This window comes from Aspergillus pseudotamarii (assembly GCF_009193445.1).
Source record: "Aspergillus pseudotamarii strain CBS 117625 unplaced genomic scaffold BDV38scaffold_52, whole genome shotgun sequence".
Classification (NCBI taxonomy): domain Eukaryota; kingdom Fungi; phylum Ascomycota; class Eurotiomycetes; order Eurotiales; family Aspergillaceae; genus Aspergillus; species Aspergillus pseudotamarii.
In genome coordinates this window covers 1-65,547 of record NW_022475066.1, presented here as the reverse complement: position 1 = coordinate 65,547, position 65,547 = coordinate 1, and the positions used below count along the sequence as shown (strand labels likewise).

The following is a 65,547-nucleotide window of genomic DNA, read 5'->3' as shown; positions in this document are numbered from 1 at the left end:
AAATTCGGAAGATATAAGCTCGAGGATTAATGAATCGGGGACGAGGTTTCCTGCTTGCATTGCGGTCTCTGCTTTGAGCCCTGAACCCAGAAATTGTTAGGCGCAGTGTCTAAAGCGCATATGAATTGGCCCTGCTTACCCAGTGGTGACTTCTTCCGGACATTTTCTCGTAAGAGGTCTCCGGAACTGATCGACGCCAGTTGCGGAAACTTGGCAAGAAGTCTTTCTGTTTGGGTGCCTTTTCCAACACCAGGGGCGCCGATGAGGATGATACGAGCAGCCTTACTGAGCTGCTTAATCGCGAGCGTCATTTCACACTACTCTTTTGCGACTTGGACTGGCAATGGGTTTTGGGATTCGGAGCACCGGACTAAATGTTGAGCGGAGAGTGGAGGAGTGGAGAGGGATTGAAGAGTGCACGCGCTAGTTTATAATCATTCCGACATTATTTCGGCAAATGTAGGAAGCAAGGAAGGTAGGTATATTATGTACGTATGTGAAATTGGAGGGGATGAATGCTTCGTTGACCTTCAGGTCTGTACTCGGGATTATCTACTCAACAATTCGGATTTTACATCTAGCCGGGGAAGGAAGTCAAAACCCCACGGAATCTCGATGTTTTCCTGTTTAGGAAGTCGGTGAGCTGAGGGCCGGAGAGGTTTCCGACTCGGTACCTGAAAAGTACTCCATAAGGCAGAGTACTACGTAGTAATTGAAAGTATATCGACAGTTGGGGAAGGAACACAGTGCTTGCACGACCTTGATCCATTGGCGATAACCCTATCGAGATGCGATTGATTCACATGCATAACTCAGTATTATGTCCGTGTGTCCCATGGGCCCTCCACCGAATCCACTCATCTACTGTAATTCTTTCCCTCGGCTAGTCAAGGCAATCCACTTTATATCACGTGATACAAAAGCGCGTGCGGATCGCGTGGCGCGTCGGGAACGTGTTTAGTTCGGGCAGAGCATAGAGATCTAGTTGTCAAGGAACGCTGTGTATATGTCCTTGACTGACTTAGGAATTGCCACAGTGTGGGCTCAAAATGATTCGGCAAGACTTCCACAAAGTTGATCCGAAGAGAAGAGCAACCCTCGACCACAAGAAAAAGCAATTTGCTGCTCCAGTCTACAAACAACAAGATTATCCGCACCGCTTGAACTTTTATGATGTCCCGCCGACGGCAGAGATCACGCTCGAGCAATTCGAACAATGGGCTATTGATCGGTTGAGGAGTACGTGGACCCTGCCTTCTGATTGTCTGTTTAAACTTATTGACTGGTGCAGTCCTGGCCGAAATCGAGGCCTGTTCTTATAGAAATAAATCGCCCGTCGAGACAGAAGCACATATTACACCACTCCTCCAGAAGTATCTTCCACTATCCTCAAACACTTCCTCGTCGCTGGGTGCGGCCGATCAACGCTTGAAAAATGAACGACAAAAAGATCACTACTCGCATTTCATTCTTCGGCTGGCCTTCTCCGCCACGGAGGACCTCCGTCGTCGATTCGCGCGAGCAGAAACCATGCTTTTTAGGTTCCGGTTCCAAAAAGATGATTCAAGAGAGAAACGTGCTTTTATAGAGAGCCTTAATCTCGACTGGGAGCCTATTAGTGATGAGGAGAGGCGTGAGCTTTCCGAGCATCTTGTGAATGCGACACCGGGTTTGCGCCGTGTAGATGACGAATCTTGGTATAAGGTCGATTGGGAGAGAGTCCCAGAGCTGGTGGAGAGACGGTCTGTCTTCTTATATAGAGGCAAAGCGTATGTACCAGGAAGGGAGCAATTGAGCATGATTATTGCTGAATTCACGGCTCGGTTAGAGCGTTCTTTGGAGGTATGTGCTATCCTGCGCCATGCTCAGAGCAAAACCATTAACTATAACTAGCTCACGAGTCGAGCACTACCACGTTTGGACGAGGATGATCGTCTCACACCCATTTTGAACCACCTGTCTAAGAACTTTGGAAGTGCCGAGTCCGTATACTCCGAGGGTGAAGGATTTGTCGATGGCGCTCCAATCACCGCCAACAACATCGATCAGCTTTCCCAACATTTCCCACTCTGCATGCGCAGTCTACATATGTCACTGCGCAAGAACAACCATCTAAAGCATTACGGCCGGCTTCAATACACCCTCTTTTTGAAAGGAATAGGCTTATCATTAGAGGAGTGTATTGTTTTCTGGCGTCAATCATTCAAAGGCTTTACCGACGACGAATTCAATTCCCGGTACAAGTACAATATTCGCCACGCCTATGGCGATGTGGGTGGTGATGTCAACCGCAGAGGCCGCGGTTATCCTCCTTACTCATGCCAAAAGATCCTTGGTGACTCAAACCCAGGAGTTGGACAGACACACGGCTGCCCTTACCGTCATTTCTCTGTTGACAACCTCATTGGGCTTCTTCAGTCAACTGGAATTAGTGACAGAGAATTACTGCGTGGAGTGCGGGAAGACGTGGAGAAGACTCGCTATCATATCGCTTGCAACAGGGTGTTCGAGTGGACGCACAAGGCAGAGATCAAGCGAGTGAAAGAGGATGGTACCTGGAATCAGACGGATCTGGACACCATCGTCCACCCTAACACATACTTCAAGCGCAGTTATCTCCTCAAGCAGGTGGGGAAAGCGCCAAAGAAAGCTTAAAAGCTTGTTAAATGCACTTTACGAAGCTATGTGGTTGCTTTTGACTTTTCACTTTCACACAGTTGTATATAAGGTGTTGATGGATTCGGTTTTTGTTTTTGTGTTTTTTTTTTTTTTTTTTTTTTTTTTTTTTTTTTTTTTTTTTTTTTTTTTTTTTTTTTTTTTTTTTTTTTTTTTTTTTTTTTTTTTTTTTTTTTTCGTTACACCCAGGCAGTCTTTTCTTAGGTAGAAATCTACGTGTAAAACTAATCTGCATATCGCAATGCTTTCCCTCCTTTTTCCGCCGCTTTCATGCCACACAATCAAATGGCTAAGGAGGGGTCATGATGTGACCACAGCTGATTCCCAAATTATCCGAAAGGATCGGAACGACCTTTCAAATCCAGGTGCCCAGCAACGGGTCAGGTTACTCTTCACTCGATGCGAAAGAACAACTTCGTCATTGATATGGACGGAAGCTGCCAAAAATTCAAACGTATCGGCGATGTATAGATGAGAAAAAGAAAAAGAAAAAAGTTGGTTGCGGACGGATTTGGCCGAAATTTAAAGCACACTAGCGCGAGCGTACGGTTGCGCGTAGCCGCCTAACATGCTGCAACCTGGCCTTATGGCAACAACACAGGTTCACACAACATACTCCTAGTCCCCGCATAAGTCTCCGGACAAACAGCTGTTGGCGTTGCCCTTGTAGAGATCGGGTTATGGTACAGGATACTCTTTCATACTTTTATTTTTCTTAATCAACCGGGTTTCTTCTTTCAACCTTTGTTCGTTAGATACCCCTCTCATACGACGAAGCTACCGAGCCCCGTTGTTTGCCCGACAACATGGACTACGAAGCGTTGAAGGACCAATGGAGTGATGTCGAGGATCGCGATGGCATCAGACTGAGCTGGAACACGTTTCCAAGCTCACGCATGGTTAGTTTGGATGTCAGATATCGTGAGATCCTTTTGACTGAGTAGTGCATAGGAAGCATCTCGACTGGTCGTCCCTATTGGTGCTGTGTACACTCCGCTCAAGGACAAGCCAGACTCTCCATTGCTGCAATATGAACCGGTGACCTGCAAAGCACCTTGCCGGGCCGTTCTGAATCCTTATGCGTAGGAGATGCATTCCAGCATACAATTTTGTTTAGGGACTAACGACCCATAGCAATGTTGATGTCCGTGCCCGGATCTGGATATGTCCATTCTGCCTGATGCGCAACCCCCTCCCCCCTCACTACAAGGATATCACCGAGAGCACGATACCACCGGAGCTCCATCCTCTAAGCACGACTATCGAGTACCAATTGGCGCGCCCCGCCCCTACCCCTCCTATCTTCGTATACGTTGTCGATACTTGCCAGGAAGAGGACAGCTTGAAGGCCTTGAAGGATACTCTGGTGATGAGCTTGTCTTTGCTGCCAGCAAATGCGCTAGTAGGATTGATCACGTATGGCACTATGGTATGAACTGCGAATTTGTACGGTGGGAGCAACGCGAGAATAGATTGTTGACCCTACCACAGGCCCAAGTCCACGAGCTAGGCTACACCGAATGCGCCAAATCGTACGTGTTCCGAGGCAGCAAAGAATACGCCGCTAAGCAAGTCCAAGAGATGCTTGGTCTCCTCTCTCCTGGAGTGCGTCCGAACATGCCTCAACAACCGGCTCGTCCGCCTCTTGGTCCCGCCGCACGATTCCTTCTTCCTGTCCAGCAGGCCGAGTTCCAGATTACCAACGTTCTTGAGCAGCTTCAGCGTGACCCTTGGCCCGTTGCGAACGACAAGCGACCTCTGAGATGCACGGGTGTTGCTCTTAGCGTTGCGGTTGGCTTGCTTGAGACCTCCTTCCAGAATGCCGGTGGACGCATCATGGTTTTCACCAGCGGCCCGGCCACCGAGGGTCCAGGCCATGTTGTTGGACCCGAGCTTAAGGAACCTATGCGTTCTCATCACGATATTGATCGAGATAATATCAAGTACTACAAGAAAGCCGTCAAGGTGAGCAATTTCCGATAGAATTGGAGATTTTGGTATGCTGATAGGTATAGTTCTACGACGTCATGGCTAAGCGTGCTGCCAACAACGGACATATTGTGGATGTCTTTGCGGGATGTCTCGACCAAGTTGGTCTTCTGGAGATGAAGAACCTTGTCAACTACACTGGCGGTCATATGCTCCTCACAGATAGCTTCACGTCCTCACAATTCAAGCAATCCTTTGTCAGAATCTTCGACAAAGATGCCAATGATAATTTGCTGATGGGCTTCAACGCATCCCTCGAAGTCCTCACTACTAAGGAGCTCAAGGTCACAGGGCTTATCGGCCACGCCGTATCTCTGAACAAGAAGTCGAGTTCCGTCGGTGAAACAGAGTGCGGTATTGGCAATACCTGTGCCTGGAAGATGTGCGGCATTGATCCTTCTTCAAGCTACGGTGTCTACTTTGAGATCGCAAACCAAGGCGGGCCTGCGGCGGTGCAGCCGGGTCCTCAGAGAGGAATGATGCAATTCCTTACATACTACCAGCATTCGTCTGGTCACTATCACCTGCGGGTCACAACTGTCGCACGCAACCTGAGTGGGCCAGCTGGAGATCCTACGCTGGCACAGTCTTTTGACCAGGAAGCCGCTGCAGTTCTGATGGCGCGTATTGCAGTCTTCAAGGCAGAGGTTGACGATGGCCCCGATGTCCTCAGATGGGTTGACCGGATGCTCATCAGACTTTGCTCTCGCTTTGCGGATTACAGAAAGGACGATCCCACTTCCTTCCGACTCGAGAAGAATTTCACGCTTTATCCTCAGTTTATGTTCCATCTCCGCAGAAGTCAGTTCTTGCAGTTCTTCAACAACTCCCCTGATGAGACAGCCTTCTACAGGCACGTTCTTAACCATGAGGATGTTGGTGACTCCCTTGTCATGATTCAGCCGACTTTGGATTCATACTCCCTGGAACATGAAGGCAGCCAGCCTGTCCTTCTTGACTCGGCTTCCATCCAGCCTTCCCACATTCTTTTGCTTGATACCTTCTTCCATATCCTTATTTTCCACGGTGAAACCATCGCAGAATGGAGAAAGGCCGGCTACCAAGACCAAGAAGGCTATGAGAACCTGAAGGCTCTTCTTGAGCAACCCAAAGAGGACGCTAGAGTTCGTCTCCCGCCCCTCCCCCTTCTCCGAGTGCAGTGACATATAAGCTAATTTGGTTAAAAACAGGAACTCATTTCGGATCGCTTCCCACTGCCTCGTTTCATCGTTTGTGATGCTGGGGGCTCTCAGGCACGTTTCCTTTTGTCGAAGCTGAATCCATCCACCACACACACGACAGGAGGATATGGTGGTGGTGTGACATCGCAAACCATTTTCACCGACGATGTTTCGTTGCAGACTTTCATGGACCATTTGATGAAGTGAGTATCATGAAGCCAATAAGTTTAAAGGTGGATACTGACTTTTCTACGTAGGCTTGCGGTTTCAGGAACCAGCTAGATATGACGATGTAGTAACCACTAAAGGGCGGTTCTACGTCGATATTTGGTTCTTCTGTATGTTTAGCGGCTATTTGTTTTTGTTTGTTACCCCGCGGTATAGCAACTACCTAGACACAATGAATTAAATCCAAATCAATTGTACTAAAATCTGACTTCTACTCCACTTGCCTACTCCGGAACTATGGTATGGAGCCTTCATGCTTCATGATATGCATCACGTGATATTAGCGGGTTGAGCCCTGTGCACCTTACCTGATTGGGCGTCTCGCTTAGGCCTAGCCCGGAAAGTGAGTCTCCAGTCAAATATTCTGCGCCTTTTCAAGAAAATTTCCTTTTCTTCTTTGTACCATCCACCCCGACCAACTCTCCAAGGACGATTGACGACCTTTCGCACTCGCCATGCGTAAGTATCATCTCCTTGGTTATACCACTGGCGACTAATATGTTTTTCAATGAACAGCTCCCAAGTTCGACCCCAATGAGGTGAAGATCATTCACCTGCGAGTGACTGGTGGTGAGGTCGGAGCTCAGTCTGCTCTGGCTCCCAAGATCGGTCCTCTCGGTCTGTCCCCCAAGAAGATTGGTGAAGATATCGCCAAGAACACTGGTGACTGGAAGGGTCTGCGTGTCACCGTCAGACTCACCATCCAGAACCGTCAGGCCGCCATCTCTGTTGTGCCTTCCGCCTCTTCCCTGGTCATCAAGGCCCTCAAGGAGCCCCCTCGTGACCGTAAGAAGGAGAAGAACATCAAGCACAACAAGTCCGTCCCTCTTGACGAGATCATTGAGATCGCTCGCAAGATGCGCCACAGGTCTTTGGCCAAGGAGCTTCAGGGTACCGTCCTTGAGATCCTTGGTACCGCTTTCTCTGTTGGTTGCCAGGTCGATGGCCGCAGCCCCAAGGATATCAGCGATGAAATCAAGGCTGGCGAGATTGACAGTAAGTCCTTGAAACTGGTATGGTTGGACATTCATATACTAACCATCGCCTAGTCCCCTCCGAGTAAATCATGGTCGGAAATCCGCGGCGGTCGTTTTAATGTATCGGCATGCTAGTTAGGAGAATACGATTAATGCCTTGAAAACAAAATGTTTATGAGTCATGACCTAAGATTCCCAATTGTGTTCAATCGAAAATTGATTCGTTTATCACTGGACACCTCTCCCTGTCTTCCCACCTTCCACCTGTTTGTGATTTACTCGCGGTCCATATGCGAGCGGAGTCATGATCAGGCTATACCCAGATGACCTTTGCAACACTCTGGCCCGTACTGTCCATTCCCGCCTTCGGGCCTGGTTTGTGACCTCTTTCAACGTGGTATAGGCTTATTTTACGCAAAGAAGATCAAATCCCGACCCTCTACTCATCGCGGTATCTTTGCGAGAGGCCTCGTGTCTCTCTCTGTGGATACAGTGATCCATCATCACGGTCGACAACTCAAGGCTTGATGCCTAGCCTATTATGGCTTGTCTAATGCGTAGGCATACTTCGTAAAATTAGCAATACAACTACTATCATTTTCATACACTTGGCTCTGTGTCGTTCCTGACTATACCTGTAATTGCTCTTACGCATAATCTCAACGCATATGTAATCGGTCTACTCGTAGTGTTGAGAACCTAAATGGAAACTCTTCTATCTCTCGATATCGAAGGTACTACCAGGTCTCGGCTTAAGCAACAAAGCATGAAGATATGTGATGCTATGTCGTTTGTATACCGAGAATATCATATACCTCTGGGGTAGTATGATATGAAGTACACCCCGGAGATGCTCGTTCTCCACCGACTAGTAAGGATGCAACGATTACTGTCATGGCAAGGTTCCTGATACGCGCCGAGCTGCAGGTGCGCTCCCCCCACCCCCCTGGTGCTGATAATGGTAGAATATGGGCTGAAAGGGGGGTGCACAGTGTCGCCATTATGTATGTCCTACAGCCCATATCCATACATCAGTCACATATGCTGTGTAAGTCACGTTGGGTAAGGATGAGTCAGACCAGGATGTGTAATTAACTGATTGCTGAATCTTGTTATATGTACACCTCGCAATATCAACAACACATCATCGGTTTGATATATATTTCTTCCCCGTCCTCTGGTTGGAACGTGGCCTAGGTTGATTTAACTTTCCCGCTGACCATCTGGCAACCTTCGCCCGTCCGCTCAGAGAGACTATGTCGGTAGATCGGTATATATGGCTCATCTTATACCTGAGTCGAAGATGGAGGAGCGAAAGGAAGCGAGAGGCAAAGTTTTGCCGATCGTCATCGTCAGACCGCTCGTGACATGGCCAAAGGGGAGCCGGCGGCCCCATTTCCGCCCTCATCGATCCTAATAGACCCTGGTCTGGGCGGATGGAGAGCGTCGGAACTAGCAGGAAGAATGATACCTAGCTGGTGATTCCTGCGCAGGAGGAACACTAGTGAGTTAGTGATAGGAGTAGCCATGGGGAGGATGGAGCCCATGGCTGAATCGGATTGGAATGACTGGGTACAGATGAGAAACGGGCTGCCTTGGAAAGTTTGGAAGTTGACTCCACACCCGGGAAAGTGGATTTTGAGTTGGACCATCTGGGTTGGGTGAGATTATTTTTATAATTTTCTTTTCTTTTCTTTTCCTTTTTTTATTTTATTTTATTTTATTTTTTTTTTCCTATGGGGATGGGGAATTATCGTGTGCTATAGATGTATGTCGTATGCACTATCTAATTAAGTATCTTTTATAGTCTGAAATTGGGGGGGACTAGCGAATCCTCTAGAACCATTCATATTTTTTATTATGATTTCTATGGTGGGGTATTTATTTTATTTTACAATTTCTTTAAAATTTGATTTTGGAGCGCCGCTTTCGTTTGAAGGTTTGAAGCATTAAATTGGAGCAATAAGAAAATCAGTGAGAAAAAGGGGAGTCTATGTGAAAAAAAAAATTATATGATAATAATGAAGGTGTATACGGAGTACTGGAAATGACAAATATAATTTTTTTATTTTTTTTTTTAAATAGAAAGTGAAATATACAAAAACCCACCCCCAATAATGTTATCGACTATTAATGATGACAATGGACATACTAACATCCATGCATACTCCGTACAGATACCGTTCAGGTTCTCCCTCACCTGATTTGCTTTGGCCTCGGGCATGTGCGGTGCTACTCCATGGGCGTTTTTTTCAGCCTCTGGCTGCATCAGAGTTGCAGAACCGCCAATTCAAATGATGGTCACCTGTGTGGCCAAGTGTCTGAGCCTCTACCACCACCTCAGTTGATCTACGTATGTTATTTACCTACAACTGTTCGGATTCTCCTTTCCCTCACCGGCATATACCTCTTGTTATACCGATTTAACCCGCTTCTGTTGCCGTCTTCTACTTTCTATTATATTTTTATTATCAATTTTGGGAGGAAACAAAAATCCTTAATTTTTAATTTTATTTCTCTCTCTCGCTCTCTCTCTCTTTCTTTCTTTCTCTTTTTCAAACAGGGAACTTTTTAGAATATTCTACCAGTGCATGCCAAAGGCTAGCTTGCATTGCAGGCCGACAACACGGACATCCTCACAGCAAGTCAGCGACTCCACCCAGCCCACCGAAAGTGCCAGATCGCCCTTCCGCCGTCTCTAAGCAAACCCTCTCAAAACCAGAGGCTTGATCAACTGCGGGCGCCACCGGAGACCGGGGGCCTTGGACGGTGGTCCACTGACGTTGAACAGACTTGGATTTGCTCCTGCGCCCAAGAGGCTAGCGCCTGGTCCATCCTAGCCGTTGGATCGCACGGGTGGGACTGGGATGTGATGGATTGTCGTGTTTGATTATGTGGGTATTTTCTAATGATTTTAATTCTTTGTTTCCCCTCCTTGGTACGTACAGTGATTTGAGCAAAAACAGAAAGTTTTTTTTTTTCTCTTTTCTTCTTCTCTTTTGATGCCATGACGTAGAGGTTATGATGCCTTGGCGATTCTCATTATTTATCTGAAACCCGTCATAAAATTACATATGGAGATATATATATCTATATATAAGGTGACACCATTAGGAAAAAAGCCCTAAAGATATATCGAAGGGGAAAAAGACAAAAGAAAGGAAAAAGAAAAAAAAGAAAAGAAAGGAATCGCAAACCAATGAAAATAATAATCTGGAGGGTACAAGCCACATAATCATGGTGGTAGTAGGGCGCCCAAGCCCACTTGCATCCCAACCCAGTAGTAATGGGGACTCCACTGGGTCGACTCCATTGGCTCCACTCCCGCTGCTCCATTCACTTGCACTGGCTCCTTCCCCCCACCCCAAAAAAGGAACCCCCCTAAGACGAAACGGGAGCTACAGAGTGTCGCTGTCCACTGCTTTCGTTCGTGAAGCTCCGCTCTGTCATGATGGGACATCCCGCTTCATCTTTGTGTCCATCATGATTCTAAAATTTTCCTCTCCTTCTGCGACCTGATTTCCCCCTCCCTCCGACCTTCTTTGATGGTCCTTCACCTTCTGGTCGGGTCGATACGACTTTTGACTGGTCCATTTTTCTTACCATCCTTTACTACCCCAGACCCGGACATCCTTCCAATCTCTTCTCTCCCTCTCATTTTTATGGTTCTGTGCCTCTCCGCCGGCCGTTGGATGTTCTCCGCCTCACAAACTCCCTGCGTCCGCTGTCGCCTTGGATCTTAGGCACCTTTTTTCTTTTCTTTTCTTTTCTTTTTTTTTATTTCCCTGCTTAGGCCAATAGTAATAATTAATCAATTCAGGACCACGGCAACCACCAGAGCCAACAAGGAGAAGAGAGCTAAAGCGTGAGAAAAACCAAAAGGACCACTCCCCTTGACTACTATCAACTACTAGTAGTGGTGCCATGTTCAACCTTTCCGCTACACTATTACTCTTGTGATTCAGACTCCGTCTTCTTTGATAGTCGATTTCCTTCTTATTTTACTTCTGCGTTCTGATTTTTAATTTGTCCCCCCCCTCCTCCCTTTCTCGTCAGCGCGCTGAGTACAGCATTGTTGCCAAGCGTGGTATTTCCAAGTGATTGATCGCGTACTTGCGGACGCCTGCGTCGGTGGGGGTACTCAGGAAATCGACTAGGGCTGTGACTCTTGAATCCCTTTCCTCCCTTGCATTACCGCTTCACCTCCCAAAGAATCACACAGCAAATAACGCCGTGGAAACCAAATCGCCTGCGTGGCTTTTCTATCTTCCGGAATCCGTGGATGGTATTCTTGACACGGCTTACATTCTCTTGCTTCATCCCTCGTCCTACTAGTTCTCGACGCTCGCTCGTGTCCTTTTTACGACCAACCCAACCAGCGTTCATGTCGAGCCCAGAGACAAGCCGTGGGGGGCTTCGCTGAATGTTTAGTGAGCCGGCTCATGTCCAGGATGAGGTGTAGAAAACGTTTCAAGGAGGATGCTTGTTGAAAATCCCAACAAGATTGAATGTACCTGACTCCACTATTGACCGCTCGTGATCTTTGGCAGTAACCTGCATCGACGATCTCGACCCTTTTCTATCAATTTCTTTTTTTGTTACCGTTATTTTTTTGATATCCGGGACCTCTTTCTGGATCTTTTTGTATAGTCTTTGTTATACCACGGTGGGACAAGGTGTCTCCGCCATCAAGGGCCAACATGTTGCCCTCAGTAGCACCTTTTCCGCCAGTTCAACCACATCATCATATGAATCATTATCATGGGGCTGACACAGTTGATGGCAATTACGACTTTGACACGACACCCTTCGCCGCCACGCTCCCTCACAATGATATGAATAAACCATCTTTTCACTCGGTTCCCCGTACTCGACTACAGTATCATCCAGTGCAGCGTCTCGATATTCATGACACGACTGGCATTGGACTCAACCCGAAGAACCCTGGAGAACACGCACTGAGGAGGAAGACACCGAATGGGACTCTTGCAGCTGGTTACGATGGGACGCCGGGGGATGCAACAATTCAGCCCCCGGCGTCCAAGCATATTCTCGTTTCACCTCTTGAGTCAGGGCAGATGGTAACTCCTCAAACGGGCTTTCCCATGGACACCTGGTCGCAGCTCTCCTTGGAACAGCCATCCCAAGCGAAACCGATGAACTTTCCGCCAGTGTACAAAAACGAGTCAAGCCGGACTAACACAGCTCCCGGAGAGATGATTCAGGGTGTGAATGGTGCAAGCTGGGTCCGTTCGTTGAATTACGTGCCGGGAATAGACTCGATGCTTAACCAATCGCTTCCGATGCCGGGATCCCAGCAAAGATTCTACTGGCATAACGGTGCCTATGTTCCAACGGTCTTACCAGCGACTCTTCAGCCGTGCCTCGGCCCTACAGCATCGGCGGGTACCGGTCCATATGGTCCGTATTGGCCCGATGGTGTATATATTCCATATCGTCCAGCGGCCTTTCGAGAGCCCCGCTACAACTCCCCTAATCCGTTCGCGAAACAAATCAACCCTTCCGCCCTTCAGTTCTTCGATGCAGGGCAGCAACCGTTCAACCATAATCCAGTACCGCCGGGCAGCCGCACTGATCTAGGTTCAACCTGGAGCGCAACCCCTCTGGGAATTATCAGTCACGACCCTTCCGTGAAGAACAATTTCCCCCCGCGTCACTCCGATCAGAAGGCCTTTGATACTCCTCAACGCACATTGCCGTACCATCCACGTCCAAGCAATGCAAGCTCTGCCTTCTCATCACGTCAGCCTGGAAACGAAGCTTACACACCATGGTCGGGTCCCGCTAGTGGGCATGGGTTTCAAGGTACAGGTTCTACAGCTAATTCTCGTGCAGCCAATGTGGAATTCAAGGAGAAAGTCTTGTCATGGGCCCATGGTGTTTATGTTGATCTCCTAGCTTCGATCCATCAGGCTCGGCGGAATAGCATTTCTAATGCAGGTGGTGATCCCCAAAGCCAGCGATTTTTGAAACCTAGCATATACCCCAAACCACCACGGCAACCAGGACTGGACTTCTCCCAAGTAAATCCACCGGAAGTTGGGCGCCACAACAGCTATCCGTCGTGCCAATATGATCACCGAACGAAAAATATCATTAATCATACCCCGCAGACTGATAGTCACTCGGGCTTTCAGACTCACCAGCATCGGCATCGACCTTCGCTTCACCACTTTCAACAACAGAGTGACATGCAGATGCTCGACAGGTTACGCCACACAGGCCGCTTCACAGTTCCAGCGGTGTCCCCCTTTCCTACTGCACGTTTTGGCAGCGAGAATTCGCCAATGACAAATGCTCGCACCGCTTTAGACATGCTTTCTCCACTATGTAGCGAGAGTGGTTGGGAGTGGATCGATGGTATGCTACTTGGTGGCTGTCTTGCCTATGGTTTGGGTGACTATCCAAAAGCTATGAGATGGTATTCAAGGATCATTGCTAGAGATCCGCAACATGTTGAGGCGATATCGAATCTAGCTGCCACTCTTTTGGCACTTGACCGTCGAGAGGAGGCACTGAACCACTGGCTACGTGTTGTGAAACTTCGCCCCAGCTTTTTCGAGGCCGTAGAGCATCTCATTGGTCTCTTGTGTAGCAGCCATCGTGGAAAGGAAGCCGTTAACATTATCGAATTCGTGCAGAAGTCACTTCGCTTTCCAAAAAATGGCGACTGCTTTACAGCCGATGAACATGCTAGCGAGACGGAGAGTGACGCAGAAAGCGGTGCCTCGAGCGCATCTGATCTCGGCTCATACGAGAAAGCATCTTTCGATTATGATGATGACTTGAACCGGTCAGTCTTCACTAATAAGCGGTCTGCAGAGACCGGCTCCACTGGCTTTGGAACGAGCGGTTATGCTATCCCGGGCTGCGACAACGGTAGGATGCTGGCTCTTGTCCATGCCAAAGGCAATATGTTATATGCATTGGGTGATAATGCTGGAGCTGCGGTGGCGTTCGAAGATGCGATCTTGATCGCTGCCGGGAGAAGACGTCACGGCATTCAAAACTTAATAAAGCAGATATTTGCAGCGTTTTCGTATGGATCGCGGCATGACTATGCTGCCCCATCAGAACAACATAGCTCGAACGAAACTATTCTCCTATATCCGGATAAGGCTCTGCAGACCTCTAAACTGGTCTTTCCTTCATGTGGAACGCCCCCCGGAATCAAATTTGTTGGGGAAGGTCTTGCAAGGAAAGCGGCGATATCCACCACGAGCAATTCCTTACTCTCCCTGGCAAAAATATACCAGGATGGGATGTCTAGTATCTCCACCGGGGGCGCGCCCAGAGCTGCCCCAGGAGTTCGAGATATACTAGCGCTCTACTACCTTTCACTTTCTCTCCAACCGAGCCCCTCGACCGCAAACAATGTGGGAATTCTGCTTGCCGGCATTCAAAATAATGCAACCAAAGGGCTACCCCGCTCTAGTGGTGAGATGCAACATCCCGAGATACCTGGTGTGGCCTTTGGCAGTGGAGTGTCTCTGGCCCTGGCATATTATAACTACGGGTTACACCTCGACTCTCGACATGCTCACCTGTATACGAATCTTGGCAGCCTACTCAAGGATATTGGCCAGCTTCAGGCTGCTATTCGGATGTATGAACAGGCTGTCCAGTGTGATAGCAATTTTGACATTGCTCTGGCGAACCTCGCGAATGCAGTCAAAGATGCCGGTCGTGTCAATGAGGCAATCAAATATTACAAGCGTGCTGTCAAAGTAAATCCCGAATTCGCAGAAGCAGTCTGCGGACTAGCCAATGCTCTCAACTCTGTCTGCAACTGGGTTGGCCGAGGTGGGATTGCCAATGGGCATGGCTTCCGGGATCGGTGGCATGTCAACGAGCAAGGGATGCTTCGGGACGCTTACAGTATTGACACGGGTGCTGGTTGGATTAAGCGTGTCGTTGATATTGTCGACCGGCAGCTCAAAGAAGGCGAATCATGGGGCCGTGGCCTGCTGACTCCCAACACAATTGAGCAACTGTGCGCGCAGCTGGTTCCTGCATTGGACAGCCGACGGTTTGCATCTGGATCGCTCAATACTATTCTCCAATCATGGGCGGGGCAGAAATGGGAAGGCTCGAGAATTGTAAAGCTTGTTGAGCGCGCAATACGAGCCATCACATGGCAGTGGTATCAGGACCTTTATGTCCATCGGAAAGAATATCCCCTGTCTAAGTATCGCAGACCACAACTTCCTCCTGGGTTGTCTGCTCCCAATGCTCCTACTGTGTTACCTTTCCATACCTTTACATGTCCACTTTCTGCGAAACAGATTCGACAAATCTCACAGCGTAATGGGCTTCGCATATCCTGTGCAACCCTTCGCTCCCCATGGCTGCCAGCTACGGTGTATCAGCCCCCGGCACCACCAAACCCATATCTCAAAGTTGGATATGTATCGTCGGATTTCAACAATCATCCCCTTGCGCATCTTATGCAGTCTGTATTCGGATTGCATAACCCATCAAGAGTGAAAGCCTATTGTTATGCCACTACCGCAAGTGATAAGTCTATCCATCGTCAGCAGATTGAAAGGGAAGCACCGGTGTTTCACGATGCTAGTGGATGGTCTGTCGACCGGTTAGTAAAGCAGATCGTCGCGGATGGCATCCATATACTCATCAACTTGAACGGTTACACACGTGGTGCACGTAATGAGGTTTTTGCTGCTCGGCCAGCCCCAATTCATATGTCATTCATGGGGTTTGCAGGGACCCTGGGTGCTGAGTGGTGCGACTACATCCTTTCTGACATCATCTCGATCCCCCAAGAGACCCTCGCCCCAGGAGGGCGTAATCTTAGCATCAAAGACCGAGTGCTGGAGGAGAACCATGGAGAGGACCTTGAAGATTGGGTTTATGGTGAAAAGATTGTGTTCACCAGGGCCACGTTCTTCTGTTGTGATCATCGACAAAGTGCACCAGACTCCCAGGACCTACGTCTCGCTTGGGAGCAGGAACGAGAGAAGCGATGGCGTATGCGGAAGGAGCTGTTTCCTAATCTGCGCGATGATGCCATTATCCTGGGCAATTTCAACCAGCTATATAAGGTAATATCTAATAAGCACTTGGACTGGTGATAACATAGAGACAACTAACATGCTACATAGATCGAGCCCACAACATTCCGTACATGGCTCCGGATACTTGCACGGATTCCTAACGCCGTACTATGGCTACTTCGCTTCCCAGACCTTGGTGAACAGAACCTCAAGGAAACAGCCGTTGCTTGGGCGGGAGAGGAAACTGCCTCTCGCATTATATTTACCGATGTTGCACCCAAGAACACCCACATCTCGCGGGCCAAAATATTGGATCTTTTCCTGGACACACCCGAGTGTAACGCGCACACGACCGCGACGGATGTCCTGTGGAGTGGGACACCTCTCCTGACCCTTCCTCGCTACAAATACAAGATGTGCTCTCGTATGGCGAGCAGCATCCTTAGTAGCGCTTTGCCCGATACTGATGATGGCCAAAAGGCTCGCGAAGAGTTGATTGCCACATCCGATGAAGATTATGAAGAAAAAGCCATCCGGTTATGTCTGAGTTTGAACTACGAGCCTGGCAGTGAGGGCCGAGCAAGAGGCAGGTTGCCTGACCTCCGGAGAATGTTGTTCCAGGAACGATGGAGAAGTAAACTGTTTGATACCAAGCGCTGGGTTCATGATCTGGAAGATGCCTACGAGCAAGTTTGGCAACGATGGGTGAATGGCGAAGAAGGAGATATATGGTTATGAAATGCGCTTCGGAATATACCCCTTCAGCGTTTGTTTTTTGTGTTTCTTTTTCTTTTTCTTTTCTTTTTTTTTTTTTCCTTTTCCCTTCTTTTTATTACCCCATTTGTTTTATTCTATTCCCCCATATTGGCGTATTGCCAATGTTATACCTATGTGAGCTATATTTCACAGTTTTGGTGTTTGTGCTTTCGATGTAATTGTTTATAGGGATACCATCCCCTGTGCATGCTGGCGTTGGATATCTTAGGGTACGGACCAATGATGAAGTTCACCATCTGCTGGATGATCTATACTAGCAGTTCCATTGGGTTTATTGTTTGGCATTATGACTACGATCTTTCATGGGTAGGCGTTGAGTGGCTGGTGTGTGGGTAGTGAGACAGCAGGAGTGGTTCAACTGATAGATGGCCTGAATTGAGATCACTCTCAACCTTCTCAAGTTGAGAACTATGTTCATATCTTCATATGCTTACTGTTATTACTGTAGTTGTAGTCCATACCCACACGCCGGCGGGTTAGTAGCTGGGTGACCGTCCACGATCTCCTTGAACATCTTGAATCGTGGTGAGAAGTCGTGTTGAAATGAAGGCTCCCCGACGCCCCTCATCTTTCCAAGAACACTCTGCCTGAAGTGCCAGCGCAGGAGGTGATCTGAAATGCGATTCGGCTCAGCGAGGTTCGACACACACGGTGAAAGGCCCTTCCATCCACTCCCATATCATCCTCTAGATAAATTTAAATTACCAAAGCATCCGTGAAATATCAATGTGATAAGTACACTCACTTTTATCTCAGTGCATTGAGATCGAATAATCGTCCCAAAGTTGATCGAGGTTTTTCCGAAGAGGAAGTCCATTCTGAATAACGTCGATAGAACGAACACCTGCGAATCCTGGCTCTTGTACGTATGCTTTTTGGAGTAGTACTTATTCCCTTTCCAGGAGTAACAACAATACTCTCCTATGTTCCCGATTGAGACGGTAGCCGGAAACAGGCATCCTTCATGGATACAGGAAGGAAGAAAGGAATTTAATGAAAGTAGATGAGCGAGAGCATTTGGTAGTACATATTGGGAATTGGAAAAGGAACGGTCAACTCTCGTCTGCTAAGCAGAAAGGGACATGGAGCGAAGACCACACACAGACTTAGCATACCAAGCAGGAGGACCATTTTCCTAACTTTTTAAGTTTGAAACAACAGCGTAGGACTACCAACCGCAAAAACATATGATAGGGAAGCTGTGAGGACGGCAGCAGCCTGTGCTTGCAACTTGAGATGTTGTTTCACTACCTTTAACCAGTCGTCCTTTCATGTTTCAGATTGGCCATTACACCGGGTGAGCTTAGTATCCCCAGAGTATGTACATGATGGTGATACACGTAGGTTGAAGGTAGGTTGAAGGTAGGTACATGTTCAAAGTTTTCCTCAACCCCGTCATGTAGACCGGGGACCCAGTTAACGATGGGAGTAGTATATGTGCGTGCGCGTTGCGTGTGTCGCTGTATGTTATGCGACCATCACGTATTCCATCGTTGTGAGCCTGGCTTGACAAGCTTAGGCATGGCGATGAGTCGTCGTGGATCAACGGTAGATGCAGTAGTCAGGAAGTTAAAAGCGTTGTCAACAACCAGGAACATAGAAGGTAGAACGTTGAGCACCAAGATTGTAGACGGGATGTTAATCAAACACTGGTGAAAACGGGACGAATATGTAGTAGAGAAGCTCTCGTCTTCCTTGACTTGGTCGAACAAGTTTGACGTCCACTTCGTTTATAAGAACCGTACATGTACTGGGGCATCAATTAAGACTCTCTCCACTTTGAAGAGTTCTCTGCCACTGAGGCCGTCTAATCTTCTGGATTTTCCTGCTCGCCAGGGATCCGATAACCCTTAGCCTTTTCCTGGTTAAACCAGTGCTCACCACGGAGTACTAAAGTGCATCCTCTATAGAGGCGAAATGGACATTCTCCCTTGGGCCAAATCTAATAGAATTCGGTCCATAACTGCAGCATCTTGTACCTGGCAACCGCGAACAGTGAGGCACTTATGTTCTTCCTTGGCTTCCTTGTTGATCGTGTCGTGGTTGATGGTGCTGTATGCACTCTCCCCGTAGGAAAGGGTGTATCAGCCGTTTTGATAGATACTATATCTCCCAAATAAAATTGCGTTGCCGTTCTGCAATTGGACAGCTTCATTGTTCTGTTGGTATCTTAAGATTCGACGGCAGAGAAGGCGTCATCTTAATATCAATACTCTTCGAGTATTTAGAAATCGGTAAGCAAAGGAAAATAACTTTCAAGACTTCCAATGATCTGTAACACAGATCGGGCCAGCAAAGGCGGCCTCTAATATAGCGATCAAGGTGCACCTCTCGGCAGTCAAGCGCCTTTCACGGTATACGTGGTCTTCTCCATTATTCGTCACCATAATGTACACTTAAAATGGATTCTCGTTCTCCTTTTCCTGCGCGAGCCTACAAGAGCCACGGGATGTATTGCACCGCGATTTCAGCTGTTCGACGGACAAGTTATTCTGTGTACGTAGTCCGCACAGACCGGCCATTGCCGGTAGTTGCCTCTGCGGCGTCCAACGAGACCTCAGTATACTTTGACTGAATCATCTAATTCTGCAAGCGACGGCCAAGCTGCCTGGTCTTTGTGGATCAACTTGCAGGAATGGAACTTGAGACAGACCAGCTGTGGCCCCCCTCCCTGATGCAATTGCTTTAGCAGCGAGTTTCCCTGTGAAAGGCCTAGGCTGGACCAGAATTGTAGCGTAAGTGAAACCTCGCTGGACGTGATACCCATCCGGACCATGAGTAAGGGGCAAATGTACGTTAGATCTGATACACAGGCGTTTGAGCGGTGCTTTGTGCTCTTGATTAGATTTAATGGTAATTGCTCCAGAATTAGGGCTCTCAAGTCGTCCAGATCAGGGATGGCATAAGATGATGTTTTGAGGCAAATCTCGAATCTTGGGTGGAATAATAATAAATGCCCCATGTTTTTGCTTCCATCCGCGTAACTTTCCTCGTTTCCCTTAATGGATAGTAATGGAACAGGGGATATAATGATGGAAGGTGATATAGTGATGGGTCCATAGTGATTCCTATATCGCACTAGATGATGCAAAGAGCTTCTCATGTATGTGTATACAGCCAATCCCTCCAATTTTGGCATACCAGCATGAAAACCTCGGTAATCTCGATTGTCCAGCCAGCTTCAAAAGAAACAACGCTGTCAATCTGGATCTCTCACGGGGCCATTACGGCAATAAAAGCTGAACCTGACAGTAGGCATTTATATACTGGGGTAGGAATAGTATGTATTCCCAGCTTGAGAATCTAGTGAAAGTCTACAGTAGCTATTTACCATTTCATTCTAATCGAGAATGAATACTCTGTATCTGATGAATAGAAAGACCCTACGAGCAATGAATTCACAGGTCACGATAGTCCACCAGGCCAGCGTGAAGTGTAGACCCAGTTCAATATGAACCTATCGACCTCCAACCCAGAACAAATTGTACAACTGTCGTACAACCATGCCAATCCGGGGCACATGACACCTCCAAATCCCCAGACAAACATGGAAAAAGCCTGCAGAAGTCAAGCAACGGCAATCTGCAGGGAGCAGATGGATAAACAAGGGATGACAGCGCATGCTGCATCCATTGCTCACAGACAATCGGACCAATTTCGAATGTTCTGGGTCTGTAACATTCCGAATCAGGCCAGCAGGGAACACTTGTGCTTCAAAATGTTAGCCCAGGCCAAAAGACAATGGAGCGCATGCCTCAGGAATCACTGCATGTCTGTGGCCATGTTTTAGTCTTCGGATGTCGTGAAATGCACACAGAGAGAGGGGAGAGTTTTATTAATAGCAAAGCGTCACCGCTGGTACAACGAAGTGACATTCAACTTGCTTTCCCCTGAGTAGTCAAGGATGCACTTCGCTGTAGTGGAAGTTAACCTATTCTATAGTTCCTTTCCCCTCCCCAACAAGCAGACATCAGGTATGCGCAGGATGCACTCGATTATTGGCACCCCGCACATGACAGATTGCATTCAATCTGCTGCTTCATGTCTGTCAAACGACCGACAGGCAGGCAAGCTCACAACATGACAAATTCGTCGCATAACCATAACAGGGGAAGCAACATGGATGACGACTTACCCAGGGACAGGATCCAGTTCCCCGATCGGGGAGGCAAGAAACCAGTTTGCGTCTTTTTTTTTTTTTTTTTTTTGATCCCCGTGGGATCGAGGGAGTCTGCCATACGCGGAGAAAAGCACACGGCGACCGAACACCCCCGGATTTGTCATTTCTGAGCCTCAGCTGCGTCGAGTCCATGAGGTGCGGCGGATATTACTTCCTTATGTCCCGAGCACACCGGCATCTTTTCATGTGATTCTGATAGCGGTCGCCGTCGATCTCTCCATTTGTATCAACTTGTGTGTGTCTAGCTAGCTGATGATAGTGATGATGCAATGTGTGAGTGGAGATCAGCTATCGTACCTGGCAGTAAAAGGCAGATAAGCAGGGATGTATTTGCAATGTATTGGTGTTTGCGTGGATGGTGCACCGCCGTTGAGTAACAATATGCATAGTTGTTGAACCCCTGGTTCTGAGAATGATAGGGCAAGGAAAGACTGGCCTCTCCTGCTGCTTGCTGGCTATGTCTCATATCAGAACATCGGCATCTCCGAATTATCTGGTCGCCGAATTGACAAGAAACCCTGAGTAACCCCCCCCCCCCCCCCCAAAAAAAAAGAGTTGACTAGAGAGGATTTCTTTCATCGGGGATGAAGTCCATGAGGGAAGTCATTGGAAAAGTCTCAGCTGCAATGCATCGGGACACCCGCTCATACTCCTCTCCCTCCCTAACTTACATACAGTATGTATGGATGGATGTATGTTGATACATACCGATAGCGAACGGAACAGAAATACCACTTTCATACACAACACGACAATACCTCCGTACCGTAATACATATCATCGGTAAAACCTGACGGCAACGGCTGGTATCTGACAAGCTCCACGTGGTTCGCAAAGAACCCCTTGGCAAGGGGAGGTTTGTGCTTGGACCATGGGGGCTCTATGAAGCATGATTGGTTTGCACCCTGACTAGCGTCTAGCGTATTGGCAAGAGGTGTACGGTAATACCCGCCGCCGATGACAAATTCCTTTCTCGCTGTTTGGCACCCGAAATGGCTTAGTGGGATTTTTGGGGCTGATTTCATTATTTTCTGAATGGTCCCTGAGTAGTTGGGGGGGGGGGGGAACCAGTCACTGACTTGTCCTCATGCTGGCCATAGCGGTTCGGTCGGTTCGTCACCGGCACCCTTTAACTACGACGACTATAGCCTATACTACCTGCTAGTAGGACTACCTTCGCTTGTTTCCCAAAAAGGAGACATGCTTTGGTCTTTGCGTTCCTGACAGGGGATATTTGTGAGGAGATCGGCTATTGGCCTCGTGGAATATATCTCGTTCAGGAAAGGTGCCGTGGCGGTGCGGTGCTGTGGTGTGGCTGACCCTTTCAGCTGGCTGTGGCGCAGAAATAAATAGTCTCTGTATAGATCGAGTTCTATGGTTTAAGCCACTTGTGAAGGGTGAGGCTGAACCCAGATAATCCAACGACCCCTGAAAACCGTAAAATACCATACTAACACCCGCTGTCTGTACTGTACCCGTTACTTTTATCCTCCATCCCCTGGTTGGGTCGGTATCGTATATACACCCATGTATGATACAGCCAACACTAACGCACTCCGACTTTTCCTCTTTTATTGTCAGCAAAATCCGCCGATCACGGGAGGACCGGTAGGGCGGGTACCCTAATCCCAGAGGAGACTAGCGATCAGCAAGACCACCGAGATCCTCCGTCCACCAATAACAAGGCCAGATAATTCGATTCTCAACGTTCGGTGCAGCGACTGAAAGGAAATCGATCAACCGGTCCGCCCAACTAACTTTCAAAAGAAAAAAAAAAAAAAAAGAGAGAGAGAGAAAGTTGACCCACCTTGCTTCAGGGGGGTTAGAGGGACCGTGTGCACAAAAGCTCGGAAATCAATTACCCTGTATTGACAATGCAGAGCATAAACCTACTCCTACTCCAAGTGTTAACTACTTGGCGAACGCACATACCAACTATGCTCAGCTGCTACCTCCTTCCTATTAATTTTTACTAATTAAAATTTTTCTTCCTTTTTCTACAGGAGTTAAGTACAGACAAAGTGGTCCACCTTCAAGTATGCATATGCAGAATCACAATGTCAATTCCCTAAGAAGGAGGAGTGATAGGTTGCATATGCATTCCGCCCCCTGTCATGTTCCGCTGTTCCGCATATTAAAATTTAAATAGTCACGAGTTAGCATGTTTTTGACATCTAACGGATGAACCTGGTCTAGACGTTTGGTTTTTTTTTTTTACCGTCTGGAAAAACAAATGATGTGGATCCCTTTCTCTCTTCCTCATCTGGACTACTGGGTATAGGTTCTCTAAACGAACCGTGATAGAATGGAAAGAGAATAAACTAGAACAAAAAGAATAACATCAGAAAAAGGAAAAATTGAAGAGAAAGGGAAGAGAGAAAAAAAATACACACCGCGGAGGTAGATAGCCAACGAACCCACCCATCGTCCCCTACTTGCCCTTTCCTAATTTGAGGACTGAGCACTCTCCTCCCCATTCCCAGTGCGTAAAAACTACGGAATTCCAGATTATTGGATACCCTAGCGCGATAGTGGATTGCGAGCTCTTCAACTGAGCGACTGAAAAATGAGATCTCGATGTTGAAAAAGAGATTTTTTTTTTCGTAGTTCTTATTTGGTTTCTGCACGTCCTTTCTCGGTTAAGTAGATGGTTGATCGGTTGTACCCGATAGCATGGTAGCTATTATTTTCTTATTTTTTCCTTTTTGGTCCCGAGGACTTGGCTCTTTTGCATCTTCGGGGAGGAAATACCCCATCACCAATGAAATCCAGAAAATTAAACAAGCGGTACCTGTTGATTCAATCAAGTTCATAGTATGAAACACCCACCACATTTCCAGCGGTGTAGCTATGTACATCGTCCTAAGCATATACATACATACATACATACATCATCATCACCATCGACAGCACACCCCCACCAACCATGAAAGTAATCTCCGTAATTTGAAATTCTCAATCGGTCAACTCCGCTAATTTCGAGTAAAGTAAGATGTAGTCTTTAGTCTTGTAAGTTGCAGCCGATAGAAATCTTGATCAGTATGATCCCATTAAGTCAAATTTAGTTGTATTAAAAAATTTCCTCAAATAAAAAATTTAATTAAATGAAAGGTAAACTCGGATTTCAATTCCGGCCCAGCATGCAACGACGTACTTACCATGGTAACCATACAGAGAGTAGCATCCGGAGTACATCCGCCTCGTCTCTCCGCCCACTCATCAAAGCAATGACTAGTCGTAGTAAGTACTCCGTATGTAGTTAGTAAGTACGGAGTACTCCCAGTAACTTACTCCAAGTAGGTACAGGGTAGCGAGCCTCTGACCCCACCTCAATATCAAAAACTCCAGACTATCCCGCGGAACAGTCCATCGACGCGGCCGTTTCAACATCTCAAACTAGCTGGCCCTTGGTTCTGGGTCGGCTGCAACTCTGACCACGGGAAGATCACCGCGGTTTGGCGGGAGGGCCAATGAGCGTTGTTGTAGAAGATGTGATCAGGCCTTTTTTCTTTTTCTCTTTTTTTTTTTTTTTTTTTTCAATGTTGAATTTTTTTCCTTTTTTTTTTTTTCTTTTTCTTTTTACTTTCGTTTTTTTTTTTTTTTTTTTTTTTTTTTTTTCCCCTCTTCTTCCCTGTTTTTATGGTTCAACTCCCGATTTGGTAATAATGGAAGTTTTGCCGGAGTTATTACTCCTTTGGCCCGTTGGGAGTGATATAATTAGATCTTTCGTGCAGATATGGATCTCGGGAGGAGAGTCAATCGGGGTTCTGAAACGCGAGACTTTTCGTTTGTTCTCTTGGTTGTTGGTTATGGAACTGATGACTGTCGAGGTACATAACGTAGGCTCGTGAGATTAAGCGTATTGGGATCGCTGAGGTTTCCCAATTGGGTCAGCAGTCTACGACCCAGGATGTTACATTCCGGGGAGTTTAGCTAGACAGCTCACTCGGCTACTAGCTAGGTCGCTAGAGCTAAGGTACCGTAGCTCTGAGGAGGGCTGTGTAGTTTGGCCTCTGCACCGTCGTATTCTATCTTCAACAACCTCAACGCACCTAGTGACTAGTAGTAGTTAGTTAGTATGAATATTATACAAGCCCGTTAGTCAAGCTAAGGTCAGAGTCATTCCAGACGTGGAGTGGACCAGTGAAAAAAGGGGAATCGAGCCAATCACGCGTGAGAACTGACGGATTCCCCACTGAAATATATTAAAGCCCTATTAAAACCCGAGATGATCTGCCAATCAGCGGCCAGGGTTCCCTTTCCTCTGGTTGGCAATGAAGCAGGATGATATAAATAATTCCATCTATCTCATATTAATTAATTCCGGGTGATCAGGAGAAGCAGCATTGGGAGGTTTCAGCTGTCACCTTGGGGCGACATTAATTGAGCAATATAAATAGATTGCATCTTAATTTGTTTCGTCGTCTGACACGTTATTATCAATCAATCAATCAATTTTTGATATCTTTGCCTTGGATTTGGCGGGAATTGTCAATAAATCCCTGATTTACATGTTGGTCTCGAGGAGAGAAGTCCAGAAGGTCAATATTTCTTTGCTGCAACGGTTCTCCACTCGGCTAAATCGAATTATCGAATCATCACGATCGGATCGGAATCGGCAATACGTCACGTTCAAGAGGAGGAGTGAAAGGAAACTAATCGTCCGCTAACTGACGCTAACGACGAGTATTCCAAATCAATGGGAAAACGATCGTCGTTCCAGTGCTGCGATCGTCTCTTGGTCCGGGCCAGGGGTGCGTTGATGAGGTAAGTCGACAATCTCATTGTTCGTCAAGAGTGTGTCGTCGGGTATCGTGAGAGTCGGCTGGATAATTCGGCAACGGAGGGGGTTTTTTATTTTATTTTATTTTATTTTATTTTATTTTTCTTTTTTTTTTTCTCTCTTGATATTTCCGCCGGATTCACATTCCATTTGGAGAATTAACATTTTCAAAGAAAAGCATAAATTTTAAAAAATTTAATAAGATACCGAAGCGAGTCATGTCATAGTATGTCAAAGGTTAGGGGGGACGTCCCTCGTAGAATAGCGACTGTCGACGAAAATTAAATGTAACTTTATTTTCATGTATTTGGGTTCAGTGATGAACATGCTCGGTTACCCCATCTTGCAAAGACTTGCAAGAAAGGAGGCATCATGGCTGGCTGAAGTGAGCGTGCGGATGGGAATGTGTGTAGGTTATATCCGTACACTTACCAAATTGGCATCCTCGCAGTGATGAGCATGATTATTATTATAATATCATACAGACGATCGGCAATCTCGACCAAGCTGAATGTGGCTTTCCCACCAACTCCTCTGTAGCACTGTGGCGAGTCGGACAGGGAAGCTCGACGACTATTGAGGCCATCCTTCGATTACTATTCGCACAGCCCCGTCAAGACTAAAGAACTAGAGTGAGATAGTGAGGTGACCAGTGTGGTACACGTGCGAGAGTGGCTGGTGCCAATGTTGCTTTTTTTTTCTTTTCTTTTTTTTTTTTTTCTTTGGTCCTTGTTTGCTTTTTTCCTTAGATCTGGTCTCATTGCGTGTTGTGGTCCAATGTATGTAAATCCCACTCCAGTAAGGACGCAAAAGGCGAATGGCAAGGTCCTGTCGTGAGAGGTACAGTATGAACATGAACAGTACATATGTACATGCATACCCACATACCCAGTGGATACAAACCACCACGTAGTCGGGTTCGAGGACAAAGTCTGCAGCTTCGACAGACGTGTAGTAGGTCGATCCTCCTGAGACCGTTGGCAATGGTGCACAAGGAGGATACTCAAGGGAAGAAGCAATGGATATCCGGAACGGGGAACGGGCAAACCGCATTGCCAACGCTCAAGCCCAGTCCAATCGTCCCAGGTTAAACTTTTGGGCAACAGGAACCTTACCGACCAAGTTCCAAGTTCCAACAGAATTATTCGTACCTCCTGCACGTCAAAGTTTGCACGGTGAACCATTGAGAGCATCCAAGCGCCCTGGACTGAGTCGCGATTCGTATGAACCATACCGGTTTTCTATCCATTCATTTGGACCATGCCTTGAAGGATCCGTGGTGGATGGAGGACAACTCGGCAGCTGAATTAGAAATCGATCTATCGATCCCAACTTCCCAACCAAGCGTGGTATGCATGCAAACTGTAGTGGTGGTGTGGGGGGTTTTTCCCTTGCTTTTTGTTTCTTTTCTTCTTTTCGAGAGATCTCCTGTCTCACACCTAATAAACTTACTTATTAGTATTATTATGTATTGATTTTTTTTTTTTATTCTGCGTCGAAGTGGTATCACGTTTTCTCTCCTTTCTCAACTCGCCTTCGGATATCACTCAGCCGGTGGCAACCCCCTTGCGTACTCCTCGTGAGGTTCAGTCGCAGACAAATGCCGATGACAGCCAGCCACAAAAAGGGAGAGTTCAGCTGAAGTGTGTCGGCAGTGGGGATACCAACTGATTCATATCATGCCTATCCAAGAATGAACGGTAAGAACTAGGAGAGAGGCCAGAGTGGAAAATATGAATTAAGGCTCAATATCATACACAAAAATTAAAAGCATCGTAAGTTTCATTGTAACCAACATGCAACAACAGCCAGGGGTATTATTAAAGTCCAAGCACACACATAGTGGATCCCAACCGAGTATCCAGAAACACAGACCTGTACACATGCAGAAGAAAACAGATCATCCGTCACTCCCGTCTTTTCTCTAAACCATCCAAAGTAGTCATCCAGCCAACGATGACCGTCGAAACTCGACCATTCTCCGAACATGCTTTTGTACCAATTCAAAGAGGCACCATGATTACCACGTGACCCGCCGTGGATATATATGAAAATCACCCAACAAAATGTACATGATATAGATACAAAGGAAATGCAAAAAAAATGAAAAAAAAAATGAAAAATGAAAATGAAACCAAAATATCAAAAGAGTGACAAGGGGTCGGTCAAGCATATACATAAACGCTTCCAGGATATCATCCGAAATGAAGCAAATTAAGGCAAAATAGTATGCGAAAGATGTCGTGCGATCATTCCAAGGCGAAGAATCGTCATTAGTTCAGCAGGTTACTGAGGCCCATGCGCGAATCACGTGGGGATTCGGCTTTAGGTGCCTCTGGTTGAGACTCTTCGGGGGCAACGAGCCAGGTCTGCGACAACGAGGTTGAGTGCTGGTGCCAAGGCTGGTTGTCCGAAACCCATCTGGGCTTGAAGGGCAGATCGGCAAAAGTGTCGGACTTCTTCGGGGTTGACCACATGTAGACTTCATCCAATGAGCTCTGCTTGCGGAAGTCGCCGTATTGTTGGCGGGTGTCCACGGGAAATGGCAGGAGCTGCGGCGATGCGATGGTCCTAGGGGATGCGGAGGAAACTGAATTATGGTCTGAGACCATGGATGGTGGCTCCAGGGAGGGAGTATGAGAAGCGTCCGAGTAAGCAGGCGAGGTCAAAGGCGTCTCGACCGGGCGGTTGAGCGCGGGGAGTGTGTAGATAGGCGTCAGTTGGCGAGGGGCATCAAGGGAAGTGGTCGAGGTGGAGTCCCGCCTCGACCAGGAAGTAAAAGGTCTATCGGTCGAGATAGAAGTAAAGCGAGACCGGCTGGTTGGGCTGCCCAAAGACACGGAGGCGCGCGCATATGGGGCTTCAATTCGACCATTGAAAGTGCGTGAGATGTGCGTGGTACTCGAAGTGGGGAGACCTCTCCTCTTGCGGTTCATACTGCCGTTCCACCAGTTCTTCACTGCGTTGTCGCTGCGATTGCCGAGTCGTCGGGCAATTTCGGCCCACCGCTTGCCCATTTCGTTCACCATCCGCTCAATCATCAGACCCTCATCTGCGGAGATAGGCTCGCGGTTCAAAGATGGCTTAAGATTCTGGTGGAATCGTTCCCGGCATTGCTTGGGAGACCGGTAGTGCATGTGCTGCGAAATGCGCACCCAGTTGTTGGGGCCTTGTTCCCGAACCAACTGAAGTAGCAACTGATCCTCTTCAGGGACCCAAGGTCCACGGCGATGAGTAGGTGCCATTATAGATAAAGTCTTTGATGTATTGAAGAGATCGTTTTCACTTTGTTCCCTGTGACAGTCGGTTAGATGGTTATAAGTAGGAGAAGGAAACGAGTTGATGATCCGAGTAGTGAAAGCAAAGTAATAAAGGATGCAGGAGTGCCAGTAATTAAAAGAAGGGCACAGGGCGGGGAAGGTTGACAGTTAATATAATAAGGGAGGTTGAGTGCTTACCGATGGTGGGGGGTGGCCGACTTAGTGCACCAGAGATTAAATCCCACAAGTGCTTATTATATATGTGTGTATGTTGGAAAAGGGTAATCAGGTACCTGGATCCTAGAAAAGATTGCTTTGGTAATGGATGGATGGATTGAAAGAATTTAAGGTTCGAAAGGTACGGCGGTCCAGGTGGTAGATATATCTCTAGAAGAGTAAGGGGAAGAGACGGGAAATTTTGAAGTGATGGACAAGTATGAGGAGGGATGAGGTATGATCAGTTTTATAGCAATAATCAGAGAATAGGTACAATGACCAGGGAGACGGGTCAGAGAAAAATGGACTACTGCTCCACACTTAGAGCACGCTATAGGAGAAGATCTGATCCAAGATCTCGGAGAGCTGACAGTTGTCGGAGGTATAAAATGATAAAATAAAATAGAAAAATTAAATTATAATTTATTTTTTGGGGGGTGATTATATTTTTTTTTTAAATAATAAGAATTTATTTTTTATTTTTATTTTATTTTTCCCCTTCCCGCAGATTTCGTTACTACTACTGTATTGTCACACTCGTCACGAGCACTTTTGTATGTAATGTTTGTAATTTTGGTAACTTCCGACTTTTACTTGGTACACACACTCATACCCGACATGAAAGGAGGTTTTGTCACTGTCTACCCCGTACTCGAGTTCATCAATTGCTGCCTTGCTACAAAGGGGCTCCAGGTGTTATCCCTAGAGGCACAGGATGGTTCGCCTCCATAAGGTTCTTTAATCATGTTCGCTCAGAGATATATTGTACATACGTAAACCAGATGTACATTGTTTATCTAAATATGGAGCTCGGTATGTACGTACAGATATACTTACAGTACTCCGTACGGAGTACCCGACATACCTGGATACTCCTGGAGGGTGTCAACGTAATGACATAAGATACTCGAGTGGGGAAAATGAAAAGACAGGCTAAACATTCTTTGCAGTATCTTCTTTGGGTAAGACCCATCTTTAGCCTATGAATTTGACAGGGTCGTAATTTTGAAGCACACCCATGCACGACTCCACTCAAATTAATATAATTTTATTATTCTTAAAAAAAAAAAGGAATAAAGAAAGAAAGAATAAATAAAAAAAAAGAGACCAAGTTCTGAAGCGCAGGGGGAATTTCCGGATCGTGGGGGAAAGATTTGCCACTATTTGCTATAGTAACAGACTCTTACCACAGGACTGGTGTTGCAACAGGGATTCCTGTAGTACTAATGATTTGTGTGAAACATGAATATGCGTCTACTTCGCTTTTTATTTCCTAATTGCTTTTTAGGTGTACACCAAGCAGACATCGCGAGTCATTCATTGTATGAGAGACAGCGACATGAGACCATCCAGGGGGTGCGGAAAGACTTTGTTAATCACTCCTCCTCGCAAGGCTCACCCTGGTCACGATCTCCTTCTCTAGAATTATTATACATATGTACGCCATCCCAAGTACTAGACCTATGGAGATTTAACTCCGACGCCGCTATATCGGCGTTAAACGTCTAGGAACTTTTAGGAGAAATCAATGTAGTATCTGTAGGACGAACAGACACGTAGTTTCCGGATTAGTAAATAATCAGCCTCCATTCTGCTAACCTCTTCTTTTATTTTTATCACTTTAGTCCATCTGCTCGTATATGCAGTGGAGACCATGTTTAGGGGGAAAGTGTCGTCGAGATAGCAGAGAACAGTCTTCCTTGAGTCAGTCACGTCTCGATAAAAAGAAAACCATTTAATTTTAATGGGGTACAGGAACGACAAGTGAACGCGAGGAAGACCCCACGGTATCAATCATTAATTAGACTGTGTGGGAGGCAAAAGGGAAAAAAGGAACAAAAAATTAAGGTCCGATCATCTCCGTGGGTTAGTGTACTGAGTGCACTCATGGCCGATCCACTCTCGACACCTTGAATATGAGGTTGGCCTATGCTCGTCTAGGTTCAGGGCCCTGACAGGAGAACGGGAGCGGCAGAAACGGTCTGTGGTAAGCAAATGAGGAAAAGTCTGGTGTGTTGGGTGAGCGGGGCTTTTTTTTATCTTTTTTTTTTTTTTTTTTTGTCTTCCCTCGTTTTTATGGTCAGAATTAGATATTCTTACATCTTAAAAAGTCAAAAAAAAATAAAAGGGGGATAAACGTGTACTCCGTATGTGGAAAAGGGAGAAACAATTCCGTGAAGAAAATAATAAGAATAATCATACAATTCTGATAATATTAAAAGACTGATACTAACCATATTAACACCACAGTGTAATATGATAACTGCGAATCAAAAATCATCGATCTTCGTCTGTCGAAATTGTCCTTGATGAAAATTATACCAACAGATTGGGTTAGTGTTAAGCTAGTGTGGTTGAATTGGTATCATGTCGCGATCAAGGCAGACAAAAGCTTCATGGCCATAGCTCCGGGCAACAGCAGTGCCTTCCCAACAAGAAACGGCGACTTCGGGGACCCACTGTTGACGGGCAGTATCCCTGCCCAGTCATGGCAGACAGATCCTTTCGTGCATTGATAGTGCATCGCTCTTAGTCTGTTTTAAGAGGTGCCAACCTTAGCCTGGTACTAGCTAGTAGTTGACCGGCAATGGAGGGTGGGAGTGGGAGAGGACAAGGCATTATTGACAGGTATTAATTCCATTTTCTTTAATTATGATTAACAAATTAGGAAAGAGTCAAGGAAAGCAGGAAACAAATCAAATCCAATAAAAAGGGTGACGAAGGATGAGAAAACACCACCCGATCCAAATCCTCAGCCAGCCATGTTCACTTATCACTCCACTCCCCGTGGGCCGTTTACTGAGTACTTACGACTTGCTCCAACATGAACCGTTTGTGTGGGGGCCATGATTGGCGCAGTGCGTCTAATTCTAAGAATTTGGAATCATTAGACTTCGCTTTACTCAACATGGTTAAGATCATCGTGGAGATCGTGAATCTCGAACGGAGGGAACCTTTGCCTCGGTGCCAGTGGCTTCGCAAGTTACCGAACACTTTCCATTACTGGAACTTACCTCCATGGGCTTAGTCATCTGCATCGCCCTCCCAATTAGGAAATCTGTGAGGTCATCCAGCCCTAATGATCAGCTCCCGTAAAAACAACACAGCCATTGTTCGAGTTCATGATACGTATTGTAACCTTGAGGATTCTATTCTTGGCCATTGTCATTCATTGATTGACATTACTTGGAAGAGAAGAGAACCGAAAAGGGCTTCATTCGGAGAGATTACTGAGTTTACAGGTATGATCATCTTCATGTAGTGACAAAATAGTCAAGATCCCGCCAAACTCAAAGAGCAGCAGAAACATGAACAAAAGTACCTGATAACGAAGGCAAGAGGAGTGACAGTGTCCAACCATCTTCTTCAGTTCATGTTCCTGACTCACGTTCACTGCACCGTCAACCGGATACAGGATACTAGAGACTGGGTCCAAACTCAACTCACCTCTGTGCCGCCGATGCAGGACGAAGATTGACAGATCTCATGGGCCCTCTTCTTGCCGTCTCCATTTCGCCTTCCATTCGCCTTCCACCGTGCAATGCTCCGTTTGGCTGTTGGCCCTCCATCTGCTAGTCCATGCATCGTCATGCAGCAGCTACGCGCGAACGAACCGGCTGAAGATGGTTAAGAGGCGGACGGGGAAGTCGGGAACATCCGCAAATGGATAGGTACTGAATGGACCATTTAGAAAAATGACATTGAGCCGTAAATCCGGTTTTTCTGATTGGATTAACCCCGACTTTTAGCCATGAATCGAGGATCCTGCGCGCAGGGACGGTGCCGCTGTACTGGTGTTCACAGTGGGGAGGGCAGCAAAAGAAAAATCACGATGGAAAAAGCAATTATATTGAACTATAGAGCACTATCGTTCCTCCCCTATCCACATATACCTATATCATAGATCGAGTAATCGCCATCGGCGATTTTTTCTCCGATTAATTAGACAGACAAAACTGATTGGCCGATCTGGATGACCTCGATGAGGACTGAGTTCCAGGACAGTGGAAAGGGAGTATTAAGCTTCGGCAAGGAAGTGATCAGGATGTAATGAGATCGACCATGTGGAATGGAAGGCTCGCTTCGCTGCGATGATAAGTAACCTGTCGATGGTGTCGAGTCTCTCCGCAAATTAGCAAAATACAGTCGGATTGACTTTGAGGGAAGCGCTGTCATGCAAAGCGGCAGGAGTCCATCACATTCCTAGAGTTGGAGGCATGCAGCGTAGTGGATAACTTATGCTGTCAAAGCTGTCACACTATATGCGCCATAGAAACCATAAATTACATGTAAATCAATATGACAAGGCCCGCGACACATGGCAGATACCACGAGCGGGAATATCATTGAACTGTAATACGGCATACGATTTTAGATTGAATTTTTTGTTTTTCCAAAAATAACCCTCCTCAGTTAAATTGATATTAATATTCTCCATGTATGTACGGAGGACAGATGATGCAGTGATCAGTCAAATGTCATAACGAATTTAACCGGTACGGTCGATCCCTCATCCAAGCGTACGACTAAATACTAGTAAGTAGGGTGCATCGACCGCATGACGTGAGCCTCGATCTGCCCGGCCATTGGTCAGCATATTTAAGGTATTTGTCATTCTGGGGCTGGTGGGTCCTGTACCTTTTTTGGTAAAGATAAGCGGAATATTTCTCTTTTGTTTGAGATCCGAAAGAGGCTTTAATTCCGTTTTTTTTTTTTCGGAGAGCATCCCATGTGCTCACATGGATCATCCAGACAACTACTAACAATAAAGGAGCTTCCCATGCTGGTAAAGTTGAAACAAAAGTAATCCAGGGGACTGGTAAGTTGTGAAGAACAACCGTCAATAAACAATGATCAACCGTCACACATCAAATTTCGCTTGACAAGAAATATTCCTCGCCACTAGATTACATCTTCTCGATCGAGATATTACTACTGGAGTAGTACTATCCATTTCCGAGCTGGTTGTTGGACTAGCATACTGTACTATGCTCCCCTCCCCCCAAAAGGACGCAGTTCGTGGCAAATAGTGGGGAAACCGCTTTTCCCTGACGTTTGTAGATGTGAATCTCGCCCTGAGCTTCGTTTACTGTTTAAGGCAGTGAAACTAGTCCAGTCTAGCACCGATGATGTCCATGGGGTTCTTCGGGGACCCCCTCGGCCTCCGTTGTACTTAGTATCTCCTAGGAGCCAGACGATCTTCTGGCGAGGGAGCCAATGTGGTAACCCCATTCACGTCTATGGGCGGTCGTTGAAATGCCATGTGGACGGGTCCTTGCGATCCACCCTCGTGGTACGCAGCAAACAAAGCACTTCCGGAGTACACACAGATTCATTCCATACTTCTTACGTATCCATACACGTTAGATCTTCCGGGTCAACCTAAATATTACTCAAGCCTGCTGGATACATCCATGTCAGGGGAATTCCAGAGAAAGGGGAAAGAACACAGAGAGAATACTACGGCCTGGTTCGATCATCAAACCAGACAGGTCACAATACCCGATCAACGGCTGACCCGAAAACTTATATTGGACTATTGATTGATCGGAAAGCGCTTACTAGTGGAGTCGGAACCTCGACAATGCGATACGCTACACGCGCTGACTGTTAGAGTTTTGGACCCGAATGGTCACCGAATGGTACCCTCTGGGCGGTACCAATCAAAAGTCCGGGACGTATTTGAGTTCTCTCGTTCTTGTTCATTAACATCCTGCAGGACAATGCGATCGGCCCTGTCAATTGCCTAAAATGTCGTGATACAGCACACATTGGCGACCTTGGATTGAATGCCTGGGGCACCACCAGTAGCCGTACCAAACTTCTGGGCTTACGAAGTTTCGAGATGGTTTTTTTTTTTTTCTTTTAACCTTCTCTGTCCATGTGCATGAGGGTAACTATCCAGATCAAAGAAAGCATGATCTGATGCTCTCTTCGATGTAGGCCAAAAATAATCACATGTAACAAACCAAGCGTCCATCAGCACGTTTCAGGACACGTTTAGGGTTTGACATGGATGAGGACCCTTAAGTAAAGTAATATCTCTTTTACGCAGGCTGTTCAATGCTGTGTAACCCCCAAAAAGTAAATGAACCAGGATTCCCAATGCAGGATACCCTGTATGGGGAGGGAATGTGGTTTAGAGTGGAGCGAACGGCTCTCTCGCATCCGCAGCTGTTTCCTGACTGTCGGGCCTCCTACTCTGCGAACCTCAAGAGGTCCGAGCACCCCTCGGGGCGGAGTTTGACTTGTTTGTACGGATCAGAGGTGAAATGAAGAGGAAAAAAAAAAAAAAAAAAAAAAGAAAAAGGACAAATAAATGCCAAGATCATGTATAGCGTCGCTGTGTGCACTCCGTATTGATTCTTGGGCGCCAAAGGATTGCGTCAATGGATCTACTACTATTTGTTTGACAAGGCAATCGCTTCTGGATCCTGTCTCAATCTAGTAGGAGTCGAGATGGCATGTTCTAGAGCAACGAAGTGACAACGGAGCTGTCATCCATCCATCCAGTAGGTACTGAGAAGAATGATCGGCAGCTTGTAACAGACCGAATACAAGGCTGCATAAGATACCAATAATTCCATACATACAGAAATAAATACATCAATACAGTGACCACATGTCCTGCAGGAATCATGTTTTCCATACACAGAACAATGGTAATATATATATCTCAAATTCGAAAGGAAAAGGTCTAATCAAGATAACCTCGAGTGACAGGTAAAAATTAGGAAAATTAGGATTTCCCTTTGATAGTTTAAAAACCAAATAAAAAAGGTTGTGTAGAAAGAGTACAGTCGTAGGTAAAGTAAACAGACCAAAATCTTGGGTCCATCGTTTCTTGTCAGAATAATCGACTTTTTTTAACTCATACCCGTAAAACGGTGAACCTTTCCCATGGGATGTGCTAATCGAGATAGTAGATAAGTACCAGAATCTAAATTTGGTTGACTTAGCGTTGTTGTATGTACCTCGTAAACTCCCTCGAGTCAAAGAACAATGGTTCTGGATCCTTGGGACCATGAATGACGCTGAAGGTACTACGTACTCCGTACCCAAGTTACCTCTACCTTGGAGGGAGAGGGGGGAGTGTTTACGACCTAAGATTGCTCCATACTTACCTAAAAGGGGGGAAGTGTTGGCTTGTCCTGTCAGAAAATACGAAGAGGGAGGTGGGCTCCGCTCTGTTGGGCGGCGTCTTCTCTCTCTCTCTTTTTTTTTTTTTTTTAATTTCTTTTTCCCTCGGGCTTTATGAGTGAGAGAAGTGTCGGGGACCATGTGGTTCCCGATTCGCCCAAGTGCCCAGTCTGAGACGAATCTCCCGTTCTGGTTTAGTTTCCATTCAACCTCTAACTAAACTAGTAGTTCATTTTTTGTTCCCACGGACTTGTCACTTGCTGGTCCCCGAGCCCTAAACCTAACTCAGGGATTCGGACAACGACTATGTATGTCGGATTTGTATATAGCCAATTTATGCATAACATATTCAAACATGATAGTTCTTTTTGCCAGGTTGAACTACGACTCGATAGTGGTTCAATAAATCCTACGCCTATGAATTCCTGTACCATGCCTACACAAGTTCTTTTTGATTTTAGTCTCTTTCCTAATCGGTGTAGTTATATATCCAGTACCCGGTAGAAATAAAATCAAATCAAAGGAGTCGATTGCTGGTGCCCAACGTGAGGTCTAGAGGATTCTATAGTATACATTTTGTTCTTCCTCCTCATTGCCCTTCCCAATTGCCAAAGAAGAAGCGGCATCAATGTGACGCCACATTCCCAATCTAGTGGTATATGGCCTGCAAATTACCCAATGGAGAAGTCACCCAACCTCGAAAGAGTAGTAGATATCGCGCAGTCTCTAAGATGCCCTTTGTCATGACCCGAAGCCACGGCAAGGTTCAAACGTTCCCTAGGTTCCAGGTCCATGAAGTCGGGATTCTCTTCACCAGTCCCATCTCTATACGAAGAAGAACCACGGAGATTCAAAGAAGTTCAAGCCACCTCGTACCGATTCTTTCAAGCAGAACGGGTGACTTTCCGTCCGGGAGAAGTGGAAAGTCATCCGTCTCTACGTTGTACCCAATTGATTTGCGGGTCCGGTGTTTGGCTTCTACAGGGATGCCACGGTGAAATAAAAAAAAAGGACGGCGTCTCGAACATCTTGTTTGACAACCCCCCCACCTGGGATATCCCCATACACACTAAGCCGTGATCCTCGAATGAAACATGATCCTGGTAGAAACGTAGTGGCGTCGAGAAACACCGGGATGCTACAGAGCCAAGCATCGGATTTTCAACTTGCGTATGGCTAAAAAAGCCGTTGCACATCATCAACTGAGGGATATCTTGGACTCCCGTTCACACGCGGTATCCACTGGTCCGCTAGAATCCTTGCCTATAGTGTTCTATTCTTTGTCCTAGTGAGCCATCGGTGAATGTGAGCGTGCTGGTGGTTGTCTCATTACGGTCGGAGTAGTTTTGTCAGATGGCCCACCACTGCAGACACTTTGACGATAGGACCAGCGTGTGGGGAAGGCCGCGGGACATGAGACCGGATGATTTGACTTTGCTCAAAGACTATCAGTGCAAAGAGTCCCACAGGAAAAATGCAAGTCTGCGATGTGAAGAGGGGTTGCAGGTCTTTTTTGGGCTCTGGTGAAACGGTCTGACAGATAACAATTCGAAAGTTAGCAGTCTGTGCACTCTGTCAGAGCATTACTGGATAAAGACCTCCCCAGAAAGGAAGTGACAATATACTCAAGATTTACAAAACAAGACAGGTTTGTAACGTCCAGCGACCTTCACTGTATTACGGCGAAATTGTCAAAAATTTAGTGACTAACCGATACCGTACTTGTTGGTATATCTTGTCTGTCTGCAGACGGCAAAGGTATGCCAATCGATTCTCCTTGTCGGAATGGCTCTGTGATCTTGATGGCGTAGGTGTTGTCAGATTAGCGCCACCGCACATCCACTGGGTGGGCATATTCTCGCCATCTGCGGCATTTTCCTCATATCCAAGTAGATAGGTCGTCAGCTCAATGCGTTCAAGGAGCATTTGGAGGCAATGTGACTGGGCCATCAATCCAGTCAACGTCAAGTAGGGAGTGGTTCGTGTACGCGCGACATCTTTGCCCCCGCTTGCATCCTCGTGGTCATGGATTTTCCTTGCATGAATCGTATGTCCGTATGGATGGGAAACAAGATCCAGTAATTGACAGAGCAACCCAAACTTTCTTTCCATGAAGGAGATTCATCAATAAGAGGTCGTCAGTACATCCTTTCCTTACTTGGCCTGTTCGTGTGCTGCACACTGCTACCTCGCCTTGATCTCGGGGGCCTTGACTGGCTGATCGTCCCGATAGCTTCCCAGCCATTGAAGTCTCATGGAGTGAATGTAACCATAAATAATCCTGAATTTAGATATCTCAAAAAAATGGTTAGTGGGTATGAAACAGCAGCGGCCCGATGATGATGAGAGCCCGTGACACCCCCTTGCCTTTTTGGGTCAAGCAAGCGTGGTTGTATTGATCATTTTTTTTTTCTTTGTCTATCACCTTAAGTTACTCTTCCACCTACCATCTACCGTCAATCCAGGAAGCTTTCACTCATGCATCTCTGCTACTTGAGAGTATGGCTGTCATTACGTACTAGACATCATATCCCCGAAAGCATGATCAATTGCCGTTCACTATCACAGAGGGAAAAATTGAGACCGAGCATGGCTCGAGACGTAAGCAGGGAAATGCTTAGCAGGCCCCCTCACGACGAGTCTTTCCAGCAACATCTCGTGGATTCATTGTAGCTTGTACACTTCGAGACTAGGTGAGCAACTAGTCCTTACAGAGTGAACTTTCATCATCGAGCAAAAGCTTACTGATTACTGCACAGTCAGTGTTCTCGTCAGATATCCGGTAATAGTCGGAAAAATCTTCATCTTGGCCATGATCTCAAAAAAAATAAAAAATTAAAAAATTAAAAAGTACCGCTGCCCAAATCTTTCCATAGAAGCGGTCCATGATATTAGAAATACTGAAGGACTAGCGATCTACTAGTATAACTTAGTGATCGTCTAGTCAGTTGACTATGGGCTCGGCTATGAGCAATGCGGGCTGTGTGCACGGTATCTACCCGGCTGTCGAAACTCTATCGGCAGGCGCCATCCCTTCCAGGCCCAGTTTTTCAGCCTTGGGTCCCAGTGCACAGGTTAAGCGCATGGCCATCCCGTCCCGAAGCTGGAAAACATGCCCCATATCCCCTTCCTGCTGGGCAATAAGCGATATCGATCGTGATCCACGGGCCCCATACTGGTTTGAACTGCTTCACAGTCACCTCCTAGTCCCGCTCCTAGGCTGGCTGTCTAACCTAGAATTGCCAAATCAGTGCTCAATCTGGGAAGAATGTGTCGTTTCTCTGTCGCACTACTAGAGACCGGTGTCTCGGGTTAACACCCGCTGAATACCGTGATACAACTACGGGTTCTAATATTAGGCATGAGCTTGTTGGGACTTGCGAATGACTCGCTTCCAACTTCGCCGCAAAGTGAAGAATGGAAAAAAAAAGAAGAGAAGACCCAAGAATGGGTGAGGAGGGACTGTGTCGCAGACCCTGCGATGCATCGTACTTGCAATTTCGTGACCGGCAAGTGGGTGCCGGTCAGGATTCTCTGCCTAACACAAAACATTACCTAGCCTGCTCCACTAACTCCTCATCTTTCCCCTCATCTTTCCGCCTGTGCCGTGAGGTGAACGACTACCATTGGCATACTGTTGCCGAAAATGAGCCTGATATGACCGACGTAGGCACACGTGCTGCGTAACGCCTTTGGCATGCTCAGATACATCACAATTCCCAACGCTTAGTGCTCATCAAGAAGGGCAGGATGAGGTCATAGCTTCCTCATAATTGAATCACAGACTTCCAATTTTTCTGCTGGCAAAAGAAAAGAAAATTGAGCCATCCAAAGCAAAAGCATGTACTTACAATGGCCAGTTTCTCCAGCCACCTTCTGGATTCGGTTGAGAGGGCTTCATTGGAGTCACATTTGCTAATGCTAAGTGGCGTAGAACGCATACTGTGGATTCAGTTCAAAAAAATACACTTTCGATAAAATCGAATTATTGTTTGTGATTCTATCATGCATAACGCATACATCAAATCAGGTTTCTGCGGCATTCACCATGACAGAATTACTCCTACACTTGGACAGTTCTTGACGAAACCTCGATTTTCCCAAGTCCAAGGGTCGAGATCTTGAAATCAATTAACAGTTGATTCCAAATATGTTTCCCTTTCCCCTTGCATGAATGTGATCAGATGCATTTTCTGGATAGCAATCTACCTCTAACCGGGTTTCCTAGATTGTTTGACCGAACAAGAAAATGCGCAGGAGAAATCCAGGTAAAAAATGGAACATCACTATCAGTGGTACTTGACAAATAGTATACGCTCGTGCCAATTCTCTACGCCCTGACCAAAACAGGCATTGTCTCAATCGGACAAGCAACCTCGACCGTGTTGCCTCCCTCGTACACCTTGTCTTCACCCCATAATTTCCACGAAGCCCCTGCTGGCAGATAGGCAGCTATCTTCCGCTGTCCTGCTTCAAGTACCGGTACTATAAGATACTTAGAGCCATACATGTACTCTGTCTCGATATCCCATGCGGTCTTGTCCTCCGGGAACTCATAGAACAAAGTCCGGATCACCGGGGAGCCCTTCTCATGGGCTTCTTTCATCAAGCTCCTAGTATAGTCTCGGAGCTCTTCACGAATGCCAATGTATTTCTTGCAAATCTCATAGATCTCTTCTCCATACGACCAAACCTCATTGTCAGATCCCGACGCAGTAGGCTGTCCCTCCGGCTTTGGTTCGCGGTCACCATGCAGACGCATCACAGGGCAGAATGTCCCCCACTGGAACCACCGGGTAAAAAGCTCTCTGAAAGCAGGATCATCCGGATTACCTCCATGAAAACCGCCGATATCCGTAGTCCACCAAGGGATCCCAGCCAATCCCATATTCAGCCCGGCAGCCAGTTGATTGCGGAACGAGCTCCAGGAGGATGCAATGTCGCCGCTCCATACAAGGGCACCATATTTCTGGCTGCCGGCCCAGGCACAACGAAGAAGATTCACGATGTTCTTTTGACCCTCGGCCTCCATGCCTTCGTAGAATGCCCGTGCGTACTCTTTGGGGAAGATGTTTCCGATCTGCATGTTGGGACCGGCGTGATAGCGATATATATCGAAATCGTAGATGCTGTATTCGGGCTCCGCTTCGTCTAGCCAGAAGACCTTGATGCCCTTGTCGTAGTAGTTCTTCTTTGCGGTTTGCCAGATAAACTTCTGGGCTTCGGGGTTGGTGGCGTCGAAATGCGTGATGTCGCCGTCGCACTGCATGGCGATTCGTAGGCCGCGATCGTGCCGGATGAGGAGGCCTCGCTCGAGCATCTCTTGGTAGTTCACGGATGTAGTCTCGACGGTAGGCCAGATGGATACCATTAGCTCCACGTTGAGTTCCTTGAGTTCTTTGATCATAGCATCTATTGTTTGAAGTCGATGTCAGTTAAGTGTTTATCTATTCATGACGTTGTAAAGGACAGACAACCCACCAGGATCGGGCCAGAATTCAGGATCAAAGCTCCAGTCGCCTTGATGTTTCCAATGGAAGAAGTCAATGACGATCAGGTCCAGCGGAACCTGTCGCCGTTTATATTCCCTCGCCACGTTAAGCAGCTGCTCCTGGTTCCAGTACCGGAGCTTGCATTGCCAGAACCCTAAGCCGTACTCAGGCATCATGGGAACATAGCCAGTCACCTTAGCATACGCCTCCTCAATTTCTGCTGGTGTGTCACCCGCGACGACCCAGTAGTCCAGCGCCTTGGTGGAATATGCCTCGAAGCTCATCGTATTCGTTCCAAAAACAGCCCTTCCAATACCAGGGTTATTCCACAAGAAGCCATATCCGAGGGAAGAGATCGCAAAGGGGACACTGGCTTGGGAGTTTCGATGAGCCAATTCGACATCGGCACCTTTGAGGTTCAAAGATGGCTGTTGATATTGACCCATACCAAAGATCTTTTCCTTAGGATCGAGGGACTCGAAGCGCATGGTGAGGTGGAAATCGCCCCCTAGGATTCCTCGCAGTTCGCGGGCTTCGACCTCCAACGCGCTACATTTCGGGTCTTTGGGATCACGACGATGGCGAGCATATTCCTCCAAGAGCTTATTTCCCTTGGAGTCGTAAATGATGATCTTGCCGCGTTGGGAGACGACCGCTTTGATTTTGCCGTTGGAGATGCTCGCTTCTTTGCCTTCCGGTGTCTCGATGACGGGCTTACTTGCACTGGGTTTTGTGGACAGCGCCCAGTCTTCGGTGGGCATCGACGAGAGTTTCGTAGCCCTCACTCTGAATGCGTTCTCGCCCCATGACTGAATCCAAAGCAGATGGTCATCGAAGCGAAAGATGAGCTTGTCGTCTTCAGCATAGAGCATGGTGGAGAAACTGAGGCCGGTAACTGTATTATAATGGGCCCAACTGGCTCAAGAGCGTTAAGAACAAAATAATGCTATCTGAATGTAAAAGAGACTTCAATCGTTATGCTTGGGGGGATACGGAGCCATTAAATGATCAGAGCGACTGGCGTCCCCTTCGTGGGGACTCAACCCTGCCAACGCAACAACATGTCCCCCTCCAACACATGCAGCAAAGCGACTAGACCGGTGTTCCAACCGTCGGTATATAACGACAATTGGTAGTTCCCCTGCGGAGGAACTCCGGTGGTGGTGGGGGATTTCATTGTTCAACTACTTATCCATATTAACCGGGCGAGCGAGCTCTCTTCGGATTGGCACGATGAGACTATAGCCTAAAGTCCGCCGCGTCTCGTACGACCCCTCAAGGCTAAAGAGGATATCACCAACGGCCTTCATGTGGAGCAAAGCGATGATTTACCTGCGAGATAAAGATGTGGAGGCTCCGATCTCTCGGTTTCTCCCCCCGCATTTACATGATGACGTCCGGTACTCTACTCCATGGATCCATCCATGATATCCCCAGATATTTCCCGATTGGGATCAAGGACGTCTGGTTCTCCAGTCTGAATGTGTATCACACGATTCTCTCTAAGCGTGGCAGTGGTCTTGATCCAGACGACGCCATACTCCTGTCCAACACAAGCCTTCTTTGTTGAAGTCCCCCCACGCTCATCCAGGCCGAGCTTACGCAGCTTGCACTCCGATGACTGACAGGCTCTCTCCGGTTTCAAGCAATCAGATACCCGAGAAACTGCGCCCAGGATCCTCGGTTGAATGACAGTCCAATAAGTCAAACCATTTAACTCTCATTACATATGCCATACCTTGTACCCCATGGGGAACCTTGTCAATCCTGCGGGGTGCATTTCATTTACCCCAGATAATGGACAAACTCCGGTATCTTGGCCACTGCTTTAAAGTTAGAGTACAGGACAATGATGTGTTTGCTTGTGGATGAATGGCATCTCGCGGCACTCATAGGAGTTATAAATACGTCATGTTTCCTCGTGCCTGGAATGCACATTCCACACACCTCTCTCAGGCTTTCTCGTGAGATTTATACTTTACAAGATGCAAATTGACCAAGACGTTCCCAAGGAGCATGCTGCTCACATAGAGCATGCCGTAGGAACTACGGCTCCAAGCAAGGACGCCCTACAGGCCTCTACGGATGAGCATGAAGCTACCGTGTGGGAAGCCCTGAGGCACAACTATAAAGCCGTGTTGTGGTCTGCCGCTATCTCGTTGTCGATCATTATGGAAGGATATGATGTTGGTGAGTATTATCATATATACTGCTATTTCATTGAGTTGCTGGGCCTTTCGTAACGGTGCTATAGCCCTCATCTATCAGTTCTTCACATACCCTGCATTCCAAGAAAAATTCGGATCATACCGTCCAGAGCAAGGAGACTACATAGTTTCAGGACCCTGGCAGGCAGGTCTCAGCAATGGTGCCAATGTCGGTATCGTGATTGGCGGCTTCATGAACGGCTACTTGTCTACAAGATTTGGATACAAGCGAGTCCTTCTGGCAGCCCTCTTCTTTATGAACTGGTTCATTTTCCTTCTCTTCTTCGCTCCGTCAGCGCCCGTGCTGCTCGTCGGGCAAATCCTGTGCGGGCTCACTTGGGGCATTTTTGCGACATCATCACCAGCCTACGCCTCGGAAGTATGTCCACTTGCTCTCCGTGGATATTTGACTTGCTACGTGAATCTCTGCTGGGCCATGGGTCAATTTATCGCCTCCGGGGCCCTTTACGGCTTGCTTAAGATCGAAAGCGAGTGGTCTTACCGTATTGCCTATGCTCTACAATGGATCTGGCCTGTTCCTCTCTTCCTTCTTATTATGTTTGCACCAGAGTCCCCATGGTGGTTAGTACGAAACAATCGTGTGGACGATGCCTATAAATCTCTTGCCCGACTCGATACCAGAGGGCGCGAATCACACCAGAGAACCCTAGCTCAAATCATGCATACCCTTGAGCTCGAGTCAAAGTTGGAGTCCGGATCTAGCTATCTAGACTGTTTCCGAGGCATCGACCGGCGCCGTACCGAAGTTGTCTGTATGAGCTTCGCCGGTCAAGTCCTGTCGGGCTCGGCCTTTGCGTACACTCCTACCTACTTCTTCGTCCAGGCGGGAATTAGCACCGAAAATGCCTACCAAATCACGGTAGGAGGTACGGCGATATCCTTTGTCGGGACTATCATCTCGTGGTTCTTGCTGACCCGGTTTGGTCGACGCCAACTATACGTGACTGGCATTGCCTGTTTGACCGGTTTCTTGTTGATCATCGGCATCACTGCTGCGGCATCGGAGTCCAGCAGCGCGAAATGGGGTCAAGCTGCTTTGTGTTTGGTTTGGCTCTTCACCTATTCCGTCACGCTGGGTCCTGTTACCTACACTATTATCTCTGAGACGTCGTCCATTCATTTGAGGGCAAAATCAGTTTGCCTATCCCGCAACGTCTACAATATCACCAATATCGTTGCCCAAGTCGTCGAACCTTATCTGATCAACCCGACCGAGGCTAATCTGAAGGGTAAGACGGCGTTCGTCTGGGCAGCGACCGCAGCGGTGACCACCATCTGGGCATTCTTCCGACTGCCGGAATGCAGAGGCAGGACTTATGATGAGCTGGACGTGATGTTCCATCAGAAAGTACCCGCCAGGAAATTCGCTACGTATCAGGTCAATGCGCATGATGCGGATGCACTGAAGACGAGTTCAGCGGAAGGTGTTGTAGACCATAGTGGGAATAAAGATTGAACGAAATGTATCAGAGCAGGAGTAAATTCGGCTGAAGAACGATGGAGGTGAACTTAATTCAGTGCTATTGAGTTATCATACACTTAAACAACATAAACGTTTATGAGTGATTTGTAGGTACCAACTAAAAGGAAGTCCGTCGCCGCCTCCGAGCGGTGAGCCCAAGGTTGACTTCTGCTCATCGCCGACACTTCCAAAGCTTCAGTTCGCGATTGTTTCTTATCTTTCTCATATCCCCCTTCTTCTTCACTTTATTATTCGTAAAATTTTTCCCGGGTTACATCTTTGCCTGCTACACATCTTTCTTACCGTATCCACAATATTCCTTTCAATCCGCAAGTGACCCTCCCCCGCAATGGAGGTCGCCGGCATACAACAGCCTCCCGCCTCCAACGGTAACCACGCCATGGATGCGTCAATGGATATCGACATGGACTTGGACCTTGGCCCATTGCCGGAAGCCGAAATGATCGAAACTGTGAGTATGAATGCATCCAAATTGCCCACCGTGCCTCGTCTAACCCTCGTCGCGCGACTCAGGACCCTGCGGGCGGAACAGTTCAGGATGGAGCCGTAGATCCTCAAAGCTCAGAAGCCCAGTACGAGAAAGTGCACGTCAGAGGTGTCGACGAATTAACGACGGATAACATCAAACAATTTGCGACCGAGCACTTCACCCTCGAAGCGCCTTCCCGGGTCGAATGGATCGATGACACTTCGGCAAATATCATCTACTCGTCGCCTGAAATCGGTCTCCAGGCTTTGTCGGCCTTTACGCAGGCTAGTGAAGAGGAAGATACGTCTGAGTTACCGGCGTTGCGACTCCGATCCGCTAAGCTCCTCTCTTCCCACCCCGATTCCGTACTCCAGGTGAGATCGGCCGTGAAGACCGATCGCAAGAAGCCTCGCGCCCATGAAGCCAGTCGTTTCTACCTTATGCACCCCGAACACGATCCTCGCGAGCGCCTGCGACGTGAATTTGACGATAGACGACGTCAAGGTGGCGGAGACGATGGGGATTACAGGCGGAGACGGTTCGACGGCCGGGAACTGCGGCGACGGAGGGATCGTGACGGAGATGAACTTATTAGCGCTAATATGTATGACGATTCGGGGGCAGCTAGCACGGATTATCCCGAGACAGGAAGAGGTCGCGATGAGCGAGGCCGGCGGCGGGACCGGGACCGGGAATTGTTCCCATCGGATGAAGGACGTCCTTCCGGGCGTCTTCAGAATCGCAGTGCTTCTCCGGGTCGAGATACCTTGATGGAAAGCGGATATTCAGAGCATGACCGTCGCGACTCGCGCAAACACTTCCGTGAGCGATCGCCTCAGATCGATCGCCGGAATAAAGGCAAGGAACTCTTTCCATCCTCAAAACCCTCCGGCGCCGATGCCGATGCCAACTCGCGAGAGCTATTCCCGAATAAACCAGCGACCAGTTATCTCAAGAAGGAGCTGTTCCCTAGCAAGCACAGCAATCATCGTCGGTCGGATGCCATTGATGCTGCAGATGAGACGGCAGACCTGTTCTCGAAGAGAATCTCAGTCCCTCTTGTGGATGGTTCTCGGGATCAACGACGGAACAAAAACGTTGAGCTTTTCCCAGACTCGGAGGAGAGCGAAGTCAATATCCGGGGAGCAGCTGGCCCAGACCAAGGCTTCTCGATTCGTGGCGCGGCGAATGGTCTCTCAATTAAAGGACGAGGCGCATCTGTTCGCGAGCTCTTCCCATCCAAGTACAAATCCAACGCTGGCAAGGAGCTGTTCTCGGATAAGATAGAGGGACGAGGAGGCCCACGCCGGAGGGCGGAGGATATGTTCAGCTGAAAAGCATTTTAGAGATTGCACATCGGCGAGGAACGTGAATTTACACTCATTCAATATAATCGGGAATAAGGGGAGGGGGCCTTTGAGAATCAGGTAGAAAACGTGTCTAATGACGCCGTCCAATTTGTGATACCATTTACTTTCCTCTTCTCGTTTTACTTTCTTTTATCTTTTTCTCCGGCGTCTTCATATCTGAATTTCTGCATACTTGGTTTTTTTTTAAAAACATGTATTATAGATTCGTTAGATTCTTGAAAACTCAATGTGCCGTACATACGGAATGATATGATCCGAACCTCTCGAGATAAAGCTATGGTTATCGATCCCGGTGTTCATCACGACTTTCCAACTACACCTTAACTTTTAACATCAGGAAAAATAAGCCGAGATGCCACCAACTTCCCAAAGCCCCCCGTTGGCGAGTATTCTGGTAGCCCGCTTTCTACGAACCAACAACTACGCCGAGTCTTTAAATGCATTCATCCGTGAAGCGGGATTGCCCGCCGACGCGGGGCAAGTAACAGACAACAAAGAGGGAAACAATTGGACGATCGAGAGCGTACTCGAAGAGAAGAAAGCCTTTGACCAGACTCTGGGATTTGAACGGTACGGAGAAGAGGAAAAGGATGAATGGAGTGTTCCTGGTGAGCTACTTTAATTTTCTCATGACATAAATACATACATTCATATATATATATATATATATATATATATCTCCCAGTACCTAGTTAAATAAAAGCCTAGCTAACAAGGCACACAGCACCTTCCAACCCCAAGATCGTAGAGACACCCACATCATCAAACATCCTCGCCTGCTCCGTCGATGCATGGAGACACCCACACGGCAATGAGGATAACCAAGACACCACCTCATCTCGTCTCATCGCCACAGGCGCAGACAAACAACTGCATCTCTTCAAAACAGAAGCCGACAATGCCATCTTCAGTTCACTCCCCGGACTCTCCGAGTCCCCAATCCTATCATACGTCTCTATCCGGAACGGAGCATACGTCTGTCTAACCAACATGTCAGGCCAGCTCCTCTTACAAAGGGATGCCGAGATCCTCGACAAAAGAAAAGACCACTCCAAATACGCCGTCAAAGTAGTCGCATTCGAAGAGCACGACGACAACGACTCCCCCCAAAGACCTATATGGGTAGCCACAGCCGGCTGGGACTCCAAGATCCATCTCTACCGTCTAGATATCCCAGACTCAGACTCAGACTCAGACTCCGTAGCCATCGGCGAGCCCATCGCATGCATCACCCTAGCTTCGAACCCGGAGTCATTGCTCTTCGTCCAACACCCCGATACAAAGGAACTACTTCTACTCGTCTCCCGGCGCGACTCAACCCATCTGTATTACTACCGGGTCCAACAACAACAACAGCAACAGGACCCACCATCCACCCCATATGAATGCATCCTCCTCGGCAAACAGAACCTGGCTCCCCATTCCAACGCCTGGATCGCTTTCTCCCCGTCCTGTCTCGCCCTCAGTCCCCATGACCCGGGCCTCTTGGCCGTCGCTACCTCAACTTTACCGCATATGAAGGTCATCATTGTGCGGCTTCTGTTCCCATCTACGGATGGCTTGGATGCTAGTGCGTCCGGCCGGGAGCCGGAGACACAGGCTACGCAGGCTTTTGCGGCGCTGTCGCTTCAGAATCGCGAGGATGCTGCCATTGTGATCCAGGCGAATACGTTTGCGCCGCAGACGGCGTATTCGACGCCGCAGGTTGTCTGGAGACCGGATGGTTCGGGGCTTTGGGTTAATGGGGATGATGGGGTGATTCGGGGAGTGGAGGCTAGGACTGGGAAGGTGGTTACTGTGTTGAAGGAGGGGCATGTGGTTGGGTCTAAGATTCGGACGATATGGGCGGGTTGGGTGGATGCTTTGAGGGATGGGGAGGTTGTTAGGGAGGAGTGGTTGGTTAGTGGAGGGTTTGATAGGAGGTTGATTGTTTGGAAGACTTGATTGTATTGGTTACTTCTACTTGAGTTTGTGTGGAGATATCAAGGCTGCGTATCATATCTGACGGTCCCGGTCAACGTCATTTGCGATCAGATAAGGGAGAAGAAACACTCATGACAACATAAGAATGAATTGATAGAATATAAATAAATTGATTGCTATTCTGATCTACGAAATGTAGCCCTCCGTCCATGCACCCTCTCGCCACAGAAGTAAAAGGGAGAGGGTGTTTGGTAATTGGAGGGCATGGAATCTTCTCTCGGCACGTTGAAAAAATCCTTCAGCAAGCGCGCATTAAGATAAGCACGAAGCTGTACACACATATGCCTGTTCATACGAACATTGAAAGCCCATCAGGGGGCTGCGGAATTGCACAACCTACTGACCAAAACACACAGGAAGAACGGAAATAAGTGTCAGGCCCATGTCGTGGAATCGAATCATATTGTCTTATTTAGCAACCGTTGCGCGGAACCAGCCAGAGGGTCTATCCGACAGGACGCCTGGGATCATGGCACGTGTGAAACACCAACTCAATGCGCTCCCATTTTTAATTCATTTCTAAATTAAGTTGATTTATGCGATCTCACGCTTGCCCTCCTTGCGCTCCTTCTGTAGCAGTTGTTAGTCGATCTTCTCTCTCTCTCTCTTTTTTTTTTTTTATCATTATGGTTGGAGACAGGTCGCAGATGGTGTTGGGAGGGGAGATTTGTCAACGTACCAGAGCCTTCATGGTACCGTGAAGAGCGTGACGGTGGTTGCGGCGGAACTTGGGGTCAACACCCTTGAGGGAGGGGTAACGGTGAGTCTTAGGCTTCTTGATACTGTTGCGAGTCAAGTATGTCAGTGGCCTGCTCTTTATCGTTTCATTCCGTAGTGTCCATTATCGGAGGGGTATTGGCTGAATATGTTGCATTGCTGGATCTGATTTTCGATCATCCCGAGTTCGCCGTCGAAATAAACCGCCCACCACACCCAACAATACAACATATCGCGGCCACCCCACTCCGGTCGAAAGAAGTCGTGTTTCATGAAGGATAAGGATCGAATGGTACGCACCCGTTACGGTGAGCCTTCTGGCTGTTGTGGTGCTGAGACGCGTTCTTAGACTCTGTCAAAAGGGAAGACGTCAGCGATTCCGAACAACGAAGTCCAAAGATCCCGTCATTTCGGGAAATAATCCCAGGATCAAAATCTCCATTTTCATTCAGCAGGAGAACCGGGGGATCACCACATACTGGCCATCTTGTCGGATTTGTCGCAACTGGGAGACGGTTGACGATGAGTTGGCGAGTGAGGTTACCCTGAACTGAAGCAGAAGGCGCAGAGACTCTCTCCGCCTTTAGGGCTCCCGTTTGTGGGATTTCGCTTACCGTCCGCGGCTTAGCGCGTTTTGATGCCTGGCGCTGCCTTATGTCCTTAGGTGTATATGTATATCCTTACCGTTTATTTAAACACAGTTACTGTTACGTAGGTTATAGACCGATTCTGAAGCCTTATATATAAAGAGGTCATTTGGAAATACTATTAAATATTTTCATAGAGGTCATACTATATAGTTCAAGACAACTCGAAGATGGGGTCCTCCATGGGTATCTCTAAAGAAAAGGTAATCATCATCGGCCCGTGACCGGATGACTAAAGAAATGCGATGCCAACTCTATTTGTTCACGTGATATCAAACTATGTGATTAGTTTTAAGACTCATACTGCCGGCTAAGACCCGTTTAATATCAGAGCAACGATTGTTTGAAAGTACGTTAACCTGAAATAATCCATAATTTCGAACCTCGAGACTGTGATGGTTTGTTCGAGTTGACTATTGGGTTCCCCATTAGAGCAACACTATATAGATTGCAATCATGCATCCGCACGTAACACAACATCACATAGAAAATATAAGAAAAAAAAAATCAGGGAAGAAAGATCAATAGCCAATGGCTAGTAATTCATGTAGCCGACATTGTCTGTTGATAGTTGATAGGAAGAGTTGTTGTAGAAAAGACTGGCTGGGGAATTCGGAATGTCCGCCACGTGACCGGGCAAGAGCCGCTAGGGAACAACCGGCATCCGACTTCGACCTTTGCAACTCAAACACAGGCCCAAGAGGGATACCATCACCGTCGTCTCCTCCCCATCCATTGCAAGATGAGCTCTCTCCGCTTCGCTCGCTCTGCCCTCCGGGCCCGTCCCTCTGCCTTCCGCGTTCCTCTCCAGCGCAGAGGTTACGCCGAGGCTGTGAACGACAAGATCAAGCTTTCCCTGGCCCTTCCTCACCAGGTACGCCCGATCCCGTTGTTCCCTCTTTGCACACCTATATGTTGCCTTAACTGACCATTTTCCTACTTCATAGACTATCTTCAAGTCCACCGGCGTGTACGTTTGTTCCGAACCCCGACCTACCGAGAGTTAAAGGTCGGCCCCTGCCTCTTCCGGAGCCGTACTTACGATCTTTTCCATGTAGTGTCCAGGTCAACATCCCCGCCGAGTCCGGAGAGATGGGTGTTCTCGCCAACCACGTTCCCTCCATTGAGCAGCTCAAGCCCGGTCTTGTTGAGGTCGTTGAGGAGGGCGGTGCTACCAAGAAGTTCTTCCGTACGTCCGACCGCCCATGTTGACATCGCGCCGCGAGCCAGGACTGGTCTATGCGGCCACATCAATGCAATACTGAACATCGCTGACATGCATACCTCGTGCTACTACAGTCTCCGGTGGATTCGCCGTTGTCCAGCCCGACTCCCAGTTGAGCATCAACGCTGTTGAAGGTTTCCCTCTTGAGGACTTCAGCTCCGACGTATGTCCCGAACCTCGACCTGTATCCTGAGATACGTACTAACGAACCTTTTTTTTCCGACACAGGCCGTCAAGAACCAGATCGCCGAGGCCCAGAAGATTGCCAGCGGCAGCGGCAGTGAGCAGGATATCGCTGAGGCTAAGATTGAGCTCGAGGTAAGTAGAACTCATGTTTATTTGGTGGAAACGAAATGAGCGGTCAGCTAATTTTTTGCATAGGTGCTCGAGACCCTCCAGGCTCACCTCAAATAAATTACCTGATGTACATATCCACTCGCGATTCCAGCCTTGAACGTGTAGAACTATAACCAATTATTATTCTTTATTGACCTCTCAAGCACGTGCTTCGATAACATCCTTACTATTGTTTTACCTATTTAAGATTCTTTGCACTTTTCTGGGTTGCAGGCTTCGCTGCACACCTTCCACCGCAGTCATGACTCCTGCACTTAATAATTTACGCGCCCCCTTCCCACCTCACTGAACTATAGCTATACAATATCTAATAAGATCACTTGTTCATACTCTATTTAGTCAACTATTCACCATAATATCTTTCCACCGACAGTATGTAGCATATATTAACACAGAGCATGTCAGATTCAACACAGATACAACCGCATAAGGATCCAACACCTGCTCCAGGGCGCTCCGTTGACAGTGCGAGACATGTGAGAACCCAAGGATTCAGTCAGCTTCTTTCAAAGCACCTAAGGATGAGCCCAAAGGCCAAAGTGAAGCTGGTACAAAACCCAGACACCTTTTCCCCTCAGGATTCAAGCTCGGACGACTGCACGACTTCCTGACTTACATCACACCAGTTTGAGATGCTTTCTCATGCTATGTTACTCCTTACTCTGAGCGACAATCTTTTCTTTTAGTCTGTCTTACTAATCCTTTCTTGGAGTGGCTTTCTAATGTTATTCTTTGTTTTGAGTGGTAATCATGTGGTTAAAGCTCGCATTAATCCTTGCTTTAGGGTCATCATTAAGAAGAAGAAGGTTCTCTTCCGAGATATCCAGGTCGGATATCACACGTGTAATACAGACATGACTTTTCTACAATAATAGTCATCGACTCTGTTGAAGTGTGCACACAGTTTAAAGGCAACAGTGGTCTTAAAGGAACAACATGCACGAAACGAACCCATTAGAAAGCTAAGGTCCAATGTGAAGGTGAATACATAACAACATATCATGACAGGGAAAGAAAAGCAACTGGTAGGCAGATGAGAAAAGCCACAAAGATGTATAAAAGAAAAACGCCATGTACTGAATCGACATATCCCTCCCATCCAGAACCCATATCCATAGCCATATCCATTTCCTCGTCCTGTATTTGAGGTACGTACGTACATTTTCGGCGTAGAATTTTCCTGTCCATGATTTTATATCTCTGTTCAGGGCCCGTTTGGTTATCATAAGCAGTGAAGAGTGTTTCTCTAACTCTTCTGAGTTGTGGTACCTAGGGCTAAAAGAAAGACTAGACAGAATCAACGTTTGCATGCATCATTAAGTTGCCATTCCATCGTGTCGATATCAAGGGGTAGATCGTAATAACATGAAGAACAAAAGAGGAGGGGAACACAACGGGGGCGAGATATACGACATCAAAATCAAGTAAGCATCTATACATGTGAAAAGAGGTTCACGGGGAAAAAGAATTGCCCGCCGAAGATACGTCACATCTGTCAGGTGAATTCTACACTGTGTTGTCTTTCTTGTCGGGCGCGAGCTCGTTCCGCTCGTCTTCGTCGCCGATTGCTTGCGTAGTCTCCGCTTGCTTCTGTCCCGGTGAATGTACCAGGGGATGTGATGCTCCCTGGGCCATACGGCAGACTGGAAGGTGCATGTGGCGGGGGAGGAGGTGACATATGGCTCATGTTTTGGGGAGGGGGAATCGGTGGTGGAGGCACGCTCCCAGATGGGGCCGTGGACATTCCAGCTGCGGCAGCGGCGGCGGCAGCTTCCTGTTCTCGCTGCATTCGTTCGTGCTGTTGACGCTCTAATTCCTCAACGCGGCGCCACCGGTCGTAGTTACCTTCGTTGCCTGACAGGGAGCTTGCACTTCCGGCGCGACGACGAGAGTTTCTCCGTTCCCTACGTCTTGCTTCGCGACTTGCGGCTGCCTCTTCCTCGGTTAACCTTCTGAGCGTGACATGCCGGCCATCGTTGTGCATTTTGACTTTCACCGATACCGGAGGGGAGCTCGTCTGATCATCTCTGTGTCTACTGCTGCTCCGGTGTCTGCTGCTGCTCCGGTGTCTACTGCTGCTCCGGCGGTGATGGCTGGAGGCAGCACCCAGGGCACTTCCAGCAGCTGCTCCTGCCGCAATATTGGAAGGATCAAGTCGAGAGGGAGCTTGACCTGGCATTTCCGAGGTTGGCGCACCTGGGGGTAAATCAGAATGATGCCCATCGATTGCCCCGGACATTGCCGGATCCCCAGTTAAAGCTGATTCTCCATATGAGGGCCCCCGCGGAGGTCGTGTCAGCTCAGTAGATGAGATGTCAGTCGCGGTGAAGGAGTCGGCTCGTCTGCGAGGTGGGTACCCATCTCCAGTATAGCGTCGTTTGCTGTCGGCTCGTGCAAGCCTTTCCTCCTCTCTCTCCCGACGGCGCATATCTTCTACACGACGATCGTCATCATTTGCCTTGCGACGGGTGAACATGTTCTTGAGAGCTGCAAAGGCACCAGCACCAAATAGGGCATTTCGGGCTCGATGAGGTCGGTCATGGTCATTATCAGAAAAGTAAGTTGAATTGTAGTAGTATGACGACCCGGGACTTTGAGGTCTACTCGGGGGTCGGCTCGGTGGACGATTGAGAGGGGTTCTGTGGCTTGGTTCGGGCCGTCGTCCATCGTCCATCCTACTCATTGTAGTCTCCGTCATGCTGTCACTTCGGTTATGGGCGGGTCGATACCGGCCAGATTCGGCATCATTATCTCGGTTTCTTCTTCTGTCGAAGAATTTCTTAGCGAGGAAGGCACCACCGCCCACGGCACCAAGTTTGAGTAGTTTATCGCCCCAGCCTTTACGCTGGGCTCCTTCATCTGAGTACTTTTCCGAAAGGTAAGACGTTTGAGAGTCCTCATAGCCATCCCTTCCCCTACTCCGAGAGCGACGCCTGAAGAGTGAGGCCAGGCCTGCCCCTGCGGCTCCCGCGGCAGCCATTCGTCCGAAACTGCTCTGGCGATGACCAGCAGGGCTGGGGCCAGGGGGCCCAGAGACATAGCTATGTCGACTGTCAAGGTCAGGTCCCGGTGGATATCCCTCATCATCATACAGGTACGACAGGACGAAAAACGTAACCAAGAGAGCAAAAGCGGCGACGGAATATAGTATGAATAACGACTTTGGCGAACCATAAAGGGTGAGTCCTAAGGGAATCTGGATAAGTCCTAGAATAGCAAGGGCTCGGCCAATCCATCGGTGGATCTGACGGATATGAAGTTAGCTCTCGAGATGAGTGTTGGGGCAATAGTGTTCTTCGCAACTTACTACCAATTTCAACGGTACTCGGTATCTTTGTCGCTTGCTTTCTACCTTATGAAGGAACCAGCCCCACATAATCTGAAAGACAACCATGACATAGATCGCCAGTCCAATTCCGTGGTGAGGGTTTGTTAGGCTCCTTTCCGGGCCGACTGCAAACCATCCGCAGACGAACACCACCGTGCTTAGCAGTAGAGTTAGGACCTGGAACCAGGCATGCAACTTGAATGCCACGAACGGATTCCACCGAGAGTAGTATCGAATGATTAATATAGATATTGGAACAAGACCTAGAAATACGATAGTCCCAATAACTCCATGTACGACTATTAGGGTACGATAGTAGGGCATATCCTTGAATCGGTTTCCCATGCCTGAAATCAATGTAAGAAAGAGAGCTTCCCAAGGTCAGAATTCCACATACCATTGTATTGCATTGTGTCAAAATTGACCCCCATCAAGTTTGGCAAGAGGAATGTGTCACGCCCTGCGTCCCATGTCCCATCGCCGACATGCAGAGTATCCGAGGCATACGTGCTGCTCCCAGGAGCCGTAAGATCCGAGTTACCAGTCATGGTGTCCAGTAGTTTTGTATGTTCCGACTATATGCAACTATGCTGTCTCAAATAGCGATCTTGCGACACTGGAATGCCGGAATAGATTCCCGAAGGAGATCTAATAGATCCCCCACACCAGAGAATGCACCATGCGCCAGTAAGAGATATTGATTTGAGCACAATACGTCAGTGACCAGATGAATTGTAGAAAGCGATCGCAAAGGGCACGATAAATCGAAAGTGGTTTGCTCGGCTGAAACTGATGATCAGATGTTTACCACCGTACGCGCTTCAGGATGGGGATGTAGATAGTAAGACGAAAGAAAGGCGGGGGAGGTAAGTGAGGATGGATGAGAAGTTGAACAACCGGGCCAAACAGCGATGAATTCTGAACAGTTAGATTCAAGTCCAAAATCAAATTAATTGACCAAACAGGGGAACCATACCAACCGCAGTTTCGATCTTGTCTGCCACGGTAGGGGAGATTGGAGGCTGGAATGTAGATGCATTTGGATTCTTCCAGCTCCGATCAACTGTTTTCCGTTTGGGGTTTAGCGGGCCAGCGCATATCCCGGACAACCAGCCGCTGACTCAGCCATCCTCAACCGCCGACCGCCTGCCGCTTTTGGCAGTATCGCGTGCCGTGCCGGGTCTTTCATATCTTATCAGTCACTCCCCAATCGATGACGACTACTCCAAGTGCCATGAGTCCAGTCTCATAGTCCTTTCTATCTATTTTTTTTTTAATAAGTATTCGAGAAAACACCTGGTGGAGTCTTCATTTCCGGACTCTTCAATGAATTGGCGGAAAGATCCGACACGAAGGGAAACATCGATTACCTTACCTTGACCACTGGATTGATAAGCGACTACAAAGTTCGTGATAGCTCACACCCCGTTATCGCCGAGGCAAGGAGGTTCTGATCCTCTGGATTCCGGTCGCTTGGCGAAGTGAAGAGGCGGAATTTTGGCGTTGGTCCTTCCTCTCGTCCATTTTACAAACTCCCAGCGTGTGCAAATCACACGGTTCCGAGATCATGTCGTCCCAACTAGAGATCTTCCTCAAGGCCCTTTCTCGGTATGTGCTGCGGACGTCGGCTAAGGCCTTGGCGAGAGAATACCCCCGCTCTACTGACTCAGTGACACTGATACATTCTTTGGTACAGCCTCTTAGGATGGATATAGTACGTCTTCACCTTGTGCTAACGTTCGCTGTACCTTCTGAAATGGCTTTGACGACGTATTGAACGTACCCGAAAACTGACCCGCGAAGCACGCTATGTTGGTCCGCATCCTTCTATCCTCAATTAATCTCCAACATTCAGCGACGTTCGACAGTTGGATTGGCCATTGATTTCCCCACCATTAATACTTTGGGATATGTGTACTACACTGCGTATACAGCCGCCTTCCTATACTCCCCAGTGATTCGTCGCCAATATGCCGCTCGTCATCCCGGGTCCGAAGGGTCTACCGTGCGATTTAATGACTTTGCTTTTGCGGTTCACGCTCTTATTCTCAGTGCCTTAACTTACACACAGTTTTGGCCCGCGATCTGGGGATTTAAGGTTTCGCGCTTCCAACGAGTTAGTAAGCCAGTCGCAGGCTTGTTCTGGGGCTCTATCGTGGCCGTTGCTATTTTAATCTTTATCGTCCTTGGTAAAAGCCCCGATGGGGGCTATGATCCATCCACCTGGGGATGGATCGACGTGGTAAGCAGCCAAAAAAAAAAAGGTCGATGTACCTGCTTATTGCTAACACACGACACTATCTATTTTAGGTATACGGTCTATCCCACGTAAAAGTACTGGTCACCGTCACCAAGTATGTGCCGCAGGCGTGGGTAAACTATAAGCGCAAATCCACTCAAGGGTGGCACATTGGTCAAATCTTGCTGGACATAGCGGGCGGTGTCTTCTCCTTGGTCCAATTGTTTCTTGACTCGAGTTTCCAGGACGATTGGAGCGGCATCACGGGAAATCCTATCAAGCTCCTGCTGTCGAACATCTCGATCTTTTTTGATATTCTCTTCATGGTCCAGCATTACATTCTCTATAGGGACGCAGGCGATAAAGGAACCAAGCACCAGGACCCAGATGTTACCACCCCTTTGTTGACCGAGTCCAACGGCGTACAGAGGACAGAAGATGTCTGAGAGGACTGTGGAGAGATGCTGATAAGGCTGTGTAGTATTGGAAGGGATGATATACATTTCTATCTTTTAGTATCTTTCTTTTTTTCTTTTTCTTTTTTCCCATTTTTGGATTGCTTGATAGACTGTTGTTCTTCTGAATTTGCCGCTTAACGGCGAGAGAATGTCTTCAAACTACGATGATAAGCGCCTGAGATCTCTATTAATCTCGGGTGAAGGGCATGAATAGACATGAATGTGATAGAAGTGAAGAAGTTTGTGGGGCAAAAAAACGCTCTTCCAGTGACATGTCAGCTGAAACATCGGACTAGACTCGACCCGTTCCGTCCCAAGAAGGGTAGTAGTTTGTTGCACCAGCGCCTGTATAGAATGAGATGCAGAACCGACATTGTCATCAACTGATGAACTACTAGTAGTTACCGTGACACCGCTCTTTTGCAGCTGTAGTGGCGCACCATTTTGCTTATCCCTCCAATGGCGAGGGTGATGGCGCGTCCCCACAGGGGAATCCACCAATACGAGAATTGGATCTATGCATATCTGTTGGAACCGCTGCAAGACCGGTGGGAATGAGGCTTATCCGCTAGGACCCGATGAGCGGTGGACATAACTGGATTCGGTCATGGTCATGGCGTCCAACGATTTGGCGGGACATTTTTTGGCTTTGAAGCCCCAGCCTTGCGCGGGGGGCCTGAGGATGCCAATTGCATATTGTTTCCCCAATGTACAACAATTGGTACAACCACAAAAAAAAAGGGTCCTCTATCTTCCATGGACCGTGAAGACAAAGAGTCGGAGATCCCGGCTTGGGTCAAGGACAAGTCCGGAGGGGCTGAGGCTCTTGACCTTTAACTTCCCCTCGCTTATAGATCCATGGACGGGCTTCCAGGGTACCTCCGAACACGGGATGACTTATGCAAGGTCTCTGTAACCATTCCAGCACCAGTCACAGCCCACAACCATGTAATGCATAGCTTGGGGAATACTAGCGCGATGACTCGAATGAGAAGTCCTAATCCAGTCAAGTCACAAAGACCGTAACCGTGGTCTCGGCATGAGTTTTTCAGCCCTACCAGGGAAAAGGCCCAAGTGGAAAGTGGGACAATTTTGGTTGCCAAAGAAGTAAGAACACACTAGTGGTCGGGTGGTTGTCGATCTCTAACCTCTCTATCCGAGCGAGCCAATCAGCACAAGCCACAGCCAGTTTCAGTCTGAATTGGGGTTGGATCCTCAGGCTCTTATTGGCAACCCAACGGAATGAGATGCTAAGAATAATTTATTTCACTTCCTTCCCAAGAAAGTATATTGTTCTGTTATTTTATTGCGTATTTCTTTTTTGACAACTCCATACTACTACTGTGTACTGTCTTGTGTCCCTCCGGATTTGCTCGGACTCGCCCCCAGGGCTCCAGATCATCGCCAAACCGATCGAGTAGGAGTCCACACCTCCCCGGCCTCTTCCCACATCTGTCTCTGATCCTCTCTCTTTCTCTCTTCCCAAGATGCCAATTGCTCATTCGTTCGCGGTATATGACCCAAGTCTAAGTTTAGGATCCTGAGGCGGTTCAAAATGTCTCTGATTATTATTATGATTATAATATTATTAATTCTATTTTTTTTTTTTTTGACTTCCTTCTGGCACGTGGACTCCAACCACACAACAACAACTCGGAAATGGAGAAAGAAACCACTGTTTTCCCTCCTGGCGATCACAAAAAAAATTAAAATAAAATAAAATAAAAATAAAAAAAAAGGACCGCCAACGAAGCATTGGATGTACCTCACAGTCTTCCGAGACACATATCTGGTCCAAAGTCTCTTGCAGACACGAACTCACCACTCATCTAGACCCTCCTCCAACTAAACCCGTTCGACTGTCAGCTCGCAAAAAAACCACTGCATAGCCACCACGTCTTACTCCCTCAAACGGTCTTCCCTACAACGTGGGGCCCCTGTTGATGTCACCAGCTGATATTATATATTTCTTCATCTTTCGGATCGGAGATAGACGTTGGAATCATCATTATTGTTGTTATTATAATCTGGATGATTATTTATGATCTTTTTTTTCCCTTTCTTCTTTACTTCAGTTCTTCTATATCATTGCGTGCTTGCCATCTTTCTTACCGGGCCTTGGATCTACATCTCGGATATTGAAACTGAACTGTGATTCATATCTATATCTACTTCTACTCTACATACACAGACACATACACATCCACATCACTAGTTATTAGAACAACTAGACCTCCACATCCATAACCCAATTGTTCAATCTATCAAAATTCCTCAATTGCATGGGACCATGGACCCGTCAACCACCTTCGATCTACCAGCGGGAGAATACCCAGCTATAGATATACAAACCGGCCTCGGCATCTCTATACTTCCCTCTAAACGCCAATCCGCATACACCCCAGAAGCCTGTTCCCCATACCCACCCCAACAACACCTCTACACCCCACCAACCCTCCAACACTACGTCCTCCCTGATATGTGCGACATGGCCGATCTAATCCCCTACACAATGGAACGGGTGCATCTCCGCGAACCGTCCGAACTGGAGAACAACATGCTGTACGCCCCATTCCGCCGCGCGGGGGACTTCTCTTCCACATCCTCCTCCTCCACCACCACCTCCTCGATACATTACCCAACTTGCGACTCATTCGACAGCACCACAACCAACCCCAACAACACAGGCAATCTCCACCCAAACGACTACTACCAAGGAGGACCATCAGAATACATGCACACTCCATCCTCAATATCCTCCTCCTCTCCCTACTACCCCCCGGACAACAACAGCACCACACCCACATACCCCCCACTCTCTAGTCCAACATCCGCCACAGCAGCCGTAGTCTCCGCCTCTGCCTCATCATCACGCTCGCTCTCCATACCCCCGCAAGGCTCTGCCAACCAAAAAGACCTCACGAACTTCGGCATCCAAAACGCAGACCAGACCTGGCGGTGCGCGTACCCGGGCTGCACGTCGCAGACGATCTTCCGGCGGGGCTGCGATCTCCGGAAACATTACAATCGGCACCGGAAGCATTTGTTTTGTCGGCATCCGGGATGTCCACAGGCTATGGCAGGCGGGTTCTCGAGTAAGAAGGATCGGGATAGGCATGAGGCCAAGCATAATCCGGTGGTGTGTTGCGAGTGGCCGGGTTGTGAGAGGATGTTTAGTCGGGTTGATAATATGAAGGATCATGTTAGAAGGATTCATCGGAGGAGGGAATGATCTCTCTTTTTCTTTTTCTTTTTCTTTTTTATGTTTTTGAGTTCTTTCCTTTCCTTTTCTGTTTGTTTGGTTTGTTGCTTATATTGGATTTAATGATGGGTGGGCGGTTATATATATGGATGAACCTGTACCAGTATTATTAGACGATTTTCCTTTTTGTCGATGAAACGTGTATTTCTGTCAACTAGTTCAGCTGGCTATCACTTTTGACTCCTAAAACAGAGAATGGAGTCTCATGACTATTTCCGCGAAAAGACGCCGCTATTCCCTAGATGTACTTGTAAGAAAAGAGATGGGAAGAAAAACCATCTCTGAAACGCAAAATGAAGCATAGCGTATTTTGGGAAGAAAGAAATAAAATAAAAAATGATTTAGAAAAAAAAAAAAAAACCTTCACTAGACGCCCAACCTCGATTCCTGATTCCTGTACAATCCCACGCTTCTTCATAAACGTAGCGTATATCCGGACATGAAACGAATGACAAACGATAAATGTGGCTCGTAACTCTAGACATCTGGTATCTCGAACAAGTAATTAATGGACAAGACAAAAAGGAGAATAGTATGAGAAATATGGCAGAGATTCATAATGCATGCACAGTGTACATCAAAAAGGTGGGGGGATAGAAGGCAAAACATCGCGAAGATGACCGCGTCATTCTCGATAATAGTGAGAAAGCCATCTTCTCACAGGTAGAAGTCGATAAGTATGATGCGCATATCATATAAACATTTAATCAAGAGTTGATTCGACGGCGGCGACCTCGCGCGCTGCCTTCTGGTCTTTGCGAAAGGACCAGCCGGAGCTGGGGATCATCCTTGCTTTTGTCCACATGATGGACCCGCACGTGTCTGATTCCGTCAGCATCTTCGACATCATTGCGCATGGCAAACAAGGGGAAGCTTACCGCTGGAGATTGTCGGGTCGTGGGTATTTATGTTGCTGGTCTGGACAGAACGGGCACACATAACCGGGGGAATTATGGACCAGGCCATGTCTTATCATCTCGTTCTTGCGTTTGAACCCTTTTCCGCCGATTCCACGAGGACAGCCCTCAATGGGACAGAAATGGGGTCGGTCTTGCGAGTGAACATTCGCATGGGAACTGTTCTGTATCAGCTTGAGCTCTGGAAAGCACTCAACAGATAGCTAAATTAATATATGATGGCGAAGTGGTGAGACCTACTTCAATAGGTATTGAGTTTGAAAAGGCGGAGCGGTGCACCCCGGGTACTGACATTTGTAGGCTCCCGAGGTGAAAACCCCATTGTGTTGCGGACTTGGATTGTATGATGACCGTTCACACGTCCCCGCTGGGGTTTGGTCCGTGGGTGTTGGATAACTCGTCGCAGGGCTTTTAGCTTCACAATGTGCGATGTCATAGGTGGATGTAATATAAGGTATGTCGGATTTCTGAGGTCTCCAGTACGAGCTTTGCGCTGCCGGAGATGACACGGCTGATAAGTCTTTGGTACTCGCAGGTGACAGATGTGAGTAAGGGCTAGGAGGGATCTGGGGAGGAACGAAATGGCCCGGCCGTTGATGCTCCCAGACAGGGTCACTCCTGAGTCCCGGTGGAGAACTAGCCGTGACAGGTGGTAGAGAATAGGGAGAGGAGCCATTGACGCGTACAGCGGGCTCATTGACATGAGCTATCCCACGTAGTGCAGTCTGAATGGGGGGCAGAGTGGTGGTATTGTCCGGTGAGTGGAACGGGGGCAACACATCCTGCGACTGATGTACGGAGATTGCATATTGACGTAAAGGCGGGCTGAACGGTTTCTTCTCCGTGATACTGGGAAGGGCAGACGGTGGTGGTTGGGAAATCTTTGGAGACAAGATTTCCGTTTTCACGCCAGCGCGCGCGTCAGGAGAAGGAATGTGTGATTTCACTGGGATCTCTGGAGGCTCCAAGGGGTCATCACTGGGCTTTGGTAGATCTAACAGCGCAAGAGCACGCTTAGCTGCTTCACTCGGATCCGTCTCTGATTGAGGCTCTCTAGGCTTTGCCGGCTCCACCACGGGGCTCTCCAGCTTTGGCTTCTCAGGCTTAACGATAGGCTTATCCAGTAGATCATCACAGAGAATGTCACGCAGGTGCTCTGGACGAAGTGGGTCAGATCTCTCATAATTGGCAATATCAGGTCGGTTAGGGTCTATATAGCTGATCAGCACCGAGTTGCCCTCGTTTGTTTCGGGCTGGTATAGGTTCGATTGAGGCTTACGGGAACCGTCCGGTGTTCCCTCGCCTGGAGAATATTTAAATTCGCCTTCGGGCTCCTTGGCCTCCTTGACTATAAACGGAGGAGTCGGATCTTTGTGGGGCTTATAATCCGGCTTTGTCGCCTCCAGCCCGGGAGAACGACGGTCCTCATCGGGATCATATGATTCTGTCATGGAGGCGGCGGTTTTTGACGCATCAGGCGCGCCGCACCTTCTATAGTTTACTCTGGCCCTTTGAGATCACCGTTTGCTCTGAACCCGTTGAAACACCGGTTCAGAACCTGACTGCCCGCCCAGCGAATGTACAATTAAGGAAATAAATAATTGGGGTGCGCTTGGCCAACCGATTGATCCCCAGATATCCTGTTGCCTGTCAGTTCGCGCCCAGCAAAATATTTTCAAAAGAAATAGACTAGAAGACGGAGACGAATCGCTGAACAGAAATCTGATAAGGATGTTGATGGATTATAACATGTGAAAACCATAGGAAGCAAAAACCCACACCCAGATAAGGAAATAAACAAGGAGAAATGGGGAGGGGAAAAAAGAGAGAAAATAGCAATCCAACTACGGTTGCGGCGACTAATAAGATAAGTAATAGCCCACTCCTGGAGACGTTGTGGGATCAATCAAGCTCCGATGTCAGAAAAGATGGAGACCCCATGAGTGTTACCATGTCGGGTAAACCACCTGACATTAGACCAATCACCACCGCATCGGTGGTGCGTGCAGGAGACGTCCTACTCACAGAGAAAAGGAATGAGGTGCACTTTTGGAGTGTGGAGTCTTGATTTTTTTTTTCACCCTCAAGACACCCCCGACTTTGCCGCTCTTACCGTGGACAGGGCAGATAAGGAAAACATAAACAAATAAACAAATAAGTGAAAGGAACAGGAACAGGAACAAGAGATAGCTCATTAAAGATGCAGAATAAGCTCACCTGCTGAAAGAACTTAAGACACGGAGTACACGGCAGAATTCAGGCACCCGCCGGCTTTAAAGATGAGGCTCAATCGGAGACAATTTGCACGTCACGATTGAGGATACGGAGATGATGCGCCGTCCGCTTGAGATTGAGAAGCGCAAATCTCAAGGAGTGGGTGGGGAGTCGGCGGACCAAATGGTAAGAGGGATAATGAGGATGGGACAATATCCAAGATTCGCGACGATCAAAATGGTGGTGATAATCTAGGCGACGACCCAAGTAGTAGCCGCCGGCTTGGAAACAAGTGGGGGGGCGAAGAGGGAAAACAACAGTGGTTTATGGCACAGGCATAATAATCGCAGCGGCGGCGCCCGTGTGGGTTGCAATGGTTGTCAGATGGACAGGCCAAGAGAAGGGAAATTGACAATAATAATAGTAATCCGAATAGGAATAATAATAAGAAGAAGAAGAAGAAAAAAAAAGAAGGATAACAATAATGATCACAATAATAGTAATGGCATTAAGAGAGCATTACTATTATAATAAAATTATAATGATGGTCGAGAAACGGCTGGTGGAATGAAGCTAATAGTACTGGGAGCGGGAGTGACCGCCTGGCAATAGGCTGGCTTTTTAGTTCGAAGCGGTCAGCGAGGGTAAAAGCCCGAGAAGGGGTCGTCGCAGAGAATAGAATAAATAAAATAAAAGTAAGAAGGGAGGGGGGGGGG

The 65,547-nt window shown here is 47.7% G+C and overlaps 19 protein-coding genes across 19 annotated transcripts in view; 11 read left to right on the top strand and 8 right to left on the bottom strand.

Moving 5' to 3' along the window:
- BDV38DRAFT_285681 (adenylate kinase ADK2) overlaps positions 1 to 311 on the bottom strand; it is a gene marked incomplete at both ends in the record, with an annotated part of 764 nt that extends 453 nt beyond the window's left edge. Inside the window, 2 exons of the mRNA XM_032060537.1 lie at positions 1 to 80; positions 140 to 311. The exon at positions 1 to 80 is cut by the window's left edge and continues 453 nt beyond it. Coding sequence (XP_031910627.1) covers positions 1 to 80; positions 140 to 311 — 252 coding nt within the window. The remainder of the gene's footprint in view (positions 81 to 139) is intronic.
- A 699-nt stretch (positions 312 to 1,010) lies between these two features.
- On the top strand, positions 1,011 to 2,783 carry BDV38DRAFT_254657 (DNA primase subunit PRI2). The gene is made up of 3 exons (XM_032055349.1): positions 1,011 to 1,239; positions 1,292 to 1,842; positions 1,894 to 2,783. The coding sequence occupies exons 1-3, from the start codon at positions 1,050 to 1,052 to the stop codon at positions 2,653 to 2,655; spliced, it is 1,503 nt and encodes a 500-aa protein (XP_031910626.1). The 5' UTR covers positions 1,011 to 1,049; the 3' UTR covers positions 2,656 to 2,783.
- A 520-nt stretch (positions 2,784 to 3,303) lies between these two features.
- On the top strand, positions 3,304 to 6,288 carry sec23 (GTPase-activating protein SEC23). Its single transcript, XM_032055348.1, has 7 exons — positions 3,304 to 3,575; positions 3,628 to 3,758; positions 3,811 to 4,105; positions 4,168 to 4,641; positions 4,692 to 5,789; positions 5,856 to 6,049; positions 6,104 to 6,288. The coding sequence occupies exons 1-7, from the start codon at positions 3,483 to 3,485 to the stop codon at positions 6,126 to 6,128; spliced, it is 2,310 nt and encodes a 769-aa protein (XP_031910625.1). The 5' UTR covers positions 3,304 to 3,482; the 3' UTR covers positions 6,129 to 6,288.
- Positions 6,289 to 6,529: 241 nt separating this feature from the next.
- On the top strand, positions 6,530 to 7,579 carry BDV38DRAFT_273425 (60S ribosomal uL11 domain-containing protein; the record flags this gene model as incomplete). Its single annotated transcript, XM_032057678.1, has 3 exons — positions 6,530 to 6,533; positions 6,591 to 7,070; positions 7,455 to 7,579. The coding sequence occupies 3 exons, from the start codon at positions 6,530 to 6,532 to the stop codon at positions 7,577 to 7,579; spliced, it is 609 nt and encodes a 202-aa protein (XP_031910624.1).
- Positions 7,580 to 8,706: 1,127 nt separating this feature from the next.
- BDV38DRAFT_254646 (uncharacterized protein) lies at positions 8,707 to 10,244 on the top strand. Its single transcript, XM_032055347.1, has one exon. The coding sequence runs from the start codon at positions 9,291 to 9,293 to the stop codon at positions 9,624 to 9,626; it is 336 nt and encodes a 111-aa protein (XP_031910623.1). The 5' UTR covers positions 8,707 to 9,290; the 3' UTR covers positions 9,627 to 10,244.
- A 1,507-nt stretch (positions 10,245 to 11,751) lies between these two features.
- On the top strand, positions 11,752 to 16,824 carry BDV38DRAFT_273424 (UDP-N-acetylglucosaminyltransferase; the record flags this gene model as incomplete). Its single annotated transcript, XM_032057677.1, has 4 exons — positions 11,752 to 15,065; positions 15,096 to 15,101; positions 15,270 to 16,134; positions 16,195 to 16,824. 4 exons carry the CDS (start codon positions 11,752 to 11,754, stop codon positions 16,822 to 16,824), a joined length of 4,815 nt encoding a protein of 1,604 aa, XP_031910622.1.
- Positions 16,825 to 27,957: 11,133 nt separating this feature from the next.
- flbD (putative MYB family conidiophore development protein FlbD) lies at positions 27,958 to 29,383 on the bottom strand. The gene is made up of 2 exons (XM_032051727.1): positions 29,285 to 29,383; positions 27,958 to 29,120 (listed from the first exon to the last, which is right to left on the bottom strand). Exon 2 carries the CDS (start codon positions 29,069 to 29,071, stop codon positions 28,100 to 28,102), a length of 972 nt encoding a protein of 323 aa, XP_031910621.1. The 5' UTR covers positions 29,072 to 29,120; positions 29,285 to 29,383; the 3' UTR covers positions 27,958 to 28,099.
- Positions 29,384 to 38,119: 8,736 nt separating this feature from the next.
- On the bottom strand, positions 38,120 to 38,698 carry BDV38DRAFT_285675 (uncharacterized protein; the record flags this gene model as incomplete). The annotated part of the gene is made up of 2 exons (XM_032060536.1): positions 38,120 to 38,546; positions 38,631 to 38,698. 2 exons carry the CDS (start codon positions 38,696 to 38,698, stop codon positions 38,120 to 38,122), a joined length of 495 nt encoding a protein of 164 aa, XP_031910620.1.
- Positions 38,699 to 40,110: 1,412 nt separating this feature from the next.
- BDV38DRAFT_254638 (uncharacterized protein) lies at positions 40,111 to 40,489 on the bottom strand. Its single transcript, XM_032055346.1, has one exon. The coding sequence runs from the start codon at positions 40,381 to 40,383 to the stop codon at positions 40,210 to 40,212; it is 174 nt and encodes a 57-aa protein (XP_031910619.1). The 5' UTR covers positions 40,384 to 40,489; the 3' UTR covers positions 40,111 to 40,209.
- A 246-nt stretch (positions 40,490 to 40,735) lies between these two features.
- On the bottom strand, positions 40,736 to 42,806 carry BDV38DRAFT_295289 (putative glycosyl hydrolase; the record flags this gene model as incomplete). The annotated part of the gene is made up of 2 exons (XM_032062676.1): positions 40,736 to 41,854; positions 41,924 to 42,806. The coding sequence occupies 2 exons, from the start codon at positions 42,804 to 42,806 to the stop codon at positions 40,773 to 40,775; spliced, it is 1,965 nt and encodes a 654-aa protein (XP_031910618.1). The 3' UTR covers positions 40,736 to 40,772.
- A 451-nt stretch (positions 42,807 to 43,257) lies between these two features.
- On the top strand, positions 43,258 to 45,676 carry BDV38DRAFT_295286 (general substrate transporter; the record flags this gene model as incomplete). The annotated part of the gene is made up of 3 exons (XM_032062675.1): positions 43,258 to 43,301; positions 43,994 to 44,124; positions 44,189 to 45,676. 3 exons carry the CDS (start codon positions 43,258 to 43,260, stop codon positions 45,616 to 45,618), a joined length of 1,605 nt encoding a protein of 534 aa, XP_031910617.1. The 3' UTR covers positions 45,619 to 45,676.
- Positions 45,677 to 45,817: 141 nt separating this feature from the next.
- On the top strand, positions 45,818 to 47,723 carry BDV38DRAFT_254635 (NCBP3 domain-containing protein). Its single transcript, XM_032055345.1, has 2 exons — positions 45,818 to 46,096; positions 46,159 to 47,723. Exons 1-2 carry the CDS (start codon positions 45,974 to 45,976, stop codon positions 47,446 to 47,448), a joined length of 1,413 nt encoding a protein of 470 aa, XP_031910616.1. The 5' UTR covers positions 45,818 to 45,973; the 3' UTR covers positions 47,449 to 47,723.
- A 113-nt stretch (positions 47,724 to 47,836) lies between these two features.
- On the top strand, positions 47,837 to 49,428 carry BDV38DRAFT_285671 (uncharacterized protein; the record flags this gene model as incomplete). Its single annotated transcript, XM_032060535.1, has 2 exons — positions 47,837 to 48,092; positions 48,209 to 49,428. The coding sequence occupies 2 exons, from the start codon at positions 47,837 to 47,839 to the stop codon at positions 49,426 to 49,428; spliced, it is 1,476 nt and encodes a 491-aa protein (XP_031910615.1).
- Positions 49,429 to 49,539: 111 nt separating this feature from the next.
- On the bottom strand, positions 49,540 to 50,724 carry BDV38DRAFT_254631 (60S ribosomal protein eL29). Its single transcript, XM_032055344.1, has 4 exons — positions 50,664 to 50,724; positions 50,485 to 50,536; positions 50,147 to 50,249; positions 49,540 to 50,037 (listed from the first exon to the last, which is right to left on the bottom strand). The coding sequence occupies exons 1-4, from the start codon at positions 50,668 to 50,670 to the stop codon at positions 50,002 to 50,004; spliced, it is 198 nt and encodes a 65-aa protein (XP_031910614.1). The 5' UTR covers positions 50,671 to 50,724; the 3' UTR covers positions 49,540 to 50,001.
- An 849-nt stretch (positions 50,725 to 51,573) lies between these two features.
- On the top strand, positions 51,574 to 52,470 carry BDV38DRAFT_285669 (F1F0 ATP synthase subunit delta; the record flags this gene model as incomplete). The annotated part of the gene is made up of 6 exons (XM_032060534.1): positions 51,574 to 51,705; positions 51,779 to 51,801; positions 51,890 to 52,020; positions 52,131 to 52,219; positions 52,285 to 52,374; positions 52,438 to 52,470. 6 exons carry the CDS (start codon positions 51,574 to 51,576, stop codon positions 52,468 to 52,470), a joined length of 498 nt encoding a protein of 165 aa, XP_031910613.1.
- A 1,438-nt stretch (positions 52,471 to 53,908) lies between these two features.
- Positions 53,909 to 56,786, bottom strand: BDV38DRAFT_295281 (uncharacterized protein; the record flags this gene model as incomplete). The annotated part of the gene is made up of 3 exons (XM_032062674.1): positions 56,139 to 56,786; positions 55,721 to 56,088; positions 53,909 to 55,657 (listed from the first exon to the last, which is right to left on the bottom strand). The coding sequence occupies exons 1-3, from the start codon at positions 56,287 to 56,289 to the stop codon at positions 53,909 to 53,911; spliced, it is 2,268 nt and encodes a 755-aa protein (XP_031910612.1). The 5' UTR covers positions 56,290 to 56,786.
- Positions 56,787 to 57,308: 522 nt separating this feature from the next.
- On the top strand, positions 57,309 to 58,426 carry BDV38DRAFT_273416 (putative L-cystine transporter; the record flags this gene model as incomplete). The annotated part of the gene is made up of 5 exons (XM_032057676.1): positions 57,309 to 57,349; positions 57,438 to 57,455; positions 57,545 to 57,792; positions 57,877 to 57,983; positions 58,052 to 58,426. The coding sequence occupies 5 exons, from the start codon at positions 57,309 to 57,311 to the stop codon at positions 58,424 to 58,426; spliced, it is 789 nt and encodes a 262-aa protein (XP_031910611.1).
- Positions 58,427 to 60,167: 1,741 nt separating this feature from the next.
- BDV38DRAFT_254612 (putative C2H2 transcription factor) lies at positions 60,168 to 62,060 on the top strand. The gene has a single exon (XM_032055343.1). It carries the CDS (start codon positions 60,729 to 60,731, stop codon positions 61,668 to 61,670), a length of 942 nt encoding a protein of 313 aa, XP_031910610.1. The 5' UTR covers positions 60,168 to 60,728; the 3' UTR covers positions 61,671 to 62,060.
- Positions 62,061 to 62,407: 347 nt separating this feature from the next.
- On the bottom strand, positions 62,408 to 64,812 carry BDV38DRAFT_273415 (uncharacterized protein; the record flags this gene model as incomplete). The annotated part of the gene is made up of 6 exons (XM_032057675.1): positions 62,408 to 62,522; positions 62,579 to 62,776; positions 62,858 to 63,827; positions 63,897 to 64,108; positions 64,139 to 64,179; positions 64,756 to 64,812. The coding sequence occupies 6 exons, from the start codon at positions 64,810 to 64,812 to the stop codon at positions 62,408 to 62,410; spliced, it is 1,593 nt and encodes a 530-aa protein (XP_031910609.1).
- Between the last annotated feature and the right edge of the window lie 735 nt (positions 64,813 to 65,547).

Bases quoted from the DNA above. Each gene is read 5' to 3' on its own strand.
- BDV38DRAFT_254646 (XM_032055347.1), top strand. From the start codon at position 9,291: ATGGGCGTTTTTTTCAGCCTCTGGCTGCATCAGAGTTGCAGAACCGCC.
- BDV38DRAFT_254657 (XM_032055349.1), top strand. From the start codon at position 1,050: ATGATTCGGCAAGACTTCCACAAAGTTGATCCGAAGAGAAGAGCAACC. The intron at 1,240-1,291 runs GTACGTGGACCC...TGACTGGTGCAG, and splicing joins GGCTATTGATCGGTTGAGGA to TCCTGGCCGAAATCGAGGCC. The intron at 1,843-1,893 runs GTATGTGCTATC...AACTATAACTAG, and splicing joins GGTTAGAGCGTTCTTTGGAG to CTCACGAGTCGAGCACTACC.
- BDV38DRAFT_254638 (XM_032055346.1), bottom strand. From the start codon at position 40,383: ATGCGTTCTACGCCACTTAGCATTAGCAAATGTGACTCCAATGAAGCC.
- BDV38DRAFT_254635 (XM_032055345.1), top strand. From the start codon at position 45,974: ATGGAGGTCGCCGGCATACAACAGCCTCCCGCCTCCAACGGTAACCAC. The intron at 46,097-46,158 runs GTGAGTATGAAT...CGCGCGACTCAG, and splicing joins AAGCCGAAATGATCGAAACT to GACCCTGCGGGCGGAACAGT.
- BDV38DRAFT_254612 (XM_032055343.1), top strand. From the start codon at position 60,729: ATGGACCCGTCAACCACCTTCGATCTACCAGCGGGAGAATACCCAGCT.
- flbD (XM_032051727.1), bottom strand. From the start codon at position 29,071: ATGGCACCTACTCATCGCCGTGGACCTTGGGTCCCTGAAGAGGATCAG.
- BDV38DRAFT_254631 (XM_032055344.1), bottom strand. The intron at 50,250-50,484 runs GTGCGTACCATT...GACTCGCAACAG, and splicing joins CAGAAGGCTCACCGTAACGG to TATCAAGAAGCCTAAGACTC. The intron at 50,038-50,146 runs GTACGTTGACAA...CAACTGCTACAG, and splicing joins ACGGTACCATGAAGGCTCTG to AAGGAGCGCAAGGAGGGCAA.
- sec23 (XM_032055348.1), top strand. From the start codon at position 3,483: ATGGACTACGAAGCGTTGAAGGACCAATGGAGTGATGTCGAGGATCGC. The intron at 3,759-3,810 runs GTAGGAGATGCA...AACGACCCATAG, and splicing joins GCCGTTCTGAATCCTTATGC to CAATGTTGATGTCCGTGCCC. The intron at 4,642-4,691 runs GTGAGCAATTTC...TGATAGGTATAG, and splicing joins ACTACAAGAAAGCCGTCAAG to TTCTACGACGTCATGGCTAA.